This window comes from Oenanthe melanoleuca, chromosome 9, assembly GCF_029582105.1.
Source record: "Oenanthe melanoleuca isolate GR-GAL-2019-014 chromosome 9, OMel1.0, whole genome shotgun sequence".
NCBI lineage: Eukaryota > Metazoa > Chordata > Aves > Passeriformes > Muscicapidae > Oenanthe > Oenanthe melanoleuca.
The window spans coordinates 1,249,375-1,309,262 of NC_079343.1; the positions used below are offsets into that span (position 1 = coordinate 1,249,375).

Here is a 59,888-nt window from a genome sequence, read left to right on the forward strand (position 1 = left end):
AAACAAAAAGAAATCCCTAAATATAAGTAAATGTAACATATATGTGCACACACATGTACTCACAAGCTTAAGAGCAAAGTCAGGATTTCTGAGTGGCTGGGAACAGCACAGCCAGAGTGAGCAACCCAGGCAGCATTTCTAAACAGCCTAAAAGTCCAGACCAAGTTTCTCCCTTTTCTCTCTCTCCTTTTTTCTTTTTTTTCTCCTAATCATTGCAGCCTTTTTGCAGGAACTCAATGCTGGAATCTCCTACACTGCACAGGGATGATAATAAAAATAAAACCCAGAAGAGCCCAGTGGTTTACCCTTTTATCCAACAAAGAGATTCAATAGCTCATGTGAGATCTGAAGGTAAATTTGATGCCAGAGAGGGTCGTTGCTTGTTGTCTTGTATTTTCATTAATAGAAAGTTAATTATTTTAGAACGTAAGACAAGAAAACTATATAATTATTATACACTAAAGAGCGTGAGAGGATTCTATACAATAACTTAGATGTATTAAATAAATAAAAAATAATAGCAGCCTTCTACAATGCAGGCTACACATAGGTTTACTTCGGCTTGAAGTACCCAGGTCTTTAGTACACCTACAGGAACAGATTTGCTCCACAAGTGTTTTATAGAAACATATCTATAAGATACATACGTGAGAGTGTCTAAGGTTAGGACAAAAATCGAAAACACACTTTACCACGGTCTCCACATATCTAATGACCCCACTCTGGGGTTGTTATGGGAAAAATTCGGCTGCAGAACCTGTCTGGGAGGTGCAGCATCAACCTGGTTGAAAACGGACAGGGAGGGCAGCTGGAAGGAATTTTTGGAAGCTTGCTTGTTCTCCGCAGGGCAGAGGCGCTCCTGTGACGGGTTTGTGCCTCGAGCGCTGCCCTTGGGGCTCAGGGGACTTTTCTGTGTCAGGAGAGGCTGCAGGGACGGGCTCAGAGACCTCAGCGCCGCTTTGCAGGTGTCTTCGCCGGACCTGGGCAGGGACTTGAGCAGGTGGTTGAGGAGGCGCGCCCCCAGCGTCTTGTCCATCCACTCGCAGGTGAGCAGCAGGTTGTGCACCTCGTGCATGCACTGGATGTAGCCGGTGCTGTACCTCTGCTGGGCTTCCAGCCCCACCTTGGAGTCAGCTGCACGGGGGACAGGACACAAGGGCAGCTGGAGAGGGGCGGCAGTGACCGCGGCGCTCGCTGCTGGAGCCCGGGGCTGCAGAGGGGTTTGTTTGCGGGGGGAAGGTGAGCGGGGTGTGAGTCCCGCGCCCTACTGCCCGCCGCCGAGGAAAACTGCGCCGAAAAGCAGAAATGGGCTCCGGGAGGGAAGGACGCCTCCCGCGGATGAAGCAGTGCCCGGCTCCATCTCCCCATCTAGTGGAGAAAGCCGAGCCCCGGCAGCAGCCTGGGCCGGGCCGGCGGCAAAGAGGCTGTGCCAGGCTGCCAGGGGTGAAACCTGCTGGCACCGGGCGAGGGACCGGGAACCGAGTAAGGGACTGAGAGCAGGGAACAGGGTAAGGAACCGGGAGCAGGGTGAGGGACTGGGAACAGGGTGAGGGACTGGGAACAGGGAACAGAGAACAGGATAAGGGATAAGACACTGGGTAAGGGACAGGGAACAGGGTAAGGGACCGGGAACACGGTAAGGGAACAGGGTGAGGGACAGGGAGCAGGATAAGGGATTTGGAACAGGGTGAGGGACAGGGAGCAGGGTAAGGGACCTGGAACAGGGTAAGTGACCAGGAACAGGGTAAGGAACTGGGCACAGCATAAAGGACTGGGAGCAGGGTAAGTAAGGGATTGGGAATGGGGTAAGGGACTGGGAACAGGGTAAGGGACCCAGAACAGGGTAAGGGATTGGGAACAGGGTAAGAACTGGATAAGGGACTGGGAACAGGGTAAGGGACAGGGAACAGGATAAGGGACAGGATAAGGGACTGGGAACAGGGTAAGGCAGGTGGCACAGGGTGAAGGCACTCACCCATCATCTTGCTGCTCTGGATGTTCTGGAGGTGCTTCACTGTCATTTCCAGGATGTCTGCTTTTTCCAGTTTAGACTGCTGATAAGGAAAGAGCGCAGCACTTAGAGGCAAAGAGGGGTTTGCACCATGCCCAGTTTCTCTAAATATGTGGCATTTCCCTTCCTCCCCCAGTTCAATTTCCCACCAGCAAAAGGACAAAAAGCAGCATAAAATGAGCACTTACATCCAAGTGAAATGCACCCACAACAGTCTCCTTCAGCTGGTCTAAGCAGTTATTAATCCTTTCCCTTCGCTTCCGCTCAATGAGGGGTTTCCTTAACTGGCAAAGAAAAGGAGCAGGAAAAATTGCATTGATATTTTCATTTCCTCTCCCTGCTGCAGTTCAGCAAGGCCAGAGACCCCCCCCCCTCCCCTGTGTGAAGCCAGTGCAGGGTGACACAGTGCTCAGCAGGCACCAGATGTGGATGGAGTGTCTGCCAGCTCCAGCCATGGCCTGTCCCTGAGCTGGCATCACCTCTCCCTTCTCCCACTTCCAATCATTTCAAACAGAAAAACTCATTTCACAAGATCAAAACAGAGAGAAGGCATAGAAAGGAAGCAGGAAAACACCTGCATGATTTAAATTCAGAGAAAACATCTTTCTAATAGGAGAAAAAGCGTTGTCCCCTTTCTGTGTCCTGGAAGCAGTGGCCTGGCACCTCTCATTCACGTGCCCAGGGACACTTACCTTCCTCTCCTCCTTGGTGCTGGTGACCTTGTGCGTGCCGGTGGTGGCCGCGGCCGTCATCCTGCTCCGGCAGCCGGCCCGGCTCCGGCAGGATGGGATGGGATGGGATGGGATGGAATAGGGTGGGAAGGGATGGGAAGGGCTGGGAAGGGAAGGAGGCGCTCGGGCAGTGTTTAGCTCCCCTTCCAGACAGGCTCTTTGCTGCTCCGCTGCTCCTCCTCGGCTGTATTTATAACCCCGAATTAGCATCTGAAAGGCAACTTTCCTTGGCGGGACTTCTTTTCCCACACGAGGGGTCGAGCCCGGAGGTTTGTGGCCATCAATCAAAGCTGACAGGTCACTGCTTCTTTTCAATGACCACGCCGGCCCCCCCAAACGGCGACAGATGTCCAGCCTCTGTCGCTGGGCTCTGGAGGGATCTTTTGTTCGGGAAGAAGGGAAGGAAAATGGGCGCGCTCGCAGCAGCTTGCACGGCTCCCCGTTCAATTTGCACAGATTCCCAGGGAGGGACACAATAGCCGGGAAGCGGCTGAATTGCACCTGGGAAAATGCCTTCTACTCATCTTTTTCTCCTCTATCTCCTTGAAATGATGGCTATTTTTACCTGCTAACTTGACCCCAGTCGTTTCACATCATAGTAATTGCCTCTTAATTTAATAATAGAGTACTTCAGCTTGGAGTTCCTGCTCCCAGGGATTATTATTACAAGGAAACGATGATCGATTAAAAGCTGTTGACAGCAGACACCCTAAGGAAGGTTGTTTCCATCACAGAAATCCTCTAGGGAAAACATGGGAACTTTATTTACCTCCTGGGAACCTGAATTATCTGTTGCACCTGGGTGGATGTAGGAAATATGTAACTCTTCTAGTTTTTGGCTGCTCTGCAGAATGTAATATTAAATTTACAAGGAATTGAAGATGCAAACAAACCCAGAGGTGAGATAGTTCTGTGGGAGCTTCTCTGGATTTTTCCCCCCTATACTGTGAGGCTTGGGTGGCTTTGTGAGGAAGGATGATTGTCTGTGCTCCTCTGGAATGCTGGTGCAGGAGAAGCCTTTTGAGGAGGCTTGGTGTGGGGTGAGAACTCATTTTTATACCTCCTCACTGCCTGGCTTGGGGGAGAGCATGAAGGTGTTTTTCCTGACCTTGCGTTTGCTTTCTGAAGCTGCTTTGCTAATGAGCCGGATTTGGCAGTGTCCTGTTGAGTCCCTTTGGATTGGTGTCGAATGTGTCACCTTACTGAAGTTAAGAGGAAGCAGCTGCAGCAGTTCAGAAGCACCGCAAGCCCTCCCAATGCACTGGTGGGATTTCCCAGCTCCCAGGAAAAAGAAATATATTTATCCAAATAAATAAAAAATAATAGCAGCATTCTACAATGCAGGCTACACATAGGTTTACTTTGGCTTGAAGTACCCAGGTCTTTAGCACACCTACAGGAAAAGATTTGTTCCACAAATGTTTTAAAGAAACATTTCTATAAGATAGGCAGTCCCATGTCTGCAGAGCCCTCTGCCCCTCCAGCTCTGGGTGGGGACGTACCCCAGTGACAGCAGTGAGGACGTGACGCTGTTCCTTGCTCAAGCACCGAGTGGGTGTGAGTGTGTTTGCTTGTGTGTCAATGCAAACATACCTGCAGCACACCCTGCTGCCTGGGCTCATCCCCAAAACATGTCCCCAGCCATGGCATCTGGCAGGCAGAGGCTGTTTGTCAGTCACATGCAGAGCTGGGGTGCAGTGACTTGGTTTTGTAAGTGCCCTACTTGGGACGAGCCTGGGGTGGTTGTTGTGCTGGGAGGGGAAGGTTAATAATTTACCCTTTGTGCCAGGTGAAGGGGTGGGATTCTTATCTCAGGTGTGCTGTCTTCAGACAGCAAAAGGAGATCCCACCACCCCGTGCAGGAGGGCCTCACATCAGCCAGCCCAGGCTCCTCACCAGTGAAGACTGCTTTGGTTTTCCAAGCTTTTTCCAGTCCAAGGAAATGGATTGCTGGTATTTATAAATTATGTTGGTGAGGCCATGTGATTGCAGCAGCTAGGCCTGGAGGAGGCAGTGGCTGGGCTGGGGCAGGGGGCACAGAGCACACTCTGTTCTCTGCCCAGGCTGTCAGTGCTTGCCCATCTCCCTCCACCTTGTGCAGAGAGCAGCACCTTCCCAAGGCACCCAGGGCAGCAGGGGGAAGCTGAGATCACCTCAGCTCCTGGCCCAGCTGAGCATGGCAGGGGTGTCAGCAAATTCAGAATCACCTAAAATCTCTGAAAAGCGTGTCCTGTACCTGCTGTAGGCTGCAGCATGTGCCCCCCATGCTGGTGGCCCCGCAGGCTGGCCAGCCCCCGGGGCCACCAGGAAAGATCTCTCAGGTGCCTGTGATGGCAGCACCTCCTTCCTCACCCTGTCTCCCTTCCCTGGCCTCCACTCGTGGCTCTGCCTCACCCTCCCTCCTGCTCCCTTTGTCCTGCAAGCTGCCCCCGGCTCCGGGGCTGTTCCACGGACACGGGGCGAGCTGGTGACAAAGGGGACACCCGCGGTGGCCCTGGGTGCCCAGCCCCAGCCCGTGCCCAGCCCACGCCGGGCTTCCGAGCCCCTTCCTTGGCTCGCCCACGGGCATCTGCCGCGGGTGAGCTCATTTCAAGGTTCATTTGTAAGACAGCGCCGCAGTGAAAAAGAAGAGCAGCTTTGGCTGTAAACAGTTATTTTACACCTCTCAGTCACGGCAAAAGCCTTTATTTCGGAGGCGGGGGGCGCGGGCGGGAGAGCTGCCCTGGCTTTGGGCAAGGCTGACATCTGTGCCGGGGATTGTAGGGACCCAGCAGCCCCATGCAAATGAGCATTACAGGAGCTTTCTGCGAATTCCCGCTTTCCTTTCGCGCTGCCGCTGCCAGGTTTCACTGAAAAGGGGATTCTCCTTCGTAAACAAAGCCTCCCTTTTTCCCGGGCTTTCGGGGAAAAGAAAAAAAAAAAAGAAGGGAAAGAGAGAGGGGTGAGGGCTGCTTAGAGTTTTCTTTTTTTGCTATTTGTCTACAATTCACACCCCGGAGAAAGAAAACAACTTTTAACATCTGTTCCTGCAGTATTTAAGAGGGAAATAAAGGCTGTTGAAAAGGGGGAAAGTGTGGCAGATGTTGGCAGGTTCCCTCCGGCGCAGATGTCTTTTGCTCCGAAGAAAACTTTCTTTGGGCTGCGGCGGCCGGGGCTCCTCTGTGCCTCGGGACACGCGACTGCCGAGCGGACGGGGGACGTGGGAAAGCGCCGCCGAACAAAGGCGCTTATTCAAACAAACCTGAGAGCCGTGAACAATCTAATCACCAGCAGAGAAATGGTCAGCGGCCCCCGGCCCCGCCAGCGAGGGCTTCGGGGCAGCCGGTGGCCGCGGGACGAGGGAATTTGACCGGGCTGCGAGCCGGAGTGTCCCTTCCTTGCCCCCTGCCTGCTCCCTCTGGGGCATCCAGCACGGTGCTGTGGCCAGGGACCGTCCTTTCTGAGATGCTGAGTGGGCTTGGCTGCTCCGCAGCCCTGGCTGTCCCACCAGCAGCAGAGGGGATGGAGGGCAGGTACCTGCCGGGCACCTGTGCAGGGCTGTCCCACACCTGGACAAGGCAGCACCACAGCAGGGACTGTGGGACAACAGGGGTATCTTTGATTAAGCTTTTAAAAAAGAGCTTCTGACACGAAAATAATAATAATAATCATCATCATCATCATCATTATCATCATCATCCTCCAATCCTATTGATTACAACTTGTTGAAATAGCCTTGTGAAATGGACTTTGATAGGAAGAGAAAGTTTATTTTAATTAAAGCAAAAATTTTCAGAGAACCTTTCACTCCCCTTCTTCCTGGCTGATAAAATAACTTAAAATAAGATTTTGCCAGAAGTTGGTGATATTTCTGTTTAGGAACTTCATAGGAAACAAGTGAGAAGCCCAGAGAAAAAGAAGTTGAGCCAAGAGAATTCACATAAGAAAGTAATTAATTCCAGTTTGATGTTAAAGCTGAGGAGCTCTGTGATGGTTCCTCTATTTCCTCCATTTTTTGGCCTGCTTCATCTCTGCCTCAGTCCATTTTCTTTGGGTTCTGGGCAGGGCAGAGCTGCTATGTGCCAAGACAGCTCTTCCTCTTCCCTGCTCAGGGCCAGAGGGGTAAGCCGGGTGAGTTCAGCTGTGTTGCTTTTTTGGAGGCCAAGCTCGGGGGCAAAGAGCCCAAACCCCTCCTGGATGTGTCATTTGTGTTTGTCCTGACAGCAGAGCCTTTCCTGCACGGCAGGTGGGAAGCAGGAGGCATCTCAGCTGGGCTGAGGAGCTCCACGCTGCAGGAAGGATGCTGCACATCACCAGAGAGCTGTGCACCTGCCCTGGCTGGTCCCTCCTGCCTCTGGCAGCTTGTGGTGATAATGTGGACACCAGCTCAGAACCCGACAGCACTGACAGGGAGGCTTGTGGAGTACTGAGTTAGCCCCAAGCCCAGCCTCGGCCCTGGCTGGTTAATGAATGGCCTCGTTAGGGCAGCTCAGCCTTTTGCAGAGAGGGATTTGCTGTGGCAGAGTGGGAGGAGAGCTGGGCAGGTGTTCCTGAGCACTGCTCAGTCTGCAGTGTGGGTCACAGAAGGACTACTTGATCCCTCTTGTTTTCCAGGCTGGATTTGTCCCCAGTTTAGAGACTGCCTACCCCTGTCTGGGGTGTGTCTGCTGGCTGGCTGTGGGGGTGGGGTTGCCTGGCCCCAGCAGTGCCAGTGAGGCTCTCAGAGGGAGGGAAAGGGGTCCTGCTCTGGGGGTCCCACCAGTGCATCACTCCCAAGTATCTGTGGGTTTGCTGGGGCTGGTTTTATGACAGCAGCTCTGCTTTCACCACGTGGTGTGGGCTTTGGGAAGTGAGGAGCTAAGTGTAGGTCTGGCAGTGGGCAGGGTAAGGTGGGGACACTGGCTGCTGCCAGCATGGGCACTGGGCTGGCCCTGATGGGCACCCTCTGCACCCTGTGCTCCAGGCCTGCCTTGCCATGAACAAACACTCTCCAAGGAGAGGCTGTTTTACAGGGCTTTACTCACTCTGAATAAAGAGGGGTTTGTCCAGCTTTTTCAGAAGGGCAAGGTTGAGGTTTTAAAACGAGGAGTAAAGCTCTCCTTCAAAACGTTTAAATGTGGATGTTTCTCAGTAGCTGTAACCCCAAGCAGGCTGTGCTGAAGCCCTGCCTCACCAGGGCTGCTCTGCTGCTGGAATATTCCGTAGGGGAGGAATGTGAGGAGCAGCAGGACGTGCCAGCGCGGTGACTGGACGTGCTGGGTCCGGAGGGTGCGGGCGGTGCCTGGGCAGGCAGGCAGGCAGGCTGGCTGCTCCCGGCACACAGGCACCTCAACCGCAGCCTCCCGGGGATTACTCACTGCAGGATGGCCTGGGGGGCAGGGCTGCATCTCCAGACTGGCCTCAGCTCAGGGTGTTGGACCTGCCATGGCCCATCTCAGCAGCGTTCGCAGGAGGAGCACAGCACTGTCCTGCAGCCCTCCCAGGACACGACAGTGCTGGAAATGAGTCAGAAAAGCAAGGGATGGTTTATCTGGTTTTGGGCTGTGGGGAAGAGCATGTGCAGTGATTTGCTGTGTTGAGGGGAATGGGCTGAGAGCACAGACACCACCCATGATGTGACTTGGGTCCATGAGCACCATCAGAGCTTGCAGTGAGCGAAGCCATGGCTGTGCTGGTGAAGGCTGCCCTGGACACCCTTTGTGCTGGAATCCTTGGGGATGGAGTGACACTGCATGTACCAGGTCACTGTTTTTGGCAGAGGGCTGGGAGGCGATGGGGTTTGTGGCTGGTGGGCATGGTGTGGTCAGTGAGGAAGAGGCACAGGGCATCTGGCAGATGAGTTTGGTATCTGTGGTGAGCAGTGGCCTATCAAAGCTTGTGAATTTACCATGGTGTGGGCAGGGGAAGAGTGCAGCTGGGAGTTCACCTGCTCTTCCTGCTACAGGTGGAGAGAGAGGTCATATATGGCATTGGACAGTGCCACATGAAGTATTTTCATCACAGAGAAAGCCCAGCTCCAAAAGTAGCGAAGAACATCTGGAAATTCTGTTGACATCCCTAAATCCATCTCCTTTACTGAGTGCATCGAACCTCTCTGGCCCCAGCTCAGCCTCCTGGGTACCAGCTGGCTCTGCCATCTTTGGGAGTGAACTCCTGGGATAGGAAATAATTACAAGGCTGGAACCAGCTGAGTAATTCTCAGCTTTTCTTTCACACACCCCCATCCAGCCTTCATGTTAAGGATCAGCTGATGCTCTTGCCATTGCTCAAGCTGTCTCCTGCCTGGCAGGTTAGTAGCGCTCCAGGCCCCACAGGAAATCTTATCTGCTGCTTCTCAGCCAGAATGCTTAAAACACAGCTCCTGGGCCAAAAGTGCCTTATAGGAAGCAGAAAATCTGATAAGCTGTGTGGGTGGTGGCAGGCTGTGAGGGTTAGCCCCTTGCCTGTGCTGAAGAGGTGGTACAAGGGAGAAGAGCCAAGCTTCATGAGAAGAGCATGGGGGACTTTGAGTGACCATTCAAGAGAATACTTGAACTTTCTTCATGCAGCATGCCTTGAGTTATTTCATTCAGGAGGGCAGTGCTGGGTGTTCTCACACTCTGAGTTATTTCATTCAGGAGAGCAGCCTGGGTGTTCTCACACTCTGTGTGTGTGAGATGTTACCAGATGTCACCTGATAACAAGCCTGATCTGTAATGGAGCAAGTGCTTGGTTTATTCAGTAGCTTCACTTTCCCAGCAGCGTGGATGCCTGAGTCCTCACACGTTGGAACCCTGGGCTCAGCGCTCTGCGCCCCAGCCCTGCACATCCCACATTGCAGCCCCTGCACTTCCCACACTGCCTGTTTCTCCTTAGCTTCTCAGTTCTTGAGGCTGCAGAGTGATGTGGCTTAAGATTCATCTTGGTGAGAAAAATATCTCTTCTGTGAGTAAATGTGGCTTTTGTGCCACATGCCAACACTTGCTTTTTACATGTGCTGTCACCACATCCTGAGCCCCTGACACAGAGCAGCTTGTCAGCAGGAATGGGGCCACCAGGCCAGCCATGGGCCATGCTCTGCAGGGAGAGTGACCTGAGTGTTGTCCTGGGCCCTGCACACCCACGGGAGCACTGGCCTTGCCAGCAGCATTCCCGACTTGCTGCCCCTTTCTGGTGCTGCAGGGCTGGTATTGCTGCACCCGAGGAAGTGGGGGAACTCTCACTTGGATATTTGGCACTTTGTGGTTCTGTCTTGGCACAGCCTGGCTGCTGCTGTGACAGTGGAAAACAGGAGGGTTTAGGGAGGGAAGGCATGAGCTGCAGGGTCTCTGGTCTGTGCGAGCCAAGTCTGTCCTGGATTGTGTATGAAATCTCATGGCGTTTTCTAAGATTTTTTTTTTTTTTACTCTGTATTTTTGTAACTAATTTTTTACCAATTAAAGCAGAAGGTTTTATACAATTTTGTTTTTGTTTATGAATGCTGTCTGCTTTAAACTAACTCTTCAATTTCTTTGCTTTTTCCCCCCTCTTCAGGTATATCTAGGAGACTGTCCTTTACTACAGGGATGAGCATTTCTTATTCTTGTGAAGGAGCCAAAAGGTGTAGGAAGTCCTGCTGGCTCTTGGGGCATAGCCACTTTGGGGTAGGAAAACCATGGCCCTGACAAGATGAAGAGCAACCAGGAGCTGTGAGAAGGTGGGTCTTGCTCCATAGGCTGGTCTGGGAAGGAGAAAAGCAGAGTTTGCACTTGTTTTGGCTTATCCATAATGAGGTCATGTAAAATAATAACAAAACCCCCACTGCCACAACTCTTTTGTTCTTGCTTGTTTATTTTTAACATTAGGAGATTTGCTATGTATGTATTTGCTGTTGTCAAGTGATGTGACAAGGGCTCCTGTGCTAGCTGAGCCTGAATCCAGCTGAAGAGCAGCGCTAAGCCCGTGCCCATCACAGGTTTCTTCTGTAAGAGCTAATTAATTAGTTTCTGCAAAGACCTTTGAGGGGGTAAAGGGGTAAGCAAGTGCATAGCAGCATTATCCAGAGGCTGTGAGCTTCAGAGTTTAACTGAGGTACTACTTAAATATGAACCCAGTTAGTCACCTTGTCATTGCTTTAAAATGTAAAAGAACAGGGAAGGCATCTAAATAAAATAACCCAACAGTCATTTTCAGCAGTGTTCACAGCCTTGTTTCTTTCTGCATGATTTGGAATTCTGAGTGTATTTGCTGTTGAATTAATGGCTGTATTTGACTGGTTTTTTTGTGTATGGTGGGGGTTTTTTGTTTGTTTGGTGTTTTTGTTTGGTTTTGTTTTGTTTTACCTTAGGAAATACATTCTATAGCAGTGCTGTTTCTTGGAGTGACTTCTTTTCCTTCCTTTCAGGTTTGCCATGCTGATGGAAACCTGGCTTTGGCTTTAGTAGTAGATCCTCCCTGGAATGGATGCTGTGTTTATAGATAACTTCCAATTGTTCCACAGTAATAAAAAGTTTATTAAAATTACTTGCTCTCCAGGAAAGGAATCTGCAACAGATTTTTTTTCTATGATTTTTCAGCTAATTGTTTTCTCTTTTCTGACAATGCTTCCATGCTAACCTTAGTTCTTGTGGTTTGCTATAATATTTTAAAAATGTGCTCTAATTCTGAAATGGAACCTTGAATTAAAGATAAATCATGGGATCTCCATGAGAAAAAAACCCCTCCTAACTGATATGAAAGGCAATTAAATTTAATTGTGTTTTCTACCGTAAGTAGAATTTTGGGGGTGTGAGTCTGCTCAATATGTATTAATTGAATGAACTGAAATGTAAAAAGTACTCACCCACAGAAGTTTCTTTGAGAAAAGCTTTAGGAGTCTGCAGTGAATGTCTCCAGGCAGTAATGGGTGAAACACAGTTTCAGGAGCTGTCACAGGCACTTGTGAAACCTGGTGATTAAATTCAGCCACTGCAGCTTGGCTCAAAGTCCATGGAAAGACTCCGGATTCTTCTTCTACCGAACTTTAAACAGAAGAAATTCATCATAACTGACTTGTCCCTACTTCTAATATTTCCTCCCCGAAGCACCTTGTCAGGAACCAGGAACACGAGCTCTGCCCTGTGAATCACAGCAGTCCATGCCCAGTTCAAACATTCACTGGGTGCTGGTTCTGCTCTCCCCTTCATGTGTGTTTCTCCAGACTGCTGGCAAGATGACCCAGAGTTTCTTTGAGATGGTCTGTGTCAGATGGCCATGGGGGTGGCAGAGCCCCTCCAGCCCACGGCGTGGGTGACACAGCCACAGCACAGGGATTATTTAGGGCTCTCTGCCCTGCTCCTACCACAGTCTGAGCTCTGTAAAACTGGGGCTCCTGCAGGGAGCTTTCAGCTGTGACACCACCAGTGACACTTTGGGCTGAGGACAGTGGCACCCAAAAGGGATGGGGGACACTGGGAAGGACAGGTGAGGCACTCGGGGTGTGCTGCCACAGCAGGAGGGTGAGGAGGGGAGGAAGCACCCACTAAGGGAAAGGGACGTGTGTCCCACAGAAGGGAGATAAAGTGGGTAATGGTCACCAGGCTTGTGGAGAGCTGAGGGCAGCCATGGCCTGGAGAGCTGAGGGCAGCCATGGCTTGGAGAGCCGAGGGCAGCCATGGCCATGGAGAGCTGAGGGCAGCCATGGCCATGGAGAGCTGAGGGCAGCCATGGCCATGGAAAGCTGAGGGCAGCCATGGCTTGGAGAGCCGAGGGCAGCCATGGCCATGGAAAGCTGAGGGCAGCCATGGCCATGGAAAGCTGAGGGCAGCCATGGCCTGGAGAGCCGAGGGCAGCCATGGCTTGGAGAGCTGAGGGCAGCCATGGCCATGGAGAGCTGAGGGCAGCCATGGCCATGGAGAGCCGAGGGCAGCCATGGCCATGGAGAGCCGAGGGCAGCCATGGCCATGGAGAGCCGAGGGCAGCCATGGCCTGGAGAGCCGAGGGCAGCCATGGCTTGGAGAGCTGAGGGCAGCCATGGCCATGGAGAGCCGAGGGCAGCCATGGCCATGGAGAGCTGAGGGCAGCCATGGCCTGGAGAGCCGAGGGCAGCCATGGCTTGGAGAGCTGAGGGCAGCCATGGCCATGGAGAGCTGAGGGCAGCCATGGCCATGGAGAGCCGAGGGCAGCCTTGGCCTGGAGAGCCGAGGGCAGCCATGGCAATGGAGAGCCGAGGGCAGCCATGGCTTGGAGAGCTGAGGGCAGCCATTGCTTGGAGAGCCGAGGGCAGCCATGGCCATGGAGAGCCGAGGGCAGCCATGGCCATGGAGAGCCGAGGGCAGCCATGGCAATGGAGAGCCGAGGGCAGCCATGGCTTGGAGAGCCGAGGGCAGCCATTGCTTGGAGAGCCGAGGGCAGCCATGGCCATGGAGAGCCGAGGGCAGCCATGGCTTGGAGAGCTGAGGGCAGCCATTGCTTGGAGAGCTGAGGGCAGCCATGGCCTGGAGAGCCGAGGGCAGCCATGGCCATGGAGAGCCGAGGGCAGCCATGGCTTGGAGAGCTGAGGGCAGCCATGGCTTGGAGAGCCGAGGGCAGCCATGGCCATGGAAAGCTGAGGGCAGCCATGGCCTGGAGAGCCGAGGGCAGCCATGGCCATGGAGAGCCGAGGGCAGCCATGGCCTGGAGAGCCGAGGGCAGCCATGGCCATGGAGAGCTGAAGGCAGCCATGGCCATGGAGAGCCGAGGGCAGCCTTGGCCTGGAGAGCCGAGGGCAGCCATGGCTTGGAGAGCTGAGGGCAGCCATGGCCATGGAGAGCCGAGGGCAGCCATGGCCTGGAGAGCCGAGGGCAGCCATGGCTTGGAGAGCCGAGGGCAGCCATGGCCATGGAGAGCCGAGGGCAGCCATGGCCATGGAGAGCTGAGGGCAGCATGGCCATGGAGAGCTGAGGGCAGCCATGGCCATGGAGAGCCGAGGGCAGCCATGGCCATGGAGAGCTGAGGGCAGCCATGGCTTGGAGAGCTGAGGGCAGCCATGGCATGGAGAGCTGAGGGCAGCCATGGCCATAGAGAGCTGAGGGCAGCCATGGCCATGGAGAGCCGAGGGTAGCCATGGCCTGGAGAGCCGAGGGCAGCCATGGCCATGGAGAGCTGAGGGCAGCCATGGCCATGGAGAGCTGAGGGCAGCCATGGCCATGGAGATCTGCCATGGCATTCCAGGAGGGAATGGCTGCCCTGGGAGAAGGGCTGTGTGGAGGAAAAGGGGGAAGCAGAAAGTAGCTGCTTGAAGGAGAATTAATTTCACAGGCTGCCATATTGTTTTTCCCCAGTTTTGCTATTTTTCAGCGTGGGATGTTGGAGGAGTTGGAGCTGAGCTGTAGGGCTCCCTGGGCCTCCCACTGGCAGCAGAATGCCCCAGGATCCCATTCAGCTCTGTCCTTCCTAAGAAAGCACCTGCATGCTTGCCTTTCTAAATACCCTTTTTTTCTACCAGTGAAGTAACTTGGATTTTTAAAATGTTTACTCACTTCCTAATTTGCAAGGATTAATTAATTCACAATGGATCTCTCAGTCATGGCTGTGAATTAGAGAATCATTAGTGTGCTAAGAGCTCTCTCACATGCTGTATTTAATCCCTGCTTCTAGGAGCTTAGAAAAATCATGCTCAGGGATTTCTCTGCAGTGTGCATGGATGGCGATTGCACTGAACCCATTTCTTGCATGATCTCTTTCCCATTTGTAAAGCCATACTGCCTATTCTCCAGGATATGATATTGAATCCCTTTCACAGTGCTTGCCTTTAGCTCCTTCTCCTCTTTCCTCAGTACCCTGATAATTATCATTTAAACTCAAATGGTTTTAGCCTAAGTATGGGTAACAACTTGAACTCCGATGTACACACCCTATCCATGTTGGCTTTGAAATCATCTATTCCCAGCTCATGAGTTGGATATATGAACTGCCAAAATTTTGCTGAGCACACACTGTGGGGTCCAGGTGACCATTAAGGTCCCATCACCTCGCACAGGCACCAGGACTCCTCCTGCTTCAGATCCAATGCTGCTCCATGAAAACATCGAGAAACCCAACCCAAACCTTCCCCAGCAGTGAGATGAGGAAGTGTAGCAAAGGGATGTGGAGACACATAATCAAAAAGACGCTGAAGATAGAAGCTGTCAGCTCACAAGAAGCTCATGGATATTTTGGGAAAGCAGGTCCCACATGGCTGCATGTTGGTACTGCATCAGACCTCCTGGGGCAAGGTTGTAAGAAATTCATAAATTGTACCATTAAAAATGTATTTTCTACTTGAAATGTATTATACTGCATTAATGGACAATATCAACTTGATCTCTCCTGGGAGAGATGTGGGCTTTTCTCCATCCAGGCTAATTTGCATTTGTCACAGTGACAATAATAGATAAGTATTACATACAGGGACAGAAAACCAGTGTGGAGTCCTTCCATGCCATGTTGGGAACTGCAGAAAACCTGCAGGCTGTAAATCACCAGCACCTGATGCATCAGGACAATCAGCCCATGTCCAAGGCACGATGCTAAATTCCAACCCCATTCTGAAGCCCTGAGGGTCACGGCATGGAAAAGAAGTTTTGTGACACTACAGAGGGCATAAAGGGGCTGCAGAAGGGCAGGGCAGAGGGGGTGAAAATGATGAAAAGAACAGTAAGTACAAATAACAACTGAATAAATACCAATAAATAAAATTTAAATAATAATTACAAAATCTGCTAACTGCTAATAAAGAATAAAGGAAGAGGTTGCACCTTGAGTTCTGCGTGTGATTTTGGGCTCCTCACTTCGAAAAGGACATTGAGGTGCTGGAGCGTGTCCTGTGAAGGAAACCAAGGCTTGAGAGAGGTTTAGAAAACTCTCTCAAGTTATGAGAGTGGCTGAGGGAGCCAGGGTAGTTTAGCCTTCAGGAGCTCAGGAGGCTCCCTGGCAGGAGGAGGGTGTAGTAGTGATGGGGACAGTCTCTTCTGCCCTGTCTGCAGTGAGAGGATCAGAGGAAATGGCTGAGGCGAGAGAAAGAATCAGATTAAATATTAGAAACATATTTTTCCCTGTTCGGGTGGACAGGCATCATAACACATTGCCAGGGAAGTGGTGGAGTCCCCATCCTGGAGGTGCTCAACAGGCACCTAGACCTGGGGCTGGGTGATGTGGTTTAGTGGCTTAGGAGTACAGTGGCAGCGGGTGGATGGCTGGACGGGATGATCTAAAAGGTCGCTTCCAACCTTGGTGACTCCATGAGTCCAATAACGATAGAAAGCACCGCGAACAATAAAACGAGGATATAGCGAAAACGTGGGGAGGGCTCGGCAGCGCCCCGGGTCCTCCAAGCCGGCAGGGGGCGCTGTGGCGCGGGCGCGGGCGGAAGCGCGGGCGGGAGGGCCGGGCCGGTGCGACGCCGTGAGCGCGGGGCGGGGGGGGACGGGCCGGGCTGAGCCGGGGCCGCGCCGCCTCTGCCGCAGCCGCAGCGCCGGAGCCGAGAGCCGCCAGCGGGCGGGCGGGGCCCGCCGGACCCACAGGTACTGGGGCTGTGGGGGCGAGAGCCGTGGGCATTGTCCGGCGCGGGGCCCGGCCGTGCTCTGCGGGCCGCGGGTAGCGCGGCCCGGCCGCTGCCCGCCGCGCTCCGGGCCCGTTTCTCCGCTGGGCGCTGGGAGGAACCGGCCGAGTCCCGTCGGCCTGGGCGGAGGGCAGGTCCGGGAATCGCAGCCGCTGCTGCGGGGGCACAGCCGGGCAGCCCGAGGGGAAGGGCACGGCCGGGGCTGTGCTTCCCGTGCGGCAGCGCCCCGGTCCCCGAGCTCCTCAGACGTCGAGCCCGAGGAACGATCAACGTAAAGCCGCGCACGGCTGGGCCCGGAGCGAGCCGCAGCGCCCGGGCCGCTCCCCGGGAGGGCGGAGGGGCAGGGCCGGGCCGGGGGCGCTGCCCGCGACCACCGCTCTTTGTTCCGGCCCTGGCTGCGCCGAGTGGCCGGAGCTGCGGGGCCGGCACTGCCTTACGCGGCCTCTCGGGGTCCGGCTCCGAGGCCTCTTCCTACAATTGTTGTTCCTGGTGGTAGCCCCGATAGGCCTCCGCAGCAGCCGCTGTGCGGAGGGCTGCGAGAGCCTGCTTTCTTTGCAGGCTGCCCCACAGACAGCTAACGCAGCGTGCTCTCTCTTTCTGGAGCATAAGAAAAGTTTTGCCATTGTTTTTTTTTCCCCTGCAAATCCGTGGAACGATACCGGTAGATGTATCCGGTTTTGGTGTTTTTTAAATTTTTTGAATTTTAATTTCTGGTGAGGGATCATGTAGGTGCCCAGGATTTATTTAAAACCTATATGCTGTCTTGTGGGAATGGTGTGATTTAATTTGCATGATGAGTCAAAGATTAAATTACATGACCTAGGCTCTTCAGTTTCAGTGAGGGAAATAACAATGCGTGGAAGGACAGTTTCAGTGTAGATCAGAAATGAAATTTGATTAACATCAAAATATTGCAGAGTTTTGCCTGCACGTGGGTTTTTTTAAACTTGCCTGTTAGAAACTCCTAATCCAGGATCCTTAGCAGTGTGGTTCATCAGGAAGTGTGTCTTCCTTTTTAACACCTAGAGTTCATATAGTCAGAGGAAATTTAACATCCTGAGCTTGCACCTTGGTTTTGAAGCTTTTAAATAACAGATTTTTACTATTTAAAGCACGGTGTACCTTTAATTAATAGCTCTTACCTAATACCTGTTGATGTGGCGTGTGCCTTTAACTGCAGAAGGAAAAAAAGGCCACAAAAATATTTTTTGAAGTAGAATAAGCATGGTACCTCTTCTGGGCTCAGGAGTAACTTGATTTTTTATTTTCAGTTGTCCTGTAGAAATTGGCAGCTAATGTGATCTGTAAGTGGCATGATGGTGTCGTGATAGGTTTCTGCCTGCCGTGGACTGGCTGTTGTGAGAATATTGTATTTCACAGTTAGGAAAACCATGAAGCTGTGGTGTGAGAAACTACTGGGTCAGCCAGCTAGGATGCACTTGGCTTAAATTTATTTGTATTTAATGTGGATCTCATTTGTAGTGTAATACACCTGTTGTTGGGGCTTTCCTTGGACAGACAGAAGTACCCTGGGACAGGAGGAGGTCATGTCTGGTGATACTGGGATCGAGCAGAATAGGCTTAGAATGTGAGTTTGTACATATGGACTAGCCTGCTGTTGAATTCTTCTGAATGCTGATAGCATTGATTTTCTTGCTTAAGTTTAATGACATTCTCTTCTTTATGTTGACATAGAGTTCCGAAATTCTGATGTGTTCTGTGTTTGTTGAACACACAATTGTATAAAACAGAATTTATATTTTTAAAAGTACACGTATTTACAAGTAAAGGAGACCGAATGAAAGCAGCAGTTGACTAATACCTTGTGACAGTATGTCTTTGAGAGATAATTATGCTCTTTGGGTATTATCAAGCCCAGACAAATGTATATTCCCAGTGGGGTGTGATAATATTAAAACTGCACCTCTTGGAATTCCTTGATTGGTTTATTCAGGAGGGAATGGTATCTATTTTGCATTCTGTCATGTAGTTCTTATTAATTAATGGCAGGTAGTTGAATGAGGCTCAACTGTTGCCCTGTATGTGTTGCACTTCCTAAGGTTTTTTAATGGGATTTTGGTGAATATGAGAGTTACTGGCCAGTGTTTTCCCTTCTCAATCATTTCTTTGTTCAGTTTTTGCAGATTCTTCTTCATTAATTGTTTGCAGCCTAATTTTTTGTGTAAAATATTTCTGAAAGCTGATAATCTCTGTACGTGCTTTAGGGGCTTTAGACACTTGCTACAATAACGATTTTTTTGGTGAAGTTTCAGAAAGGTGCTGTAATAGCTGGTGCTGCTTTGAAGCAGGGGGCAGGAAGAAGCCTGGTGGCCTTTTGAATTCCCTTCTGGCCCTGCTTTTCTGTACTTGTGACACTGTGTAATATGGTTTAATTACAAGAGCAGCTATTAAAGTATGATTATCTTTGTCTAATTGGAGGCATCGTGCAGTTACCTATCAAAAATAAGATTTGACTCATCTGCTCCTTCAAAATTAATAGTTCCACAACAGCCTGCAGCTATTTATGTAAATAATGTGCAAAGCAAAAATGTGAGTTGAATATTTTTCAAATGTTATCATTTCTGCACTGTAGAGTTGAAACGTTGTGTGTTTAATTCCCTCATCGCCCATGTTTTCTCTTGATACCATGCTTCTGGCACCACGAGGTGCAGAGGTGTGAGCCAAAAGGAAGCTGAATGTCTGCAGTGAGAAGGTGAAACTTTATGCTGAGATCCCTCCCCACCCCCCAAGTGCAAACACAAAGGTTAAATTAGCAGATGAGGCTGTCTTGAATTATTTTAAAGGACTTGAGCTGGGCTGTTAAATGCATGATGGGGGAGCACCTGAGGCTTACACTGGTGTCATGGGAGTTTGGGCTTTCTTTAGCCTGAGCAGATTTATGTGCTTTCCTTATTGCACCTTGTGATAAAATAACACATTCATTCGCCCCTATTTAAATACTCCTTATAAAGGCTTGAATTCAGGATTGATCCAAACTGGAAGCAGCCAAAATACTGTGTGTTTACAGGAATAACTGTGGTCATTCCTCAACAGCTTTTGTGGCCTCTTTTTTTCAGACAGTGTTAATTTAGGAAGTAAATGGCTTAGGTTTAAATAAACAACTGCAATTTGCTTTCTAACTCCCTTGGTCTGAGTATTCCAGCTATGCTTGATATAATCAAAAGACACTACAAAAAGTTCCTGACTGTTGACTTCAAATTTGCTAAAAGGAAGCAAATATTAAGCCTATCCACAAAGACATAAAATTCTGGGGGATCTTTCTGTTTTTTGAAATTCTTCTACTTGTCGTTGAATTCCAAGTTCTTTCTAAAGTTGCATTTCCTCTGTAATCCTTCCCTCCCCTTCAAACACTCAGAGAATTCATCACCAAAAAGTTAAATATAGCAAGACAGTTCAAAAACTGGCAAGTTATAATTAGTAGAGAACTGTAGTATTAGTGTAAGATGCTTTTCTAAGTTCACAAACATCTTTGGATGAAGATATTTGAGTTACTGAGTAGATGTTTAAAACACTGGATATTTTAAAACATTCAGGTATACTGCTATGTGTGGGAAATGGCTGCATCAGTGAAAAAATCACTGTGCTGCTTTTGATCTTTGCCCTGTAGTGTATTTTTTTTAGTCAGTATTTATTGATAACAAATTATTTTTTCTTACTAAGAGAATGTAACAAATCGTTATAACTGCAAACTCTGCAAGATTTGAAACATGAGACTTAAAAATAGATAAGACAGAACTTGGCTATAAATTAAGTGGAATTAATTTGTCAGCTTTTCAGGGAGTTGAATGTATGTGACTGTGAGAACAGTAGTTATGTTCAGTCACTCATGTGTGAAATGCCTTATCTCCTTTGAAGTTTATCTGTGTTAAAACATAGAATGAAAAAATGGAGAAGCGTTTCCAGAAATGTGGAATGCGTGATCTTTTTCTGGCTGCTAGAGCTGCCTAGCCTGACATCTGAAGAAACACCTGTCTGAAAAGTTTTCATTGTTTTATTTACTGACTTGTGAATAAAGCATGGCAGTGCATAGATTTGGGAGGAAAGGCAGCTGCACAAGGTTGTAGAAGGTCCCTCTGACACCCCAGCCAGCTCTTGCAGCCAGTGTTGCTGTACAACTGTACAACTTCGTCATTTTCTTTTTACTGCCCTGGCCAGGTGCACCTGGGAAGCTCCTCATGGATGGATATATTTTTCCAAATATTCATTCAGAGCCACAGCAGCTTCTTAGCTCATCTGCTGAGGAGCTTGCTTTGAGAAAAAGTCTGTAGACAGCGAGTTATGAGTGACACCCTGTGTCACTCATGGAGTGGTAGATGTGTGTGCTGATCACACCCATTCAGAGCATCCTGCTGCAGTGGAGGCTCTGAGCTCTTCCCCTGGGTAAGCAGTTTGAGGAGGTTTTGCTGCACTTGTAGAAATGAGGCAAAAGTTGTTTGTGTCATTATAGTTTACTTTTGACTGTGACATGTGAAGTTACTGCTCTAGCAGTATGATACTCCTTTTGATAGCTGTCAGAAGATTTAAATTTTTTTTTTGCTTGATGTATTGCAGTAATTTATAAAATGAACCACCAAATTAACTACCACGTAACATTGACATTATTGAATATTATGTGTAGACAAAGAATAAGCAAAAGTAAAATCTGTTCACAGAGACGCAAAACATTAGCAAAGAAAATGTCGGGGATTTTATTGTAAAGAGACCTTAGTGATGCAGACATACACTGAGTGTATCACAGGGATGCCTGAGAAGTCTCTCCCACACAGTTTATGAATGCATGGCTCTTCTAACCTGTCACACCTGCTAGTCAAGTCCTAAGTTTCTTCTGACTGGAGTTTGGTAGTGATGGAAAAACTTCTCAGGAGAATTTAAAGAGATACCTTGGAGGAGGTCACTTGAGGCACGATTCTTGATAAAGGCTTCATATATGCTTGGTACTGAATTAGACAAATGTTGAGAAAGCAAAGTTAATCTCTCAAAAATTAGCAAATACCCTGAACCTTGCTTCACTGATACCAATTTGGTACAAAAACCTTATGTGATTTTTCCCAGTTTTCTTCAGCTCGGTGCACAAAACATCCTTTGAATGTACTTGTTTAGTCCAGTGTATTTGGTCTTTTGCTTTACTGCAAAAGCAGATAGGAGGATGCAGGTCCTTGGGGGGTTTTCTTTGGTTCACAGATACTCATGACAGTACATTTCACAGTGCTCTTCAGCAGCACGGTGCTTCTCCCCCCTTTTTTCAGGGAATGATGCTTAAGCACGGAGAATTTCTTCTTGTCTTTGAGTGTGTGATGTTTGTTGTACGTGTTGTCTGGTGGAGCACTCCCTAAACTTTTTTTCCAGTGACACTCATTTGTGATGTGAGATTCTGTTGCCTAAACATAGATATCTAGTTTTTCCTTAGATACTCCAAGGCACCTGCCCTAGAGGTTTGTAATTTTCTGAAAGGGCAGTTGGAGACCTGCTGTGCTGTTTCAGAGCATTCATAGTGGTGTTTGTCCATTAGGCCCCTGAACTGATGCTGTGATATTGGTTGTTAGCCTTGGAATCTCATTTTGGCCTTCCAGAAGAGGATGAGCACTCCAGCAGTGACCATGTTATGGGCACCTGGGTTGTGTTGTCTAATGAGAAAGGAAGGTTGGGGATCAAATTCTGCTGCCTGAGTCTTGTCCAAGAGTCCTGGTTTTGCTGCCCTCTGCCTTGTTGCCTGCTTTCCAACTTTAAAAAAGGAGAAATTCTTATGGAAATTTTCCTTTCTGTAGTCTGGTATAGTTTGTCAGTGGAATGAGTGAAGGCTTCTCTTAAGGAAGCACAACTGAGGGAAACTTAAGTAATCAAGGTAATTGTAAAACCTTAAACCAAGTGTTGGCTGTTGGAATTGAGGGTTCAAATATGGACCTGTGATGTTCAGCTTGTCTTAAAACATAACTGAAAGCAATCACAGTCTCCAGTCACCAGGGCAAATAGTCTTTTTCCATGAATTACAGAGGTAATGATTGACAGCAAAGACAGCTTGTTGAAAATAGTCTATGTTGGCTAAACAAGCACTGTTCTGGAGGTGATTATTTAGATTTGTAATCTCTAAGAAAAGCAGCAGATTGACTCATCAGAATTGACTAATATAGTTCTGTTTTATGTCTGTAATTGACATTGAGCAATATCCAAACTCTACTAACTCTGTAATAGGGTGGAGCTGGAGTAAACAGTTTTTCTCTGAGGAACTGCATCCATTCACAGAGCATTTTGGGCAGAGTCCTGGCATAGGTGTTCTGTCTGACTGGTGTTACCCTTAACTCATGTGTTACAGTGACGGGTTTAACCTCATTAGGTCCAAAAGAGCCTCTTCATTACAGGGCTATGGAATATTTTCCCAAAAAGTCACAAAAACTTTAGGGCATTTGTGCCTGCTGACAAACTTACGAATGTATTTAAGTTTTAAATTCTGTGAGAGAATTTAATGTCAGTTTTCTTTATTCTTTTAACCTGGAAAAACCAGGCAGCCTTCAACTCCCCAGCTTCTTAATTTGTGAATGTAGTTATTACTTCCTGCCTGTAATATTTTTTTTTTTCTCTCAGAAAGAGAAATAAACTCTTTTTAGTGAGTTTTCTTTCTTGCTTGGGAACTTACATGTGTGTGGATATGTAAAAATGTTAACAGCCATATGGGGCTGTATTTATAGTTTATATCCAACAAAGAAGGATTGGATTTTTGCTTTGAGGCAAGACTCCTTGCTTCCCTTAGGAATTGTACTGGGTAAGGTCTCAGAGTTGTTGGAGTGGAGTCTGAGTAGTTCTGCTCTCTCTTTGGCACTGGCAGTCGCTCCTCGTGTTGATGCAGGTTGAGGACTTAACACTACATCCAATCTAGGAAGAAATGTCAAATCTGTGTTTCAGAAGTAGCTGTTCTTGAGCTCTTTAGTGAACAAGGAGAATGATTGTTGGCCAGAAATGCAGAAGCTTTTCTCTAGAAATAGGCTGTTTTTAACTTTCAGAATTGCTAGCAAGCATTGAGAAATGTTAGTAAGCACAACAGAAGTTTCTATACCTTGTCTCTTGTTTTCGTTATGGTACTCTAATTTTCAATATTGTGGATTGATGCCTCTGAGATTTATACAAAAACTCAGAAAATCCAGATTTTGAGCAAGTCCCTAAATTAGATAACCAAGCTAAACTAATTTCAAAATGACTGTGAAGGGAAAACTAAAATCTGTATTTTAGTAGCTAAAAGGGATAGTTTGAAAATTCATAAATTGGTGTCTCTCTCATGTTGTTTATTTACATCTTGTTTGACTTATTAGCAGAGAATTGTTTTAATAGATTTCAATACATCTGAATTTTGTGAAATTCCCTTATTTACTTCTGTTTCTAATGGATGGCTGGTCAGATTCCAGAATTGTCACTGCGTGTCTTTTTTTTTTTTGTAATTGATGTAAAGGTTGCATTATAGTTTATGGGCTGCATCACAATCAGCGAGGGCAGCAGGGTGAGGGAGGGAATTTTGATTTCTTGACCATTCCATCATTTGATTTAAGATCTCTTGTTTGGTTGAAGCCTCTTAGTGATATAGAAAGTGATGATATTGTACTGTTGTAAACTCCTATTTAAGTAATTTTTGTAATCCCTAATTAAATAAAATTATTTTAAGCTGGTGCATGTTAATAATTTCAAGGGTTGTGGGGGTTTTGTTTTGTTCTTCGAAATAGCCCTAAGGATACTGGCAGGATAGTGACATAGCTGAAATAAGTGAAAATGCACAATGTTAGGAGTGTTGGTCTCAGCTAGGTTGTAAGTTCCACCTGAGCTTGGTGTGAGCCCTTTAGAAGAACTATTGTCCTGCAAAAGTTTTTTTTTTTTTTTTTTTTTTTGTCATTTCAGATATCATGTGAAATCATTCCTTGAGTGATCTTGTAGGGATGGAAACTTCTTCTGTAGTGTTCAAGTTTCTCTTGGTATCATTGCACAGTAATTGCATTAGAGGAAAATTGGGAGCTCTTATTTTAGTATTGTGAAACAATTTGATAGTTCCCTTTTCCAGTCCAGATCTTCTTAGCAGATAAATTAAGGGAACTGTCCCTCAGAGGTGCTTCCCACCATGTTAGTTGACCTAGTATTAGTCGCTTCTTGTTCCAAACCTCGTTTTTCACATGCTGTCTGTAGCCAGGTAGCTCAGCCAGTTTTTCATTCGGGGCCCTGTCCATGTGTTTCAGGGGAGGTGCTGACTCCTCTATGGGACCTATCAACAGTGCTGGTTTGTTACATTTGTGAACCCTCAGGGCTCTTCTGCCTTGGAGAGTCACAGCTACAGCAGCTATTGCGAGTTGCTTTGAAGTCAAATCAGTTGAGAAGCCTGTCTTTTGGAAGGGTGACCGTATGCTGTGGAGTTCCCTCCAGCCTCCTTTTTCCTTAAATGCTAACATGCTTTTAGAAACTTTTGGTCATCAGCAAGCAGGTGCTGTAAGGTACTATCTTGTGGGTTTTGGCTGGAATAAATTTAGATGCTAAATTTTTTATGAAGACTTTCAACCTGTCTGTTCCAAGATTGTTATTTTCTTATATTTGTTACACTTAGCAGAGAAGTTTGCTTAGCGTGATGTGGTCTGCCTGGAAAGGGAACTCGAGTGTCCCCAGGAAGAGAAAGGCATGAAAAGTAGCATGTATCAGCACAGACATCTGACACATTGTTTATCTTCTGTTTTCATTAATATACAATAACTTTGAGTAACTGAAACTCTCAGGTGGTGTCATGAAGGAAGAGGATTTTGACCTGGGTTTTTCAGGAATGGCTGGCTTTTCAGAGTGTGTATGCTGAAGTATCCTGCTATAACATAGGTCTTTGGGCTGGTGTCTTCTGAATCATCAGAAGGACTCTTAATTAGGTTGCCATGGCAAGAGCTTGAGCACATTTTGGGAGCAATCTAGATCATTCCCCTTTCTGATTCGTGTGCTGCAGAGCATTTCATAACATGGAGTTCATGGGTTAGCTGAAGCTCTTCTCCCTCTGCCTCAAAAACTATGAAAGTAAAATACAGTGGTGTGGTGTTAAATGTTATGACTCTCACCTCATCTCTCCTGAAGGTTAGTGACTTGGATAGTTCTCTTAATCCTGGGATGCATCACCACTGCCATTAAATATATCTTTCTATGCTCTGGTGCTCTAAAGGAGCACACCTATCTTGGTAGTTGAGATGTGGTGCAGTTTATGTATCAGAAATTGAATTCCATTCGTGACTGAAGATTTAGACCAAACATTTAAACTGGCAGAAGAAAGAGAGGTGATTTAGGGAAACTGCAGAGTACACTCTTCTACAGCTACCTAAGGTATACAGTGATGTTGAAATTATTTATGTGAAAATTCTGTATTTCAATGGCTGGTTCTTTTATTGGGAGAACAAAGTGAATTATCCTTTAAGGTCTAGTTTTTTTGCTTGCTTGTTTTTTATCTTGGCGCAAAATGTGGTCACTTATTCATTAATGGTTTGTTGTTTAGTTTTAAATGGAGATAATTTTATTATAGAATCATTGAATGATTTGGGTTGGGAAAACACCTTCAAGACTGTCCAGTTCCAGCCCCCTGCCATGGGCAGGGACAGCTTTCACCAGACCAGGCTTTTCAGAGCCCCATCCAGCCCGGCCTTGGGCTGTTCCAGGGATAGAGCATCCACAGTTTCTCTGGGCACCCTGTGGCAGAACCTCCCCACCCTCAAAGGGAAGAATTAATGCCTAGTATCTAATCCAACCCTGACTGCTCTCAGTCTGAAGCCATTCCCCCTTATCAGAAGCCCTTCTGCAGCTCCATTGTAGCCCTTTTGGGGATGGAAGGTACTTTAAGGTCTCCCCAGAGCCTTCTCTTTTCCAGGCTGAGCAGCCCCAGCTCTCTCATCCTGTCTCCATTGCAGAGGTGCTCCAGCCCTCTGATCACCTTTACAATCTCCTCTGGCCTCGCTTCAGCAGCTCCATGTTCCTGCTCTGCTGGGGCCCAGAGCTGGGGGCAGCACTGTGGGTGGGGTCTCAGCAGGGTGGAGTAGAGGGGCAGAATCCCCTCCCTCGTGATGCAGCCCAGGACTTGGGTTGCTGTCTGTGCTGCAGTGCACGCTTCCATGTCATCTAGAGCTTCTCCTCAGTCACCACCCCCGAGTCCTGGGCAGGGATGCTCTCAGTCCATTCTCTGCCCAGACTGTGTTTGTGCTTGGGATTGCCCTGTCCCACAGGCAGGACCTTGCAGTTGCTGTGCTTGTTGAGCTCCATAAGGTTTGCAGGAGCCCACATCTCAGAGCTGTGCAGACCCTGTGGGTGGCATCCATCCCTGCAGTGTGCTGGCTGCACCACACAGCCTGATGAGATCAGCAGCCCTTGCTGGGGGTGTGCTCAATCCCACACATCTGAGCAGTGCCATCCAGTTGTGACCCCTGAGGAACACCACTCCTTTGGGGGGATAATACATTATCAACATGTTGTCTCTTTCCTGAACCCTGGATATCAGACTGGATTTTATCCAGCTGCTTCTCATGAGTTTATTTCTCACTCTGGTGTCTTGCTAGCAATGAGATAGATGTGCACCTGTGAATATAACAGGCATGTTGTGGCCTGTAATGTATTGATTTTTCTTTTTTTCTTTTGTCTTTCAAGTGATGCCTGTGAAATTAATTCATGGTCTTGAGTAATTAGGAAAAGAATTTCTCCTGGCTGGTCTCTGATTTTACTGTTATGTGATGTGTTCCTCTTAGCCACATTGTCCTTGGTAGAGCATACCCAAGAGGAGGCAGGAGTTTTGTCTGAGGATGAGCTGTGATGAGAGTTCTCTACTAAAAGGTACCTCCACACAGCTAACTTGGGGAAATTGGACACTTGATTGATGGTGTACTGATGCTGTCTGGCAGTATGAAGGAAAGAGCACTCTTTAAAAAAGTACTTAACCAGTAAAGCCCTAGCACAGTTCTTATCATGGTGAGTGGTTGTGGTTTTTACTAATCTAAGCTGTATCTGCACTAGGTAGGATTTGCTAGCAGAGCTGTGTCAGTAAACCCTTTGTATTGTCATCAAAACTGTCTTTTAAGTGCCAGGGACCACGGCAAAAAAAAAAATTGCATGACAGAAAGCAAATTTGTCATACGGATAATGACGTATGGATCAGCACAGATATTGCCTCTGCTTCAGCTCCTTCTACTAGGTAAGAGATAATTTAAGGGAAAAAGCCCTGAACAACTCTTTTCCTTTACTGAATAAGGATGTAATGAACTAAAGGGAAAAGATTCCCAGTAATGGTGGTGTCATGATTCTCAGTCGTTTATTGATTGCCCTCTCCTGCTTTCTCTGTGACTCAGTACATAACTCCCATAGGTTATTTGTCAGGAACTCCCTTTTGTAGAGGACGTGAGGATCATTGGATCGTGCACCAAGTTGTCTTGGTTTCATGTAGCCAGAATCTGCTCAGATTCATGAGTATTGATCTCCCAGTGATTTACATGTTAATCTTTGTGTCACACTGCTGAGATCTCGCAGTTGAGGTGACAGTGGCAGAATTGAGGAGTGAGCTGTGGTTTCAGCCACCTCTGCAGAGCGTGACCAGCTCTTTGCAGCGCAGGCTGCTGTGCTTGTTGGGTTTCAGCCCTACTTCTGCCCAGCTGATGCACAAAAGTGAACCTAAGCAGTTAAACTATGCTTGTTTGCCTGCCATCCCAGCTGATTTGTAAAGCTTATGGAACTGTGGTGAAGTCCACAGTGGTATAACATAAAGAGTGTTTAATTGTGAGCTCCCAAATGGATTATTTTGGAAGGGAAGCCTTCACACGTAGAGTGTGGCAAAGCAGAGATGGATGGAGTTCATTCCATGCTGCCTATGGCAGGGACCAGTAGTAATCATTATGGGAAGAGAGCTGCTCCTTGGTGTCTTCCCAGTTCCTAAATCAGTGTTTTTAGGATGTTCCTGGGCTGTATCAGGGTCACTGTTTTACTGCTCATAATCTTAATGCTTTAATATTGTTGTTCTTTAAGTGATATTATTCTTTTGTAGGTTGTTTGTTAAAAATTTGTTGACCTTAAGGTAAATTAGATTAAGAGCTTTGTTGTGTTGAACTTTGATAAACGTAGGTTGAGCATTAGAAGTTTCTAACAGGCCACAGAATATTGTCTCCAAAGAAAGTAAAGAAACCATGGGAAAAATATGGTTCAGTTTCTTTAAAGCTCGTTCTGGAAGTGATACACTTCTCACTGAAATTGTACTTGGGTAAATACTTTATTAATTTTGTTGGGTTTTTTCCCCCAGGCTTTGTTATTTGTGCTACTAGAGAATGGCTTTACTGAGTGTAGGTTTTTGTTTGAGAGAATATTCTCTAAAGAAAATTGTGCCTTAGAGGATTGTGGCTGGAGCAATCCAAGACCCATTCTTGCAGTTTAATTGTTCTCAACTTCTGTTCAAAACAAAACGCCCCAAAAGTGCACATGCACTTCCCTTGTGCTGGTACTTGGGATTCTCATCATCCTTCCTTATGTAACCAGCTCGTGTTTAAAGTGATGTTTTCCCCCTGCTCATTGCACCAGCTTTCTGGTTTGGGCTCAGTGCTCATGTTGTGGTGCTGGTGGGGTTTCCTGTCCTTCACCTGGGTACTTTCTCACACTCACACAGCTGATTTGAGTTACTGGAATGTGTGAACTCTAGGCATATTTCATAATGTGAAATAAATCAGAGATTAAACTGCAGTATCCTTCAAAAGCCTCCACTTTTGCCACTACTTAACTCTCAAAATTGACCCTTAAATGTGTATCAGAAAATCTGGTGCCAAGAGAACCTCTGGAAAGGAATGGGAGTAATACATGCTAAGGACTAGAAATAGTTACAAAGGAGACTCCTGCTTTGCATTTTTGCTTCCAGGGGTGGGTAGCGTGCCATGTACAGAATTGCAGCATTTTTTGTCATGTAACAAATATTCTGGGGTTTGTGATGATGCAGTGCTGGCAACTGAGCCAACAGTAGTGACTGTAATACCAGGTTAGGAGAAAATTGTTTTGGCTTCTACCTGGGCAGAAGTGGGCATATTGTCTGACAACTTTTCTTGAAGCTCCAGGTAAGTTCTTTGGTTTTTTGTGCACAGTGTGCTAGAGACAGTAGTTGCTTTTTGTGATAAAATGTAGTATCATTATTGTTTTTAATAATTCTTAAATATACTTCCGAAGGAATGGGTGAGGCATTCACATGCCTGTCTGTATACCATATTGCAATATAGCAGTAAGGTTTGTGAGGAAATGGATGGGTGGGGTAACTCTAAACAGCACACCAGGGAAAAAAGCTGAGTCATAAGATTTCCTTCAACATGAAGACAGGCTGGGATTTCACATTCTGAGATTTAATATTAACAAGCTTTTCTGCTTATGCTGGATCTCTGAAGCCCCTTAAAAGCAGCAGTAATATTTAAAATCAGTTTCTACTTAATGTTTATGTAGCTGTGTGCTAAACTGCAATTTCTATAACAATGTACCAATCAGAGTATCATGTAGTTTTAGGGAGCTGCAGTGAGCTAGTGGAGCCCAGTGGCAGTAGCTGCCCTTTTTGTCCAGCATAGTGCAGGTGTCTGCTGAAGAAGGAGGCCCTTGAAGAGGCAGAAGGATCATTAAATTAATTGAATGGCAGGAGAGAAGCCTGCTTAATGAAAGGAATCAGATGGCATTTGGTGCTAAAGAAACAAGCAGGGCTATTAGCTGCCATGGTTTTAATTGCTTGGAAATTTTCAGAAAGTAAGAAGCTATGTCACATCATTATTTTCATTTTTATGTAGAAATTTATTTTCCAATTTTACCTTTTTTTTTTTCTGAATCCATTGTATTAATTTTTTTTTGTTCACTTCACTGTTCTTCTGTGTTACCGGTGGGAATTTTTTCTTCATGATTTTAATTTTCCCTGAATTAAGTTGCCATATTTAAAGAGGGGATTTCTTTTCCATCTTAATCTTTAAGGGGGTTACACCACAAATAATTCTGTGATGCAGAGTTGTGAAACAGCTTTTGAATCACATTAAAGCTTTTGTGTGCTGCAGACTTGGTAGAACAAGTTAGCAGGGAATTTTAAGAAAGATGCTAGTGTTCTGTGCTGGGTGGGACATGCCAAAGGTGAGATGAACATGCCTGTCCTTCAAGGAAACTTGTGTGTATGAATTATGTTCCTCACAAAATTATCACAGCAGTTCCAAACAGATCATTGGTGTCATTCTTTTATCCACATTTTAAAGCTATGTTGAAAGAAAAACTGAAAAGTGTGTGGAAGTATTTAGAAGATAGCAAAAATGCTTTTGACCTGGACTATACCATTAAATTTTGCCAGTAATTACCATTTACAAGCACATGGTTACACTGAGCAATTCATGCTGGAGCCCTGAAACACATTGTGGTGTGGCTCCTGCTCTTTATCAGTCTCATTTCCTTTGTGACAGGGAGGTTTTGCAGGTGAGCTTGTATTAATAACTGTGCTACTTAGACACATATTTTGGATGAGAGGCTGTTGTGTTTCAATTTGTTTAACATATCCAAAAGAAAAGTAAAGAACTGCTTTGGTACAATACTGAAGCTCTGGAAAATCTTTTAATCTAGTGGGAAACCATCTATCCAGAATAAGGGATACTGAAAGATGTAGTAGAACACAGCACATGAAAAATGTGCAAGAATGTTTTAATGAGGAATGTGAGCACTCAGTTGAAATAACAGACTGAAGGAAATGATGGCTGCTGCCCTTGGTCACTACACTTGTGCAATCAGAAGTGGTAAGGCCTTTCAGGAAGGCAGGGTAGGCAGGAATTTGCAGTGATGAGCTGGCAGCAATATTCCAGATGCTTCCCAGTGGCACCTGGCTGCTGTCCTGTGCTGCTGCTGCATGTACTGGGACAAACCACACTCACAGGAAGGACAGGCAGGAGCTTCCTCTACACTCTGATAACTGGTGACATTTCATAATCTTGTACAAGGGGGTTGAATAGCTAATGAGGTGCTGCTTCTGGCTTTGAAGTACTCACAGGTTTTTGTTTTTTTTTTGTTTTTTTTTTGCAAGGAGCATGGTAGCTTGCATAAAAAATGGTTTTTGGATCAAAGACATGGCTGTCAGTCTTCCTTTGGGATGCTGGGCATGTCTGAGTGTGAGACAGTGCTTTTAAAAATGCATAATTTCTCGATCTCTTTCTGGTTTTATCATTCTAACCAGACTTCACAGTGGTGAATTCTAGCTGAGCTAACATTGTAGCAATTACACTTGAAGAAAACTGATTTATGTTACTGTTTTCAATACTGCCTTAATGGTCCCTATTAATCCAAGAAGCATGCAGTGAAAGAGTGAGTTCTGAGGGAAATCAGGTCTATCAAGACAAACATGAACTTGCTGTATTATATTTTTAAAATATTAATGTGCCCCTTTTTAGCAAGATACACATGTTGTGTCAGCAATAGGTTGATAAATTGTCAATTAAAAATCCACATGCAGTGCAGCCCCAACTGTTTACTGAGAAACTTGGTATTTTGCCTTTGTAGACTCATTAGTTTATTTAGGTGTATTTGCTTAAGCCATTCTCCTATGTGTTATTAGCACTGTGGAAGATAATTGACACACGAATGATTTAAGGATAGAAGTTGGCAGCTTCCCCCTACCTGGAGGAGGAGGAGAAGCTGGTGTGCCTTTCACTCCTGACTGCCTCAGCATCTCCTCCTCCCTTCTTTGGGCTGGGGCTGGCTCACAGCTTAGGGTGCCCTGTACTGGTTTGTCTTAAGAACCTTTCAGAATTTTTATTTATTGTCTCTAATTTTTGTTGGCTTTGTCTTCTCCCATTTTGGTCTGTTAAGTCAGCATGCCGGGCACTGGGACAAATATCAGGCTTCTCAAAATAACTGATGGAAAGTGACCTTGCCCCTCCAGCCCTGCTGTTGGTTCAGCTCCAGCCTTACCATGGAGTGCTCTTCTGGAGAGATCAGAGCTGATTGACAGCTACTTGCTCCTCAAAGGGATGTTTTTTCTACATTCCCTACACTACTCATTGTTTATATTCATTTTACATGGTAGCTTTTTTTGTAGCTTGATGAATGCTCAGCTCATGGACAGGTCAGCTGGCCCTGGCATAAAACAGGGGAAGGGATGTGGTGCTGGGACCAGAGGGGGAACGGGACCTCCCCAGCAGCAGTGGCTCATCGGCCCTGGGGAGCCTCACTGGGAATTATTTGGCCTTACTAAAATTACATTGGTTTTCTTTGATCTGCAGCAGTTTTCTTCTTACATGCACATTAAATGGATGTTACATGGGCTTTCTCACTATGCTTAGATTTTTTAAACATGTGCAGTTGCATCCAGGAAATAGCTGAAGGGTTTTTTTCCTCCTCTTTTCCTCATTAGGAGGTTACAAAAGCAGTCACCTTAAACTCTTGATGTGTATAGGCAACAAGATGCACCAGGACTTAATATTAGTGCAATTAAACGGTGAAGGTCATAATAGAATAAGGATTGAGTTTATTGCACCTGTTTGTTTCACAAAATGTAGGGGTTTTTTACATTAGTTAAGTAGCATTTTGCATGGGAATAGGTAGTGGTTTGCTCTCTGGAGCTGGAATATGTGTGTATGCTTAAATTATGCTTTATTTATGGATTATACTTCAGTGCAGACAGAAAAAGGTTAAACTTAATGTTGTGGTAAATTCATGGTGTGTCTAAAGTAGAAAGGCTTGAGTTTACTTATGCTGCTGGTATTGCTTTCTGTTCAATTTAATTCCTTTCCCTTCTTGCCTTTAAAAGTCTGTGTTGGTGAGAACAAATTCATTTGTTATTGGAGTAACTCTACACATGCTAGTGCAGTCAGGAGTGTAATTGTACTATTGCTTGTACCTATATTGTTCTGAAAATAGTAATGCAGGCATCTCACATTAACAAAATCATACTTTCTTACAACAGAAAAAAACACTTTTACTAGTAAGTAATCATGTTTTAAACGGTGGCACACACTTCTGCTATAGAGTTAGGATATTTTCTGACCCTTCAAATAAAAAAGCTCATCTGCATGACAGACCATAGTCCAGCCTAGTGTAGCTGTTCTTTGGAGAATTTAAATTAACTAAAGGAAAGGAATTTGTTTATCATGCTCCTGGATTTGTTCCTGTGGCGCTTTTTTTTTTTTTTTCTGCAGGAGAGTTGTCCTCACAGAGAAATGCTGGGGGTTTTTTTTAGCTCAGCAGACACTTTAAAATCTTATATATGGAATGTGTTAGATTTAAGTTGAACATTATTGATTGTTTGGTCAATCTAGTGAATTAAAAAATACAAAGCCTTATAGATAAAGCAAACTGCATGGATGCCAGGTGCATTGACAGAGCTGGAAGTTATATACTATCTGAAACAGTGGGGCTACTATCTCTGGTTATCACAAAAGCCCAAATGTCCCAGTGTGCCCGAGTGTGTCAGTGGAGCTGCAGTCTCTGGGTGTTTGGCCATGTGCCATGCTGTTGTTTGATGGTCCATTGGGATTGGTAACATCACTACAGAGTTCTAATTGTGGCTGTGACCCCAATGCTTTGAGGACCTTAAATTTTGTTACTTTTGGCCTACTTGAATGCTGGTGAAATAAAATGCATGCCTGAGAAAGTCTGAGGTTTGTATAATGTTGTCCATGGCCTCTTTAACAAATGGATAACGTGAGGTTTCTGGGAAGGGCAGATAAAGCAAAGCAGCCCAGCAGAGCACAGAGCTGGCCATGTACTTACTGCAGTTTAACTCTTCAGGAATCCTATGATCCTTTGTTTTGCCACAATCAGCGTTTTATCCTGAATTTGCAAGGAAACCAGGTGCTAATATTGTGAATCAGTTATCATTTGACATGATGTAAGGCCTATTCTTATTTACAGAAAATGTCATTTGATGTTGTTCCCTTTTTTTCTTGTGTTGCAGATGTGGGTGGTGGCAGCTCTTTCCGATCCCACACAGATGTTGTCATTGTCTATTGTGCACAGAGTGCTGCTGGGGGTAGTTTTGCTGGGCTGAAAAAGGAACAGCCTGTCTATGTTCTCCTGCATCAAGTACAGCTTTGAGAGACAAAGCACTGCTCCTGCCTTTTTTTCTTTTTTTTTTTTTTTTTTTTTTTGGCAGGATGTGGCACAGGTTTTTCAGTAACAGAATTTTGCTTCAGGGTTTGTGGGATCTTCAGTCTTGAGGCCTCAGATGGTGTTCCCAGCAGTGCCATTGGATTCCTTCCAGTAATAAAATTGCAATGGCATAAACTATGTATTTACTCCATTTTATATAATAAAAGAAATACCTTGAAGCAAAATGTCACCTTCATTAATCAAGGATGTAGATTTTCTTCTTAGTGGTGCTGACAGTCATTCCTGATTTTTCTAAATTACTTGTGAGAGATTTGTACAGGAACTTACCTGGACTGGGAGAAAATGTTTAATATAAATGTATGCTAGTGAACTGTTATTAATTGATTATTTTCTACTAGATATGCTAGTACATAGAGTGTAGTTTATGTATGACTGGAGTATGTATATATATCTGATTTACACAGAACATGGAAGGTTTCAGGAATAAGTCAAGGCTGTAGACCATTGTTAATTTAAAGAAAAACTTTGTCACTGTCTAGAGGCAAATCAAGTTTTGCAAGCCTAGACCTTGGGCACACATGAGGACAGTTGTTTATCAGTATCCCATATTTCCCTAGGTTTTGTGTTGTCCATGTAGTTTTTTAGACTTAAGAAGTAGCATAGTTCTGATCTAGAAAATGAATGTGCAGAGCTGTTTTCTTTGGTTTGATTTATTTTCTTTGTATATTCCTCTCATACCACATTTTGTGGTTCCATATATTTTAGTTCTCTGAGCTGATTCCTAATGGATTTGCTCCTGTTTGAATGCATAATCCAAGGAATTAAGACTGGCAATTTCTCGAGCCACTCCTTTTCTGTTACATGGGTATAGCCATCTTCCAGAATGAATAGACAGAGTAGTTGTTAAATACAATTATTATCAGTGATGATATGCAAACACGAAAGAATCCAGATTTGTTTTCAGGGCTCATCTTAATTTGGTAGAAGTAGTAATCAAAGGGAGAGATAAAGAGAAGATTTAAAATGTTGCTGTGATGCTTGAGGTGTGTCATCTCTGTTATGGGGAAATTGTGCTTATTTTCACACTGTGTCTTTCTAGGAAAAAAATCCTGTGTGAAAATAGCAAAATTTTCCTTAAATATTGTTTTAAATGCCATTGTATTTTCATTAAATAACAGTCAGTAGTGGTGCTTTCCTGTAGGCAGGTTTCCATTCCACTAGATGAGATAAAGTTTGAGGCAAAATTCTCTTGTCAAAGGAATGACCTGTGGGCAATTTTTGATCTCTTTTTTTATCTCCTGCATTTGTAATTTCAGTGTTAGAGCCCCTTTGTGCAGATTGTGAATAAGAGATTACTATAATGACGCACACTACAAAATAAATGCAACAGAAAGTCCTTGTGATCTGTTAAATAATGGAAATGGCTGGTGGAAGGTCTTGTTCCAAGCTTCCTGCTGATACTTTTATCTGGAAGCAATCTAATTAAAACTACCTGCTTTATGCTTTGTGAAGTCAGTTGCAGGCATGGAACTGTGAACCTAGGATCTCTGTAACTGCTTACCTGAAATCTCTACTTATGGAAATTTACTTGGCTAAAGATCTGAGTTCTTCTGTTCTTACCCTTTAAATTGTTGTCGTTGTGCCAGCCAAACTTCCTTGTTTGAAAAATAAAAACAACTCAAAAATAGCACTGCATTGGGATTTTTCATCCATGATCAAAACTCTGTTGGATAAGATCAGGAGTAACATTTTGGAGTTCCTGGTGGATGAGCTGGTATTTTAATCATGGAGCAAAGTGCATCATGTCAGATAAGAAGCTTCAACTTGTGCTAGTTAGAGTTGACTTGTTACACACTACACAGACTCTGCAAGAAGATAGAAATCCAAGTTTCAGTGTAATACCCCTTCTTTGGAATGACAGTGCAGGCTCTGCTCTGCAGCTTCAGCTGTCTTTTGTGTCTAGCAGAAGTAGCACTGTCAGCATTTTTAATGGAGGATTTCCTGTTCTTTTCTGTCTAGATTAGACTTGTAGAAGTATGCTTTATTACTTTATGGAATTCACTTGTAAGAAGCTTTTATTATTGTTTAAATGTGGGTGTTTAAATATGTTTAGTAACTAAAGCTACAGTACACTCATTTATTCCAGTAGTACTTTTCTATTTTGTACACAGAAGAGAGTATATATATATGTGTGTGTGTGTGCATAAAAGTAAATACATGTAAATATGCAGAAGAATAAATGTGTTTGGATTTGAGAGACAGATATTTTTAGGGAAGGAAACTCTCCTGTAAAACATGTTTTATCTTTTTGAGAAAGATACACATCACATGTTGGTTTTAATGTTTCCAAGTGCTGTATGTATCCCTGCTAGATATCAAATTTTATTTCCCATAAAATGTGTGATGGTGAGACTGTATTTCAGTCTTATTTCAGATGGGAAGATGCCAGGCATGCCAGGTGTTTTGGCAGGAATGGGCTGCTGTCTGTAGCCTCACCTGCTTTGTGTTTGTAGGTCCTGCACTGAGGTGCAGACTCTGGGGTCTGCTTTGCATTTGCAAATTGATTATGGAATGAATCTGGGTAAAAGCTTGTACCTGGGCAGTCACTGCAGAGCCCTGAGACATGAGAAGCTGTGTGTCAGGCACCTCGTGTGAGAAGGCTTTTTGCTTGACAGCATTAATTGGAATAATTGATCCTAGTCAGTCTTGCCAATATGTCATGTGTGCAGTATGTGGCTTTGGATATAATGAATGTACTCTTTAATTTGCTCCTGAAGCATAAGGTGATGATCTTAATGTGAGTTCTTCCATTGTGTATCTTATGTTTTAAAAGAAAATGAAATACAAGAATTTAAGTTTGTCATGACAAGCTTCTAGTTCTTCTGTCAAGGATCATTATTCTATGTATGAATACCTTTGCTGCTCTCTCTTGATCTTTGTGTGCGTTGTTATACAGAGCTCAGGTTTCTATTTTTGATGTACTTTCTTTCTCCTCCTTTTCCAGGTGAAGCAGGAGCCATAGAAGGAAGACCTTGTGGTTTGCAATCATGCCATTCCCCTTTGGCAAGTCCCACAAGTCTCCTGCAGACATAGTGAAAAACCTGAAGGAGAGCATGGCAGTTCTAGAAAAACAAGACATCTCTGACAAAAAGGCAGAAAAGGTACAGTTGTGATGTTCTAGTTGCTACACTGTGTTTGAAAGTGGGGGAAAGGGGGAATTTACAGCTGTCGAAACTGAATCAATTAGGAATTATTTTGGTAGTTTATACTCTGATAAAGGGTAATTTATGTACCTTTGAACAGGTGTGTGTCCTGTTGGTTGGTTTGCTTACACCACTGGCAGCTGATAATGATATTTAAAATGATTTGGAACTGTGGGACACTGCATTCTTTTACAGTGCCTTCAATACTGCACAAGTAGTTCTGTCTCTGCTTGTCCATGCAGATCTTTACAGAGCAGAGTGTCACTTAATGAAGCTGAGGAACTTTGTGTCTTCAGGCATGGAGAATATATTTTGGCTTTCCTGCCTCTTCTTCAACCCACACTAGGACAAGTTCCTATGCTAGTGCAGTTTCCTTTAGATGGATGTCTTGCTACTTCAGGCTCTGTACCAGCCCAGAGTCATTTACTTCTCACCTGGCATGCTTGATTTTACAGTTGTACAGTATCTGACCTCAAAGTTCAGCCTGTGTGCAGCTGCATCCCACCTAGTGAATTGTGTGGCAGAGGTTGAGTGCCCTCCTTGGAGCCTCTCCCAGCGTTATTTAACTATTATGTGTCATTCTTGGCATCCAGAGTCTCATACAGGAGTTAGTCACAATCTTTTCATGTTCAACTGTGTTTTTAAGCAGAGTGTGGCCAGCTCCTCTATATTGTTTCACCTAGATTTGACACTATTGCTTTAAAGGGTCTTAATTAAATTGCCATCTTAGTTCTGATATTCTTTAATAATTAGCATCTTCTACTCCTTTGCCACCATGTGGTATGTTACAGGTGTCTTGCAGTGAACCACAGTAGTTTCCTCTGATGCTTTTCCTCTCCTATTGGAGAGAAAAATGTTACATTCTGTTATGCAGGCTTGTGTGAAGGCTGGAAGGATTGTCATTTGCTGCTGCTTTTCTTCTTTCTCTTAAAGAGCCTTCCCTCAAGAGAGGAGGGGTAGGTGCATTCTGAAGAGTCTGAGACTTGGCACTGCCTCCTTTGTCTCAGCCTCATTATTAGTTCCTGGAGATGTGGCCTGGTCTTAAAATCTCCACTCTTTTGTATCCTCTCTTTCTGCCTAGACCCCTAATGGGGGACAGACCAGCCATCCCATTGTAGCTGTGTACTGTAGCACATGTGTGTGTTCCTGGTGCTGTAGCTGAAGATTGATGTGTACCATTTCTTCTTGCTGGCCTTCAGTCCCACACCTCCATCTTTTTGAAAGACTTCATTTATGTGAGGCTGCTGCTCTGACAAGAAGTAATATGCTATGCCTATGGAGTGGTTTTTCCTGTGTCATACAGAAGGTAACACGTTGTGCTTGCAGGAGAACAAAGGCTCAGATTCAGTAGGTTAAGTGTGAGGAAGGCTAAATCCTGACATCCAGGGGATGCAGAAGTTGTTCTTGTTTTTATGACTTCATTTTATTAGTGATCAGATGTGTATAAAATATGGTGTGTGTCAGTAATGTTGTCATTATTGCTGTTTGATCTGGGGTATGCTTTTGTAGTCTGTCACGTATCAACAGGGTAATTTCAGTGCTGGGTCAGCATGCTTAATACTCAGTGGTTATAAAAGTACCTCTTTGGGTTAAGGCACTACCAGTTTTTCTTAGACCTGTTTTGTTTCTTATAATATTGAGTTTACTGTTACATGGAGAATGCTCTTTAACAACTTTGTTGCACAATTGGCAATACAGATTTATAAGAAAAATAGACAAATAAATTTCCCTGGAAGTTGTAGGTGTAGTTATGTTTGAGAAGAATTCCTCATTTTTTTCAGTGCTTAGGCTGAAATTTGAAACTGTTAATGTTTTGTTAGCAGAAACAAAATATCAAAGGAGGTAATAAAGATTTTAAAATATTGGACAGTGTGTGTTCCTGTCCATTCTTTATAATCATAATGGAAGATACTCTTCAAAGTAAAATATGTAAAACAATAGTGATGTCTTGTTCAATTATGGAACATTTTGCTCTGTAATACGAAAAGTTATTTTATAACCAAAAATCTGAAATTCAAGTGTATCCTAGTTACATGTTAATCTACCTTTTTGAGCTCTGTGAAGACTGGAGAAAAATTAACCAGGTAGTTCTCTAGGTCATTTGAAATGTCCTTTAAGCATGTGGTGCTCGTTTAGGAGCTGGGAGCTGGGCTGGGGGAGCTGGGCTGTGGCTCACTCCTCCCATCTCCCTCGTGTGCCACAGCTCTGGTGCTTGCTGGCTTCAGTGCTGTGCTTAGCACAGAGGTCATGGCTTGCAGTATTTTGGAAGGGAAATGAGATTTCAAGCGCTTTATAACTGAAATGTGTTCATCGTTTGTGCTGTTAGTTCTCCATTGCTTGTGCCCCCTCAGAAGGGGGGGCTAAAGGGAAGGGAAAGGAAACCTCCTTTACTATAAGCAGGACCTACCCTTGATCTAGTCCATTAGTTAGTCTTTACTGACGTCTCTTCCTTCTCTTTGGCTGATCCCAGCAATTTTTCATACTACAGTTCACTTGGTGTGTGGCACACATTTACTGTCAAGCAGGTAAATATTTACTCATGCAATCAAGTTGTTCTTTGCTACCCTCTGACCTTGGGTTAACCTGGTCCCAGCAGCTCCCTTTGGTGATGGAGCCCTGTTGTTATCCCAGGCAGGATGGCCCTTGCAGGGGTGGTTGGCCTCTCTCCTTTAGGTCCCAGTTGTGTGTGATGGCAGCACTTGAGTAACGGGGCTGCACCCAGAGCTGCTTGGCTCAGCTCTCCAGGGGGATACCTGTTGCCACAGGTCACATTTCCTGCAGGGAGTTAATGCTGTCATTCATAAAGCAGTAAAATCTTAGATTTGTTACACATGTGTGCACAATTAAGCTGTGGTGGAAAGAAGGCTAAAGGTTAAGTAATCTGCCTGGCCTCCAGTGTGGGGCTGTTGCTCAAGGGGTAAAGATGAGGCTTCTTCTGGAAGTAGCAGGTGAGTGGACATGCTTCTCTTCTAATTGAACTTAGCTCTTCTGTGCAGTCTCCATGCTAAATGTCTACTGGAAAATCATACAATCATTTTTGGCCTTTAAATGTACTACTGCACTTATGTAGTTACATTTATGGAATTGTATGTTTTTGTAAGCATTTTGAAATCTGGCCAATTTAAGTAGTCATTAAAATGATGCTTTTTGCTTGTGATAGGTATTGCTCTCAACTAGTAAAATTATTCACCCAGTACAGACTCCAGGCTATATCTGGTTTATCTTTTTGATGGATGTTTTCATTAGTATAGTGCAGTTTCTGTAACTGCATTATCCATGTGTAGAGAACCCCCATCTGCTGGGGTTCCATAGGCCTGGAGATTGCCGAGCTCACTGGAAATATTTTACGACTGGCCACGTGTTCTTTATCTCTTTGTACTGTTGATAAACCCCAAATAATCAAGCTGTGCAACTCTAGATAGAGTATTTGGGGTTTGCACTGCTTACCATTTAAGAAAATACTAAATTTTAGGGTGTTCCACTCATCTTTCCAGAAACTGGAATAAACCATAGTTATAAAGATGTGCACCTCTTCTGGTATAACAATCATATGTGTGACTTCATGGTATCTGCTTTTATATTTAAATACTATCTTCCTGTCCTTCGTAAGCATGGAGAAGTACTGTATTTTCCTTGCTTTACATTTAATTTTTATAGTGTGGCTTGTCCATTTCTGGCACCATTGAATTTCAAATATGACGTGCCACAAAATTTTTCTTTAAAATTCAGGTTGCTCTTACTCAGTGTTGAGAACATATAAATACAGATGTTAAAACTTAAAAATATAAATTTCAACATATAAAATATATACTTAGAGACTATATAGAGAGTATAGCTATTCTGTATTTATAAAATACACCCTGATCATACATTGTACTGGGATATATTTTATGTATTTATACATTTAGTGTCTGATTGTTAGTTTCACTTTTGATCATAGGTTTTTGGATGAACCTCATTGAGTATTTTGATCTTTATCTCTAGAAATCTTTTCCCCCCCTCTTAAAAGAAAGAAGTGCATTAGATAATTTGGATCTCAGTATCTTAGAAAATCTTGCAAGTGATGCTAACCAACCTTCTTTATCTTTCTTGGTTTTATTTGTTTTTAGTGGCTTTTTACTTGGCTCTTCACACCAATATTTAATGTAGCATTATGTTTTTCAGTGTAACTATCTAAATTTCATTCTGCATCTGAAATGGCAAAAATAGATCTGCACATCTTGGATTTGGAGTATATTTGAGAGTTCATGGAATATACAAGAATAAGGAGGATCTAGACGTTTGTCAGAGCTTTTTTCCAGACTTTTTGATGTTAAATTTTAGAGTAGAGGAGAAGCAGTATAAGGATGTTATCTTTTATGAAAGTATAGTGCATCGAAAGACATTGGTTACTGATACAATACTTCCAGAAAACCTCATACTTGTATTTCCAGAAGATGCCCAGGAATGATAGCTGGGGTGATGCAAGGCTTTGGTGCTGCAGATGGTACAGGCTGCCTGGAGAGGTGGTGGAGGGTCCATCCATGGGGCTGTTGGGCATGGCTGGCCATCAGCCTGCTCAGCTTGGCAGGACTGAGGTGGCCCTGCCTCCAGCAGTGGTTGCATCCTGATGGCCTCCTGAGGTACCTTCCAGCCTGAGCTGTGCTGCTTTTTAGGGATGTGGTTTAGTGGCAGCCTTGAGTTTAAGGTCTTTTCCAACCTCAGTGGTTCAGTGTCTCTGACTTGCCCTTCCCACTAACGCTTCGTGCCATGCCAAGTTCCAGTGGAGCACATTCAGGTGCTCCTGAGGTTCTGAAGGGCACTGAAGTCCTGCTGGCTCTTCCTGAAGTTCCCTAGCTGTATGTTCATCTTGGGCTAGAAGCCTTTTTGGGTTTTTAAAGCTCTCCGTGTTTTACACGCTGCATTATTTTCTGCCTGGTTTGCAATTTCCATTGCTGGTGTCTGTCTTGGGTGGTGGTGAGGGAGAGCCCTCAAGTGGGGTTATTAAGGTTTTGGTGTTGGGAGGCTTGTTCTCATTCCTGGGGTTTTGGTGGGACAAATTCCCCACTCACATTCCTAATTACAGGCATGCCCTTGATACTGCCATCATTTTAGCTAAAATAGGCAGTTACTCGAGCTGCCTTTCTTCCTCTTTCATCTTGCTTTCTACATTAGTGTGCAGGGACAGAGTTTGCTTCCTCTTCCTTTGGTAGCAATGCATCAAAGATATCTCTTCATATCTCAGTGTCTGACAGATGTTTCTATTCTTCTCCTGTGGAAGAGCTGTTTCCTCAGATTTTCAGAGAACAATTGTGTGGTATAATTCTGCTCCGGTATGGTGAGCTGGTGTTTCCATTTCACATCTTCAGGGCTGGCATGAATCAAAGTAGTCTCACTGGGCACCTGCTTCTTGCTGTCTCACTAACAGTGCACAGAAAATCCTTTGGAATTTTGATTGAGGAGGAGACAACTGAAGTTAGCAGGAAGAGGGAGGCAGCAGGGAGTGGAAAGTTGTGGAGGAGCTAAAAATGATACGGAGCCTCCTTAAAGGTCATGGAATCCTTGCTTGCATACCTAGCAAAGCTGGAATGGCTTTAGCTTGAATAGTGCATGGGTCATGCTGATCTTAAGCCTCTCTGGATAGAAAGCACAGATGAGAAATCTTTTTACATGCTCTTTATAAGACTAGCAATATTCAGAAAGTGATAATTCTTTCCCTTTAGTAATTTTCTGTGAGCTGTCAGTCATAGATACTTTACATTAAAGTGTACTTATACTTTGTTGGCAGGTTCATCTAATTACTAAAAATCAGTGCACTTACAAACCATTCAGACTCTTTAGGCATGTGAAGAACCATTATAATTAAGCCAGCAATTTATGATGATGATTTTCAGCATTTTGCCCCCAAGCTCAGTAAAACATATGTATTGAAAGGAGTAGTTCTTTTTTTGGTCCGATACAGCTGTGTTTTTTAAGATTGAGAAGTGGGTGTTTAGATGTATTCTTGTTGATTTATATTTTTTTTAATTTTACTTGTAAGATAACTGTGTTTCCACTGCTAAATGCTGCTCCAGCTCATCATAGCAACTTAGGAATTCCTCACAAGTGACAAGTCAGACCTGTCTGTCTTCTGTAAAGTGGACTTCAAGCAGGGAGGCATTTTAGACCTTTAAGTGTGTCCTTTTGAGTGTATGTCTTTCTGAGTCTCTTAGCCAGGTTGTTCTTGTGTGCCGAGATAACCTGAAAATTAAAATGGGTTCTCCTTGAGATTTTGTTTGTTGGAAAGACTTCACCCACAGTACCTGGAATGGGAGCCTAGTATTTGACAAAACTTGATGTGTGCCAGATGTACTGGAGGGATACATTTGGTCTCTCTGAGCAGTTCACTAGCACAGGCATGAGGTTCCCTGTCATGTTTTCCAGTCTCATCCTGCACAACTGTTATACAGAATGGAAATTTTGTCAGGTTCTTTTCATCCTATTGCTGTTCTTAAGGGAATTTTTTAATGAAAAGTTAAAAGGCAGTAAAATGGAAGAGATTTTTACCTTTGGTAACTAAACATGTGTATGTCTTGCCTCTGCTTTTTATTGTTTGGGTTTTTTTTTTTTTAATACCAGTCTCATAACAGTTGTATATGCAAAAAGAATATCTATTGTTTTTTGCCAGATTGTCATTTCCTGATTATTCCTCCCCCAATGGAAGTTTGCAGATGTCAAGGATAAAAGAGTGTGCAGTTAGAAAGACAAATGGCATTGTGCTCTAACTGTATTGTTTTCCCATTTTCTTCAGGCGACGGAGGAGGTCTCAAAAAACCTTGTTGCCATGAAAGAAATCTTGTATGGCACAAATGAAAAAGAACCCCAAACAGAAGCTGTGGCACAGCTTGCTCAGGAGCTATACAACAGTGGTCTTCTCAGTACTCTAGTAGCTGACTTGCAACTCATTGATTTTGAGGTAAGAAAGGAGGTTTGACATTTCTTATGTTCTGTGTGTTAAAATAAACATCTGAATTCCTACTGCTTAAATTGATTAAGATGTTTCAGTCTTCAGCTTTTATTTTGTGGCTATGTCACCTCCATTAGAAAGAGAACTTATTGTTCCAAACTGTATAGAATACTAAGCAACTATAACATATGAAATCTATGAATTTAGGCATATAAACAACATAACTGAAATTGGTAATCTGGTGGTACAGTTCTGTTAAAATTATGGAATAATTCTGAATTGTGGCCACAGAAGGTTTAATCTCTTAGTAATAGTAGTCCTGTAGTGAACACAAACCTTAATACTACAAGATGTATCTATATGTTCATCTTGCTACATCTAATTATTAGGAGAACTAACAGAATTTAAGAATAAGTTTAAATATGTAATTTAAAGCTGTTAGTTTTATTAATAGTCGAGTGTTTCTCTCTCTTTTTAGAAACAAGTGATGCAATATTTTTGCTTTTCCTTGTCTTTTTTCCTGTTTATTAGAGGAAGAAACCCAAGTTTTTTATTGATCAATTCAAAACAGCAATACTTCCTTGTATTTAAAGGTGTCTCTCTACAAGCCTGTGTGGCATTTGTCACCACATCACGTGGAATAATTTACATTCCTAGCACCATAGAGAAAAATCCTGTTTAGTTCTGAGATGTTACAGTGCAATTGGATTTTTCTCTGTTCCCTGAGGTCTCACAAGAAGTGTGTGGTTGTATAGGAAAGGAGCCAAACCCATGTATCTCACTCCACAGCCTCCACCATAAAGATCATCCCACTTAAGATTGCTTAAAAAAGGGATTGTTCATAAACAACTTGCATACAATACAAACACAACAGTTTAAAGTCCTATTGTAGTTTGACATTCCAAAAACATTGGCTTTCTTCCCTGTCCTTTCTTCTCTCCCCTCCACCCCACCCATAACTCCCTCTGATTTGTGTTTAATTGTAATACAGTGGTATTTTTCCCTACCCACACAAGTGTTTATACCATACATAAAACATTCAGGTTGTTAAATAAGCAAGGAAACCTGGGAAAGCTGAGAGGGAATGCTGAGATGGGATGGCCTTTAGCTGCTGAAGAAAGGAAGTCATGAAACATCGTCTGGGTTCTGCTGATCTCTAGATTGGTATCTGCCTGGTGTTTACTCAGCCCAGTTATTAGCAAAGGAAATTTATTAGAAAGGAAACCTTCATTATCTCCTGCTAGTGAAGAATGATAACGATTTGCACAGGCTTGATCTCATTAAGGAGAACTGTGCTTTTTATTCTAAGGGGACATGAAAAGATTGTGCATTGTTTCCTGCCTGTGGCTCTTCTGTTGCTTTGTTTCCAGAGGATGTGATGGTTCTCCTTGGAGGCAGAAGAAGTCATTCACTGCTTTCTAGGCTGGACCATTTCTGCTTTTTATGGCTGGGAGCTGGCAGACTGTCCTGCTGTTGTTACCTAGAATTCATGTCAACACACCTGTGCTCCAGATGTGCTCCAACTTCCCAGCTGTTACAAAGCCAGTCAGATGTTGCCTTTGATATTCCAAATGTCTGTGTGGGTTTACTGCATTAGAAGCGATTTTTCCATTGCTGATGAAAATACATATTTGATTTTCTGGTGGTTTTTAAACTTGACGAGTGGGTCTAGAATTTTTTCTTCCTGGTTTCCCACCACAGCTGGGTTATTCAGTGATAAACTAAACTTTTCTTTCCTTCCAGTCTCACTCACTTCTGAAGAAGGTTTCCTTGTAGAACAGGAATAGGCACCTTATTAATAGACAGTGACCATTCATTATAACTCTTTAACTGTCTCAAATGTACTTGAATGTGAACTGCTATGGTAAAAAGAATCCATAGAAAAGTAAGAAGTTAAACTAGAAAAATAACAAACTTGATGTTTTAAGCAAGAAAACTGTAATTGTCCAGCCCTTACTTGGTGCCAGGCCCGTGTAGAGTGTTGCCTTCCCTGGAAGCCTGCTTTCCAGTAAAGCAGTCAACACAACCATCTCCTTACCAGTCCTAGCACTTATCTCCTTTCTGGTTTGCACTGAAAGAGATTATATCCCTGGTGAAACTGGCTTTTTGTTCTCTTGTTTTGGGATTTTTAAAATAAAGAATAAAAACAAAACAAAGCAATTTTGCCCAGGGGAGCTGAATCCTCCTGCTGCTGAGAAGCCAATCCAAGCACAGCGTCCCTCTCACCTCTGGCTGCCGTGACTGTTGGCACAGGGTCGGGGCCTCTTGGCAGTTGTTGGGCCATGAGGTCACTTGGCAAGGCACAAAAAGTGACAGAACCTGGCTGTGGGGTTGCTGTGTGCCATGGGCAGCTCAGGGATGGGATCGTAAGGAAATGCTGTTCTTGCTGGGCACTCTGAGGACCCAGTGCAGCACTGGCAGAGCTGGTGAATGGGACTTGATGATTATATTATGTGGAGTTTGAGTAAAGCAATTCCTGCAAACACTGCTCTACTCATGTCAGAACAAAGAGTTTTGGTGTTGCTTTGGGCTGGCTTTCAATGGAATTGTAATTGAGAAAACAAGCATTTACAAACAATCTCTTATATCCTGAAAACAACACTCCAGCAAAACTGTCCCTGGTAATTCACAAACATGCCATTTGCAAAACTCCAGTCCTCCTACGTTTTTTGTAAACATTCTGTTTTTTTCTCATGCAGTCTTTTTTATACTGATTAGAAAATGGAAAGAATTTTAAATAATTGATGTTGTTTTTAAAATTCTCGCTTGTTAAATATGCCCTGCATTTTACTCAAAAGCTTCCTGGTGTTACTCAGGAGATTTACAGCACAGCTAGAGCTTGTCAGGAAACATTATATACATCTAGGCTTGGTGTAGAACATTCAGGGGACCTGTAGGTGGAGTTGCTTTACAGGCCTTTATTTGCAGGTCCAAGCTTTGTACCAGCTGGGCTGGTCTTTTTCTGGAATAGATCTGATAACATATAATCCTGAGGGTGTCTTTGTGCAGTCCAGAGTGGGCAGTTAATTGCAGAAATCTGGTTTTTAAATGGTGCATGTGAAGGACAGTGAAAAGTGCTTATATTTATAATCACCTTTTTGTTAGATGTCTGTACCAGTTTGTCATCTTCAGCTGTGGTCTGACAGAAGAAATAAACAGGAGATGTGTATTTATTCAAAAAAGAACATTTTCAGTTCCTTTTACACTATCTAGTGCTATGCTTGTGCATTTTTTTTGTGTATAATTTGTGCTGAATTCCAGCATCCTGGCCCTATTTATACTACTTCTGTGCATTGAAAAATGTGAGACTTGCATTTTAGGTCAGTGGATGATTTCTGTGTGTATTATTCATTCATTTATTTATTCCACTTTCCTAAGTTGCAGTTCTAAGTTGGATGTTAACACTGCAGTTGGAAATGCTCTGCACACTTAATCGTGGCATTGTGTGTCCCTAGACAAGGGGAGAGGATAATGGAATGTTGAAGTACATTTCCAGGCAAGAGCACAGTTAAAAACTGTTATTCTGTTAGCAAAGTCAAATATCAAATAAGCCCAGGAGATTGATGCTATGTAGAAATATCTGATGAAACATCAACTGGCCTTACTGCTGAATGTAAATTCCCCATGATCTGGCTGCAGGGGGTGTCATGTTTTGAGTGCTTGGGCATAGTTGAAATGGGCATAAAGAAGGAGAATATTGAATCTGTTCAAGATCAGAGTATGGAGACTGCCTGAACTGCAGAACCCCCCCAGTACAGCTGCACAAGGTGATGATAATGTTGAATTGTTAAGTTCCCTGTGGACTTCAGTATTATGTGTTTAACTGCTGATGTTTTTGACAGGGCAAGAAAGATGTTGCGCAAATTTTCAACAACATTCTCAGAAGACAAATTGGTACAAGAACTCCCACAGTTGAATACATCTGCACTCAACAGAATATCTTATTCATGCTATTAAAAGGGTATGTGCGCTGTGAAGCATAAACACTCTCTGACATGAAGTAAGGGCTTTTTAAATGCATGGAGAAGCAGTGACTTCTGACATGTTTGTTCTTCCTTTGCAATGTGCTTGATTTTTTCCTTTTTTGGGGTCTGTAATTCCCCTAAGTAAAGGAAAATGTAAGAAATAGGAAACCAACCATCTACTTCTGGATTAAATATAACTGAAAATTGAAAACTGTTAGTACTCTGACATACTCTTACTGGGCTAGTATGATGCTTTCCTTTCAGTATACCATTTGAACCTATTTAAACTGTTCTCTTGTGAACTTACTTATCAGTAGTTGAAGGCTGTTCTTCTTCCTTTTAACCAGAGTAATTTCCAGTTTGCTGGCCTGTCTTAGATTATCTTATTCTTAGTGATTTATATTGCTGTATTGACAAACCTGACCAAGAAAAGGAATGATTTGTGGCATACTGTGCATGCCAGACAACTATTCCGTCCTCTCTTCAGTAATATCTGGTGTGCTGGATATTGGAGGGTTGTGCCATACTGAATACATACAGAGCTGCAGCTCTCAAACATGAAAGCAAAAAATAATTGCTTGCATTTCTGATAACATTAATTAAGAAAGTTCTGAAAATTGCAATTCCACTGTGTTATTTTGGGACAGAAAATCTCATCAAACATTAATAAACAGTTTTAAAATACAGGTATTTATAATTCTGGGTAAGCTTGCTGTAGTTGAGGAGTAGTAATTGAGTTCTTCCACCTACTGGGATAACTCAAGGAGAGTGCATGAAAGGGCCACTCATCTGAGGGGATATTTGCCTGTTGGTAGCATTACTTGCCTGTAATGTCATTTAAATGTTAGAGGGACAAAAGAAAATACTAATTGTGGCATAAAGCAAAAGAAATTATTGATTCAGTGCGTCTTCAAAATAATTGACAAAAGAAGCCAAAGATATTTGAGATGCAGAGAGATAAAACTGCTTTTTCAGCATGTTCTCATTGGTAAGTGGTTGAATGAGGGCTGCAACACATTGGTGCTTTTAGTCTGTTGTCACACTTCAGACAGTTATTGAAAGTTTCCATTTATCTGTATTTATAAGTCAGGATGTTTGAAATGGGCATTTAGCAACTTTCATGTTACATCTGGTATCCAGCTGAGGCAAATATATGTAAATTTAAACTGTGGCAAGAATTGCCAAAAGTTCAGTAGATTTCAAATCTCCACGACAGGTTGAATGGGAGAGTATTGCAGGAATTAATGATAATTATTTCAGTTTTGTGTAGGGTAATATAGTTAATGCTCAGTCTGCACAATGATAGTTTTCTCCTGAAATTCTGGGGAATTTCAATTAGCTTCCACTGGTTAAGGAGGGACGATTCTGGAGGTGCGAGACAGGAATGCGTGTGAGAGGCTGTGACTGCTCCAGATGCTGAAACCCCATGATGTGCAGAGCAGCCAGGGATACTGAAGAATGGTTTAATGAGAGATGAGGAGATTTGAATTTATGTCCAGTATTGTTAACCCCTTGTGCTCATATGGAAAGTTTTATGTAAATTGCTGTCATGTTTAAGCAAGCAGCTTTCAAGGCAAATCATTTACTGCTTTTCCAGATGTCTGCAATCCTACCAATCTGGAACAAGAAAATTGATTTTGAGAGCAAAGAAATTATTTTTATTTAGTCTTGTTTCCCTGTTTGTGAAAATCCCTTGAATTGGCTATAATTGTAACTGGCAGCTATTTCAGCAGTATTTTGTAGAAATATTTAAAAATGGAGTTTAATGAAGAAGTAAGTACCTCTAATTTTTATGGGTTTGTTTACTTGATAGTACTGAATACTGTAATTAGCAATGTGGTGCTGCAGTGCTAACTTGTGAAAGTTTATAAAGAATGTTTGTTGGGTTTTTTTTAATAGGTACGAATCTCCAGAAATTGCTCTAAATTGTGGGATAATGCTCAGAGAATGCATCAGGCATGAACCACTAGCTAAAATCATCTTGTGGTCAGAACAATTCTACGATTTCTTCAGATACGTGGAAATGTCAACGTTTGACATCGCCTCTGATGCGTTTGCCACATTCAAGGTAATTTCCTCCCAGCCTTGGAACTGTTACTTCTGTACTTCTCTGCTGTGTGAACCCACTGCTGTGTGTTCTTGGCAAAACAAGCATTGTGAGAGGGGAAGAAAATAGGTGTGATGCAGATGGGTAAGCTGGACACTGTTTCTTATCTCTCAGAATGCCAGACACACCTGTAAATATATATTTTATATTTTTTCATGAAAATTGTGTTCTGGAGAGTAAGCTGTATCATGCATTACCTGAATGAAGTACTCCCATCCAGAGACTTTAAATCTGTGTCTGCAACTTCTCCTGGGAATATTTGATGCTGTTGCTTTTTCTGGGGAAATTTTTTGTTGCTCAGTATTTGTGTCCCTAAAACAATCTGTTGTGGGGACAATAAGCATAATATTAATCAGTATTAAATGTTAGGTCTTAACCTCAGTTGTGTGTGTGTAGTTGTGTGCAGAGTATAGCCTTGATCCATAAATAGCATTTAATTCACAGGCTGTGAATTAAAGTAACTGTGAATTTCTCTGAGAATTGAAGTAACTTTCCTGAGTGATGTCAAGATCCTGAGCAGTGTCCAGATAATTGCACTCATGTCTTAAATTAGCGTGTTTAATGAAATAGCAAAATTTTGGATTAAATGTCTTATGTGTGTGAGAATGTCTTTGTAATGTTTAATCTTCTTAGTGACAGTACTGGGTTTGTGCTTTTTTACAGGATTTGCTTACAAGACACAAGTTGTTAAGTGCAGAATTTTTGGAACAACATTACGATAGGGTGAGCAGACACCTTTTCATATTTAGAGCTCTCTGGTGCTGTGTATTATGTGGTTTTATTCCTTGTTTGGCTGTAGTTTTGGGGATTTCCACTCAATATTAAATCAGCTGAACTTAGGGTTCAGTTTCCAGCCCTAATGTCAAAACAAACAGTGTTAGAGACTTTCATTTATCCTGACATTTTCAGCGACATGACTTCAATCCTTTTGCCTTTCAACAGATTATTCAGAACCAGTTCCACAAAGATATTTAAGTGTTTAAATCTTACTCTGATTAAAACTCCAGGACTTCCCAAGCAATTACAAAAAAACCAAACCCAAAGTCTACAAACAGTCTTGGAATCACCTTGATAAATTTTAAAGGTTTCTTTCCAGGCATGTTCACTAAATCACAAATACCTCCTCTGAGGGTCTCAGCTATAAACAAGAGACAAAAAATTATTATTCCCTTTTGATTACTTGCTTTAGCCCTGAAATACCTACTTGTGCTTTAGCACTGTTTGGGAACCAGTTAAGAGGCTCTGAGAAATTAGGTGTGCAGAGTTGATACTTAGCTGACCTCTTCATCTGCTTCAGAGCAAAGTTGTTCTTGCTGTGAAATTGTATCTGAAACGTTGAGAGATTTTGATCAATGTATTTCTAAAGAAAGTAACAGTGGAACTGTATTTTAGTGTTACAGCTATGAAACTTGGACTACTCATGAATAGTAAAACTTGACAATATTTAAAAAACCCTAAAGTGTGTGCAAGGTAAATGTTTATTTTAGTCCTGCCTGCCTCGGTGATGTCCTCACATTTTGACACACCGAATGGTAGCTCCAACTGGCCGCTTGGACATTTTTAAAAAACCTTGCACAAATTCTAAAATTAGCTTAATCTGGTAAGTGCAAGACATCAGAGTCTAACACTGAATGTGTTCCTGTGGGAGCCAGGCCTGGCTTCTCCTCCAGAGGGAGCCCTTGCTGTGCTTTCCAGGATATCCCTGGGAATATGGGAATTGGGGAGCAGTGCCCAGGGCAGGAGCTGTCACCTCAAACATCCCCTCATCCCACCCCCTGCCACACCAGATTGCTCACAGCTTCTCTGGGCAACCTGGTTCTATAGGAAATAATGAAGAAGCTCCTTCCACTACCCTGTAATCTAAACATTAAAGTCTCTTGGAAGAATAAATACATATTTTCAAAAGTCTATTCAATGTTTAACTTGGTATTCACTTTAAAAGCGGAAGTAGTGACAATGTAGTGACTTTCAGGCATCTACTGAGATTTTCAGATTTAGTTTGGTTTTGTTAGGGATTTGCATCTCCTCCACTTTGTTGCAATAATTTGGAAGAAGATGCCTATGACACTTGAAAAACTCCTAACCCTTCTCTTTATTCTGTGTTTAGTTCTTCAGTGAATATGAGAAGTTACTTCATTCAGAAAATTATGTGACAAAGAGACAGTCACTTAAGGTAAGGCAGTTTTATTTTCTTCTTAAATGCAAAGGGATTCCTTGTATTTTCAAGGTGAGTTAACTTTATTTGAAATGGCTTCTGTAAACCAGCCCTGAATAGTATTTATTTTAATTTTCCATACATTTTAATTCTTGGGATTAGCTACTTTTTTTAGTCCAGTTCTTACATTATTTAGTGTCCAGCACAGACCAAACTAATTTCTCTCCCTATGAAGAAATGGCTTCTCAAGTTTCTTTGTTTTTGATTTTTTTCCTTCAACAAATCTGGTTACATTTAAATAATTTAACAAAGATTCATGTGATGTGCTAAAGCAATACTGATCTTACATTTAAGTAGGTAAGAAATAGTGAACATAAATGTAATACACAGCTTGCAGCAAAGATAATCCTTGTGGGGAAAATCCTTTAAAACCCTTTAGGTAGCAAAAGAAGTGTCAATATTTCGTTTGATGGTACTAACCAGTTTTATTGGGGTTTTGTTTTGTTGTTTTTTTTTTAAGGCATTCTTTCTATGCTGAATAGCTTCTGTATAAGTGAAAAAAAACAATGAAGTCATGGGGGAAAAAATGAAAGACTTCTCTTTCCAGTTCATAACGAGGGAACAAGTGTGATATTTCACTTTCTGAGGAAAAGAAAGGGGAAAATGCACTTTGAAATTTAGGGCACTTGGTTCTGTTGGTACTTTATCTCCTGACCACTGGTACTGCACTCACAGAGCACCACACCACTTCAGGGGGTTTGAAAGCATTTATAAACAAGTTGATTCTTATGCCCAGTGTTAGTAATTCTTTCATTTGAGCTTCTTTTCTGCCTTCAGCTTCTCGGTGAATTGTTACTGGACAGACACAACTTCACAATTATGACGAAGTACATCAGTAAACCTGAAAATCTCAAACTAATGATGAACCTTCTACGAGACAAGAGTCGTAACATTCAGTTTGAGGCCTTCCATGTGTTCAAGGTATGTTACAAAACCCCACCATGGAACAGAAAGAATCTGACCAGAAGTTGTTTAATTGAGTAAAGTGCTTAGCTGAGCCTAAATGGAGCTTATCTTCATGTCTGCTAAGTGATTAAATAAAGGGAGCACTGATGTTTGCTTTATTATGATCCATCTTTACAAACAGATAACCAAGATATCTTTTGAAAACCATTTAGAAAGCACTTAGGGACTTCCATGTGATTTTCAGAGTAATATCTCTTAGAAACTTTTGGAATTAAATGCAGTAAGATAAGGAGGAATGCATGATTCCATATAAAATCATGGAGTTAAAAAGTTTATCATACTGTATAATCTCTGAAGCACAGCAGTATTTCAGTCAGGTCCCCTGAATTGTAATTAGAGCATTGTAAGAGATGACTTCTGACTTTGCAGCAGACATGTAGCTGAGAGTTACAACTTGAGGTCTAAAAGTTTGCAGTGGAGTGTGAGATACCCATCAGATGCTGCACATGATATGAAACCATGCATTTGCTATAGAACTTACCCAGAAAGTGTCTTCAGTGCCTCCTGCAGAGGCTGTTGCAGCTAGTCACCTCCCACAGACTAAATTTACTTGGATACTGCTGTTCAGCTTATGTCCTGATTTAAAATAAAAAAGTAATTTTATTTAAAAACTTGCATTTACCCCATTATTTTTTCTGTGGGCTATCTGAATAATTAAACTGTAGTTTTTAATTATAATGATCAGTATTTTCTTAGATAATTTTTTTAACTTAACCTTCTGTTTTTCACTATTATGCTTAATGCCTTTTATTTTTTTGCAGGTGTTTGTAGCCAATCCTAACAAGACACAGCCTATATTAGACATCCTTCTAAAGAACCAGACCAAACTTATTGAGTTCCTCAGCAAGTTTCAGAATGACAGGACCGAGGATGAACAATTTAATGATGAGAAGACCTATTTAGTTAAACAGATCAGGGATTTGAAGAGACCAGCACAGCAAGAAGCTTAAACTCCAATAAACCTTTAAAATATTAAACCCAAATTCAGCATTTGCTGTTAGATATTCAGCATCAGGCACTCTTATCGATTCATGAGGAACATTACTGCTAATCTGCTGTTCAGTGAACGGTTTTTGTTTTTCTCTTTTCATTTTTAGTCCAAGTTGAGAAACATAGCTGCTGCTTTCTTGCACAATGTGGACTTTCTTGATATTTGTGTCATTTCAGAATTCAAAGACACTGCTTGTTTTAGGAGTCCTGAAAAGAAAGATTCTAGGTTCATGAAAGCAAACATATAGATACTAGTTTGGTCTAGGAGAGAAGGTATTCATGTAGTTAAGTAACAGGTTGCATGCTTGCAAATCTGAATAAATCTGTATGTTTGCACTTACCTTGTTTGAGATAATGAGCACAATGTGACCTGTGCATACCTGGCACCATAGTATAAGATTATATGCCTTGATTTAAAAAAAAAAATGTGCAGTGCTTTATTTGTAATCAAAGGGGAAATGTATCTAAGATGTGAGCTTATTGGGATAAACAGTTGTCTTGCAAAAATAAACTGATATTGAAACTTAGCAACTTTTAAAAGAGTGAAATCTCAAGGTTCATAAGGAAAATGTATATATGCCTTTCACTGCTTTATAGAATTTTTTTGACATGATTTGATTTTTCTGAGACTTGACTTGTAAACTTGGAAATATGTTCTAAGGTTTTTTGTTAATTTTACTTTAAAGGTATTTCAGACAGTAGACCTAGCAGTGACATTTTGCATTTCATTTCAACAATGCTTGCCGGTTTCTTTTGTATATAACTCCTAGGCTGCTCATTTCTTTAAAATATGATTTAATTTGTACAGCAGAGGAATGTTATTGTATTAGTCTGTAACTATTACCTAATATTGAGTTTTGCAAAATGAATGCTCATATGTAATTGAATACTTCAGATCACATGGAAATGCTGATTTAACAATCTTAAGTACTGCAGCATTTAAAAGGAAACAAAAACCCAAACCCAAACAAATTCTTTGTATTCACTTATCTAATGGGGTGCCATCAATTAGGGTAGGCTGAAACAGAACTGGAACCCTTTCTACTATGTTCTTACCAGATAATACTGGCCTTATTTAATTAAACTAGCATTGTGTTCACCAGCTCTGCAAATGGCAAGGATTATGCTAAATTAATATCGATTCCTCTGACTTGGGGGAGCCTGCAGTGCGTCATTTCTTACAGTAAATAACTCAGTACAATAGTTGTGTAAGTGATTAATTCCCTCCGACCTCAAGAAAATTTCATAGGTGTCCTAGGATAACCAAATGATCTAATTTTTCATTGATTTTGTTCTTTAATGCTGCAAACTATCAGTATTTATAAAAACAGAAAACCCAACTGATTTTGCACCATGTTTTTGTTACTGTGACCATACAAAAGGAATCTACTAAATATAGCTAAATAATGTTATTAAAATTGTATCTATCCATCATATAGTAATGCTAAGATCACAACCAAGCAAAAACTCGTGGATTGGGGTCTGAAAGTTCCAATTCTGCATGACTGAATGATTGCGAATGCTACAGAAAATGTTTGTTGCTTCCTGTCCTCTTCCCATTTGAAATATTTCGCAATCAGTGACGTTTGAGCTGATTTGAAAGCCTCCACAGGGGAAATCTGAGAGCTCCAGAAACTTGAGTGTTTTCACTCGGTTGTTTAAAACTGCTCTTACCATTAGAATTGGTCTTTTAAAGGTTCGTAATGTGTCCTTTGCAAACAGAATCATTTTGCTTACAGGAAAGAGAGTAGCTGACTCTTCACGGAGATGCCAGGCAGGGCTGGCACTGAGGTGTGTTGTAGTTCAGTACTAACAGTCTGTTATATTTTGGTTTATCATAGCTGAGTGGAGGAAAACATTATTTGCCAAGTTACTCACTATAACATGTAAGGCTTCCTCTTTAGAAAGACGTAGACTTGCTAAAGATTTCTATGTGTAAAGAAGTGAAAACATTTGGACTGGGGTAGAGGTTACTCTATATTAGGCCTTGGAATCAATGGCTATGGTGACTTTTTTAATATGTGGAAACATTTGAATGTTGGCTTTCGAAAAGAAGTTGTATTTAAATTAAAGCTCCTTCGATGTGCTGTTCATATTAAAAAACTTGTTCTGGAAGTGGTTTCTTATCTGCTTGAAGGCTTAAGGGTATTACTAAAACATATTTAAATGCAAGCGGTTTTCCGTTTGGCTTTTTTTTTTTTTTTTTTTTTTTTTTTTTTTTTTTTTTTTTTTTAAGAGATGTATACAATTGTAATTCTATTTCCATGGTAGCATTTCATTTCTCCTGAGGAAAATGCGTTTCGTATAAAAAAAAATCTGGCTGGCCCCATAATTTAAATTAAAATAAAATTTTGAAGAAAAATGTGTGTTCTTTACTGTGTTGCTGAAGAGGATCAGTTTCTTGTGGATGTGTATCAGGTCTCCCTTATTGCCTTAGAGTGGCTCAGCTTTCTCCCTTTTAAATATGAAATAATTTTAAATCATGAAAACTCTGGCTTGCACAAACATTTTTAAAGAATTAAGACAAAGTACTGTATTAAAGATGCAATCAATTTTAATGAGTTGTTGGTAGCCTCCCTTGCCTCGTCATATTTTTATTGCTGATTCTATTTCTTTTTGGCATGACCAAGTGCAAAGAGGAGATCCTGTTTCTTGCATCATGGCTGGAGCCAGGACCTGATAGGGTTGGTTGATAAATTTTTGGCCCTTCACTTCTCTCTGATTTTCAGGAGCTGAGTCAGTAATTGATCACTTGGAGTGTCCTTGCTGCCTCTGGAGCTGCTGCCACAGGTAACCCCCCCCCAGCTGATGCAGTGTGGCAAACATCAGCAGAGTGTTATGTTTTAAACAACATTCAGGAGCTTTTGATGCAGATTCTGCAGATGGTTTTGTTTAGCAACATTACTGAACAAAAAGTTGCTCTTCAGGAACATAATTACTTTGCAGACAGAAATATTTGGTCTTTGACAGCCCCCATTAGAGACCACATCTGTGAGCCTCTGTAAAAAATGTTGGCATTTCTCTTCCTCACAGACAGGGAGATCACAGATGACAGGGGGAAGGAGTAATTTGTACTGGTAGTCAGACAAATGGCAGATTTTAGTTGAGTGGACAAGTCGGGCACTTGATGAAGTGTTTGACCCAGCCCTGGTGTGAGGAAGCACACAGAACACAAGGAGGTATTGCCCTGACCTCTTAAAATTTGCTTCCCCCACAGAGCTGATCAGCAGGACCTGCCTTCTGAGCTGCCACCCCCAGGAACCCCAGCAGGAGCTGTCCTTGGAGCCATGGGATCAGTGTGGACAAAGCTGCTTTCAGTAAGTCTCCCTCTGTTCTTGGCCTGCCAGGTCATTCCCATCAGGCAACTTCATCAGCTTTCCTTTTGCTTCTTCCCCTTTTTTCCCTCTTTGCTTTGGACTTTTGCTGGCTGATTGGTTGAATTGTTTCCCTGTCTGTGCTGCTTTTTTTCCCATGGCTGTTCACTGGTGCCATCTCTTTGGGTGCAGTGCCTTTATTTTCCATCACCTTTGTGATTGTTTCTCATGATACATCTGTATTCCTTTCTCCAAAGGTTTTGGCCTTTGTCAGGCAGTTTTAAGTACTGTCTCTTTTAGCTTTCCAGAACACTGCAATTCAAGGTAATGGTTAGTATCAAAATGAGGAAAACATTACCCTGTTCTTTTACATGTTATCTCTTTAAAGCAGTGTCCAGCCTAATCTGAGCACACTGAACTTGTGAACTTGTTTCTGGCATATATCATCTATGTTTACATGTACCAGGGCAGATCCAGTTTAAATCCCATGTGACTAGAAGCTGGTCAAAACATCCAAAAAATCATAACCTGGGAAAAAGCTGAAAGGAGGGAGCAGTGGTATGCATCAATATATTGCATTCTTTGAAGGAAAATCTATTGGCTATTTCATGAGAGAAGAATGATGGAGAGAGACTAGTTGCAAGAGCATAGAGTGACAGAACAAAGGGAAAAGTTTTAAACTGATAGAGGGCAGATTTTGATTAGATAGTAGGAAGAAATTTTTTACTCTAAGGATGGTAAGTCAGTGGAACAGCTTGCCCAGAGGAGTTGTGAATGCCCCATGCCTGGATGGAGCCCTGAGCAACCTGGAGTAATGGAAGGTGTCCATCCCCATGTGGGGGGCTGGAATAGGATGATCTTTAAAGTCCCTTCCAACCCAGACCATTCTATGGTCCTGTGTTCTGCTTCCTATTTTAAAATATCTGTTGAGGCACCTCTGTTTAAAAATGCCATCACAAAACCCTAAGTTATACAGTCAATATATATTTTTGGTGAGTGTATTGTATTCATAGCAAAAAAACCCAAAAAAAGCAAGCTCTTTTTTTTGAGGATAAGGTTATGTTGTTTCCTTGCTCAGAAATGCCCTGGCCAGAACTGACACTCTCTATAAAGGGGCCATAAGGCTAAAGGTTTCCATTGCAGGAGAGTTTTCCAGCTGTGTTGTGATGGGGCTGTGTAATTCCAGTATTTAGGATTATGTCCACCAAGGGAGACTGTCCCACAGATGAAGGTGACACCACCGGGGTGACACTGGCCTCAGGTGTTCCTAAAGTTGGCAACACTGCAGAATTTATCAAGAGGGCATGTTTGGAATGAAGGAACATAAACAGTGTGCAGTAATATAAAGATACAATTTAGATATGTTTTAGTGGGAGTGGATCTGTTTGGAAAAAACAAGATAAATGACTGCAGTTTTCTGCTCTCCTTGCCTAAAATTAAATCATCAGTAGGTGTTTTTCCATTTCTTCCATAGCAAACTCCTTGTACTGAGCTGTCATGGAGAATCCCATTAAGAATTCTTTCTTCCTCTTGTGGCAGCCTTTGGGAATGTGCCTCACATCCCATCAAGGAGAAACTCAGGGTAATAAAAATGTGAGTGTTGCTTAACAAGGTTCTACAATTAAAAAGATGTTGAACTCAATTTAACATGCTTAGTGTTATTCAGAGACTTGAAAGAAGGATTAGGTTTACATTTATTTGAGTATAAAATAATAATAAAAGCTGTATAGCTTTCTTAGATCTGTTTTAAGAATGTTGTATATTGTAACTATAATTCAGGGCATCTAAATAAGGCATGCAGTGTTGAACAGTATTTAAACAACTGAGGTGTGAGCCAGCCAAGCTTTTACTTTAGCAACATCTCCAGATTGTATGGAATTAAAAGAAA

At 43.1% G+C, this 59,888-nt stretch overlaps 2 protein-coding genes across 3 annotated transcripts; one reads left to right on the plus strand and one right to left on the minus strand.

Annotated features, from left to right (window-relative positions):
• Positions 1-202: 202 nt before the first annotated feature.
• LOC130256996 (transcription cofactor HES-6-like) lies at positions 203-2,900 on the minus strand. Its single transcript, XM_056499188.1, has 4 exons — positions 2,704-2,900; positions 2,200-2,295; positions 1,976-2,054; positions 203-1,134 (listed from the first exon to the last, which is right to left on the minus strand). The coding sequence occupies exons 1-4, from the start codon at positions 2,761-2,763 to the stop codon at positions 689-691; spliced, it is 681 nt and encodes a 226-aa protein (XP_056355163.1). The 5' UTR covers positions 2,764-2,900; the 3' UTR covers positions 203-688.
• A 13,192-nt stretch (positions 2,901-16,092) lies between these two features.
• On the plus strand, positions 16,093-56,801 carry CAB39 (calcium binding protein 39). 2 transcript variants are annotated; one of them, XM_056498734.1, is made up of 10 exons: positions 16,094-16,199; positions 17,720-17,825; positions 37,320-37,476; positions 44,288-44,452; positions 48,286-48,404; positions 50,308-50,476; positions 51,179-51,238; positions 52,623-52,688; positions 53,508-53,651; positions 54,458-56,801. In XM_056498734.1, exons 3-10 carry the CDS (start codon positions 37,363-37,365, stop codon positions 54,644-54,646), a joined length of 1,026 nt encoding a protein of 341 aa, XP_056354709.1. In that variant the 5' UTR covers positions 16,094-16,199; positions 17,720-17,825; positions 37,320-37,362; the 3' UTR covers positions 54,647-56,801. The 2 variants fall into 2 exon arrangements, with proteins under 2 accessions (XP_056354708.1, XP_056354709.1); XM_056498733.1 differs by lacking the exon at positions 17,720-17,825 and having other exon boundaries at positions 16,093-16,199.
• Positions 56,802-59,888: the final 3,087 nt, after the last annotated feature.

What these genes read in the sequence shown, in the direction of transcription:
- LOC130256996 (XM_056499188.1), bottom strand. Translation starts at nt 2,763, where the DNA reads ATGACGGCCGCGGCCACCACCGGCACGCACAAGGTCACCAGCACCAAG. An exon ending in TGGGTGCATTTCACTTGGAT is followed by an intron (nt 2,055 to 2,199) that starts GTAAGTGCTCAT and finishes TTTCCTTATCAG; the next exon opens with CAGTCTAAACTGGAAAAAGC. An exon ending in CCAGAGCAGCAAGATGATGG is followed by an intron (nt 1,135 to 1,975) that starts GTGAGTGCCTTC and finishes TCCCCCGTGCAG; the next exon opens with CTGACTCCAAGGTGGGGCTG.
- CAB39 (XM_056498733.1), top strand. Translation starts at nt 37,363, where the DNA reads ATGCCATTCCCCTTTGGCAAGTCCCACAAGTCTCCTGCAGACATAGTG. An exon ending in TGCAACTCATTGATTTTGAG is followed by an intron (nt 44,453 to 48,285) that starts GTAAGAAAGGAG and finishes TGTTTTTGACAG; the next exon opens with GGCAAGAAAGATGTTGCGCA. An exon ending in TGGAACAACATTACGATAGG is followed by an intron (nt 51,239 to 52,622) that starts GTGAGCAGACAC and finishes TTCTGTGTTTAG; the next exon opens with TTCTTCAGTGAATATGAGAA.